The sequence below is a fragment of the Panicum virgatum genome, chromosome 4N, assembly GCF_016808335.1.
Source record: "Panicum virgatum strain AP13 chromosome 4N, P.virgatum_v5, whole genome shotgun sequence".
Classification (NCBI taxonomy): domain Eukaryota; kingdom Viridiplantae; phylum Streptophyta; class Magnoliopsida; order Poales; family Poaceae; genus Panicum; species Panicum virgatum.
The window spans coordinates 50,213,654-50,284,124 of NC_053148.1; the positions used below are offsets into that span (position 1 = coordinate 50,213,654).

A 70,471-nucleotide genomic window follows, 5' to 3' on the forward strand; every position below is an offset into this window, starting at 1 on the left:
CTCTTTTAATACAAGGCTGTCATCCTTTATGCCAATTAACTTCATGTCAACTTTGTTTTTTTTTTATGGTTTACAGGTTACAGCTTGTTGGACTCTCATTACGAGCTTTCAGCTGGCATGATTTTGGTTGGTGAGATCAAATTCATAGAGATATGTGAGTTGATGCTGTTACAAGAATGGTTGATGGTTAACTAACTGGCAGGTAAAGTACTTGTAAAATATACGTTTTTCCATTTTTTTCCTGCCGAATTGTTGAGTCAGAGGAGGCATGTCGTGCAGGTGCAATCTGTTGTGTTGCAATATAACCGGTTGATTTGTCTTTTTTTCTCCACGCACGCAATGCAAATATGCTATGGAAATCAGTATGTGAGCAAAGGTGGAAGGACGGCATGAAATTGGTGGAAGGTGCGGCACCAATCAGCAGTTCTCTGTCTTTCCTTTCGAAGGCTGTGTTTAGATTTAGAATTTCTCTCTCCAAACTTTTTTTTGAAGGAACTCTCTCCAAACTTAACTATTCATCTATCACATCAAATTTATTGTCTCATGCATAGAGCATTAAATGTAGGTAAATAAAAAAACTAATTGCATAATTTTGATTTACACGACGAGACGAATCTTTTGAGCATAGTTAGATCACGATAAGACAACAATTACCACAAACAAACGAAAAGTGCTACAATGTGCTACAGTGTCCGATGTGACCTTTTTTTACCACCATTTTACGAATTTAAACACAGCCTTAGAAAAAAAAAAGCAGTTCTCTGTCTGTCACCGCCACATGGATGATGGCAGTCATCGTCCATCCCCATCTGCACTACACTGCAGATGTGTTTGTGAAACTTTGCTTGACTCGATCTGATCTGAATATCTGATCCACTGCATGCATTTCTCTTTTATGCGAGGGCCAGTGCTGCACACTTGCATTCATTCCTTGATTCCTTCTTCTTCATCAGGCCGGCTGCAACTGCATTGATTGGAGATTGCAAATGAACTCAAGTGAATTGAAGGAGATGGATTCTGACCCTACTGCATTTCCGGGGGCTCTGTCGTGGATCTTGATTCATGCTTTGAGTGCTGAGCTGAGCTGCCCTCAAGCCTGAGCTGAGGAGGTAAAATCGATTCTCCTATCGACCTGCATTGCCAATCTGATGTTATACTAATAGGTATACAGAAAATTCTACAACATGGATGCATGCTTGTTGTTAGTCATGAATCGATAGATGGTTAGTCAACTTGCACTGCTGTGCATGTTTGTTTGGCAGCTAGAACGTTGAGTTAACTGCTGTTGAACCAAGGTTTTTTTCCCCGACCGGTTGACCCAAACCGCCGGCCACCGGTTCCGGTTTACCGGACCGGTTTACCGGTTACCGGTAGAAACGGGTCAAATTCAAATTTGAATTCAAAAAACTCAGTTCAACCGTTCGGTTTGACCGGTTTACCGGCCGGTTTGACCGGTTTGAATTCAAATCCAAATTTAAAATCGCATATGTAACCGGTTTGGACCGGTATACCGGCCGGTTTGACCGGTTTACCAAGTGGGCTTTAATGGGCTGTCTCATTTTTTTCTTTTTCTTTTTTGTTTTAACTTTAAATGCCCGAAAAGTATGTTAAACGAATGAATTTTAAGAAAATTTGACACCATTAGATTCGTCGCACCTTGAAATATTTTTAGAAATTTTTCATTTTTTAAATTCAAATTGGAATTTTGAATTTGGGCCGGTTTGGTACCGGCCCAAACCGGAACCGGACCAGACCGGTTTGACCGGTAACCGGTCAAACAGGACCGGTTCCCACCGGTAAGGTGAACCCTGTGTTCAACCATGCGTAGTGCTAGTGCTAGTGCGTTCATAGTCACTCACGGACTCAGCAGGAGGTGGTGCCGCAGAGGCAGAGGTTTGCGCCGTGTTCGGCTGGTGGGTAGGGCTCCAGCCCTACAGTAATTCCCTCTCATATTACTCCTGCTCCAGCCTCCAGCCACCAGTCAGTTAACAGTGTTTTTCTCTCACACCACTCCAGCTCTGGCCTTCAGCTCCAGCCTGCCGAACACGGTGAAAGCTGACTGGTGTACTAGTCTTGTAGTGGCCAGGCCACCCAGGCATGCATGGCATGCCCTCTGTACCTGAAGGGGCCCACTGCCAGTAAGGAACAGTACTGAACCACTGTTGAGCCGGTCCACTACTAGAAGACAAGAAGGATGGGGGGCCGGTCTGATAATTGGACTTGGACCTGGGTCTCCGGTTCCTGGTCATGAATCGGTCCACTCCAGTCAGGCTTGCTAGGGCTGCCTTTTCGCGCTGACAGTGTCCATGCGGACTTGATTTGGCTGAATAAAATTTACACCATTTTTTTCAACAATAATACATTTTTTGCGAAAACAACAATAATACGCTACACCAAGAATGCCCCCGTCCCTGATGTTGATATTTCTGTGGTGTTGGTAGAGATTCTTGCATACATAAGACAGCACGCATTTGTGAACTACTATTTACCTTTTGCAAAAAAAGGCCACACTGTAAAATATCCTACATATCCCAGCAACCAACATAATACACCTCTCCAATGAGCCAACCAACCAAGAAAGCAACACAAGGTCGCAGAGAAGAGATTCCAATGCTTAGACCGTCCACAGTGGAAGGAGCAAATGAATGAACAAATATACTGTTTGACACTGTAGATGCACTGTTTGATACTGTAGATAGAGAGGGCGTGGGAAACAAGAAGGGAGCAAATTTGCTCTTGCTCCCTCCGCTGTGGTCAGCCGTACGAGGCTTATCACTTCCTACTACTGTGCTTAAATAGCTCTCCTTGGCGTTTTCCCCTCATCTCCCTCTCTCCATATCAGACAAGCATACCACACTGCTCCGATCCGCTGAAGCAAAGAACAGGGAGGGAGGGAGGAAGGAGAGAGGGTCCTGCTCTACTTCCTCTTGTTGCAACCTTCTTCTCCATCTGCCCAAGGTGATTGGGGGCGGGGTTCATGCTCCAACTTCTTCCTTTCTGTGATCCCCTTTCCTTCCAGTTATTTTCCTCTCCGCGAGCGGGTTCTGTCAGTCCTCCCTGTAGAATCAATCTCGATTCTGCGTTTGTTCCCCATGTGTTTTGGTGTTGATCCACAACAACAGGCCTTGAGCCCTTGACTACACCAATGCGCGTCTTCTGTTGTGTCCTCTTGTTTCCCCCACCTTCTTTTCTAGTTTCTCATCGTGTCTGTGTGTTTCGCTTCCATGGTTGCTTGTATGAACTAACCTTCTGTACATTTTCGTTACCTTTTGTTTTTCTTGCTTGTTGCAAGTCCTTCCATGAAATTTCGGTTTGTGAGTTTTCGTTTGGGGCCAAAAGCTGCGGCCTTTAGCTTAAAACATTCACCCCCCCTAATATTTCTCTGTTTTCCTGGTATTTCAGTCACTCTTTTTTTTTGGGAACGTATTTCAGTCACTCTTGAATCCTTTCTCTCCTTCATAGTCCGTACCTTCTTGGCATCGATTTCTGGAAATGCTCTGCATTTTTGTTCGTGCGAGAAAGATATGGTTATGACAGAATTTCTGGGTTGTTGACTGTCAAGGTCCTTTTTTTTTTCTGATTTTCTTTCGTTTAGTTAGTTTAGCATGCAATTTGGAGCATGAAAACTGTAGGAAAGGTATGATGCGTATAATGTGGTCGATTGTATTGCAATGAGCCTCTTGGGCGGTATATATAGGAGTACAAGGTTTGGAGGGCAAGACACCTCACCTAGAGATAAGGGAGGGTATCACGGGATTACATCAATCATAAACTACTATATCTGGAGTTGCCTAATATACTCTAACATCCCCGCAGTCGTAGCGGTAGCAACACGAACGGTCAGACTGGAGAACAATAGAGACGTATCCCCCTGCAGTCGGAACGCCGGTGCGAAAGCTTTGACTGGAGACTCATGCAGATGATAGCCCTTTAGTGCCGTAGTAGCCGAAGTCGAGGTGGACGTGGTCGAAGCCGTGGAGGGGGCACGGGTCGAAGCGTCGTCGAGGTGCTCGAGTACACAAACTCAGCAGCTTCTTGCCGAAGATAGCAGCAGGACGGTGCGGCGGATGACGATGATAGGTCACGCTCAGGACGGGTGGCGACGGCGCAGGTTGCAGCAAGTGTCGCGCTCAGATCAGGGGTGGCGACGACGTCTTCCTTCAGGAACATCGGCGGCGATGTCCGTGCGAGAACGGCTGGAGGCGCGGAGGCGGATCGAGTGCCTGCTTGACGAAGACCGGCGGCGAGTGGCACCACCGCCTGAAAAGGCGACGACACCGGTAGGGTGGCTTGATCACGAACGTCGTTGCTGCAGCCTGGAGGGCGCAACAACAACCTCGTCCTTCGGGAGTGTCGCCGATGAACGGCGACGAACGGCAGGGCGACGCAAACCGATCTTAGATCGGAAAAAGGGAAAATCAGTAGCATCAAGACGAACCTGCGGGTACAATCTCGGGTGCACCAAGTAATGCCCCCCCCCCAAACCTTATCCTCATCCGCCTGTTGGCCAGAGGACAAAGGAAGGGGCAAAAACAGAGAGGGCGAGACCCGAGCGGCCTCTGCTCCAGCTGCGGGGTGGACCGGCGGCCCCCGGGCCGCCCTCACAGCCGCATCCTCGCGCACAAGGCTGCGACGGAAGCGGCGCTGAGGACGAAGGGGACGTAGGCTTGACTGCACGGAGGAGAGAGCCGGCGATGGAAGGCGGGAGGGGCGAAGCCCCTGGGCGCTGCGGCCCGGCGGCGACGTCGATCGGCGGTGCGGTGGCCTGCCGGCCGTGATGGCGCAGTGGCCTGGCGTCCCTGTGGTGGTCCTCCGCAGCCAGGATGCGTATAATGCGGTCGATGTGTTGCAATGAGCCCCTTGGGCGGTATATATAGGAGTACAAGACTTGGAGGGCAAGGCACCTCCCTTAGAGATAAGGAAGGCTATCACGGGATTACATCAATTCTAAACTACCATATCTGGAGTTGACTAATATACTCTAGGAAAGGTAGGATGCGTATAATGTGGTCGATTGTATTGCAATGAGCCCCTTGGACGGTATATATAGGAGTACAAGGCTTGGAGGGCAAGTCACCTCACCTAGAGATAAGGGAGGCTATCACGGGATTACATCAATCCTAAACTACCATATCTGGAGTTGCCTAATATACTCTAACAAAAACTGTGGTTCTTCATCAACGTGCCTTGTTTGTTTTAGAGCCATTCCCAACTCCTAAAAAAAGAAGGGTGTTTCCATGTTTTCCCAATGTTGCGTTCTTCCCTTCAAGTTTTCTCATGCCAAGTTTACTACTATTTTCTCATACTGTAATCGTGTATCTTGTTTCAGTTGCTCTATATAGTTTAGTGCACTCATTTTATTTATTTATTTATTTATTTATTGTGACATCAGTATCGAGTCCTCGCAAGACCAATCTTTTCCTGTCTAGATTCATTGAATTGTTCATGATAGCTCGATCGCCATATGTTCTCTTATGCTGTCTAAACTAAAGCTAGATTCTTACAGGTACTGACTGTTAAGACAATACTAGGTCAAGTTTTATATGAACCTTGCAAACATATAAAAAAGCCTCAGTAAGGGCCTGCCTACGGTTCCAGTCAGAATAAAGTCTATACGAACCTCCTTAGCTTGATTTTGTTAATAGTTAATACCCAAAACTAAATCTCTACTGTTCATGCTAGCTTATCTGAAAATTCTTTTAAGCTACGCTTGTTTACGTGTCTAAATTTCACAGTCATTATCAAATTCTAAGAACTGGGCTTTACTCTCCTGGCAGTTCAAATTCGCCAGCCTCACTGTTTCATTATCCCTGACATGGGATCTTGGAGACCAAAACTGCCTGGGTTTGGTGAGGGATCACAGGATGCTGAGCCAGGTGGTGGTCGGAGAGGTCCTGGAAGAGGTTTTCGTGGCCGTGGTGGCTCCTACCATCAACAATTCCCTCAAGGTGGTCGTGGAGCTGGCTACTACCAGCACGGACAAGGTGCTGCATCTCAACCTCGTGGAGCAATGGTGTCTCAACAGTGGCGTCCTGCTGGCCCTGCTGCAGGGCATTTGGGGCATGGTCAGGCTTACAGAGAAGTGCAGCCACCACAATACTATGGTGGTGGTAGAGTTGGACGCGGGTCAGGCCCGTCCTCCATAGCTCCCGAGCTGCGCCAAGCAATGGAAACTTCACATGAACCAGATAACATCTCACCAGAAGCAGGCTCTCCAGAGCTATCACCACCTGCTTCTACTCTGGAAGTCTCAGATCAGCTGAAAGATTTGTCCATACAGGAGGAATCAAGCACGGGCCAAGAGATTGTGCAAGCATTTCCAGTGTCGCACAAATCATATAAGTTTCCTCACCGTCCAGGAAATGGAAGCATTGGAACCAGGTGTTTGGTGAAGGCAAATCACTTCTTTGCTGAACTGCCTGACAAGGATCTTCATCAGTATGATGTGTGTCGATCTATCCTTCAGCATTCTCTTGAATTTTGAATAAACCTAATTATTCTTTACCCTGATTTATTTCAATCATGGCGGTGTATCCTATCAGGTTTCAATCACCCCAGATGTTACATCACGAATTCGGAGCCGTTCTGTGATGGAAGAATTGGTGAAGCTGCACAAGATGTCATACTTGGGAGGTCGGCTTCCAGCCTATGATGGTAGAAAGAGCCTATACACGGCTGGCCCATTGCCATTCACTTCAAAAGAATTTCACATCACTCTACTTGAGGAAGATGATGGTTCTGGCATGGAGAGGTAGGTCATTCTTGTTGACATGTTTTCTCGTCTTAGGGAAGAGAATACTGGTCTGACATTTCTTATTGTCTTTTCCATGATCTAGGCGTCAGAAAACATACAAGGTAGTCATTAAATTTGCTGCAAGAGCTGATCTCCATCGTCTTGAGCAGTTTATTGCCGGAAGGCAGGCAGAGGCCCCTCAAGAGGCTTTGCAAGTTCTTGATATTGTCCTGCGGGAGCTGCCAACAGCAAGGTTATTAAATTAAACTCCGTTTCAGATAATCATTGAGAATTGTACCATGATGCTTTCCACTCCTTTGTTTCACAGATATGAACCATTTGGTCGATCTTTTTTCTCTCCTGACCTGGGGAGGAGGCGATCCCTTGGTGAGGGAATAGAAAGCTGGCGTGGGTTTTACCAGAGCATTCGTCCTACTCAGATGGGCTTATCATTGAATATTGGTAAAAAACCTCTCTCTCTTGTGGATATATGTATAGGACACATGATTAAACTTGGGTCCTCTTGTTGTAACATTCAAATATAAGCCCATCCAATAGATATACAACTTAGGTGATGCCAAGCAAATGTTTAATTCTGTGAACAACTCCCTATTAGCATTACATGATCTCCAATGCTTACAGTTCTGGCCATTTAAATACATTCTGCTTCCACTTACCATTTTCCAAAAATTTCTGCCTTTTCAGATATGTCGGCTACTGCTTTCTTTGAGCCATTACCTGTGATAGATTTTGTTGCGCTGCTTTTAAATACTGACATCCACTCAAGGCCCCTCTCAGATGCTGAACGTGTCAAGGTATGCTTAGCTAGCATTTCATATTCACATTTTATCAGTTCACCAGGAAATAGCTATGTATCACCTATACACAATATGACTGTGGCAACACACAACTTTGAAAAACAATACAATGGTGGTCTAGAGTATCGAAGTAAGTATCGGATACGGGTACGACTGGCCTAGTGAAGTGTCGATGATTCATAGGGAAATAGTCCTTAAATGGGATTTGGTACCTTTCTTTTTCTAATGCAGACGACCTAAGTTCATCACACAACAAATGTCTAGCACATTCCTTCTTTGAAACAGACTTTAATAAGTTTAATTTATTGCATATATTCCTGCTTTCCAATTCTTAATATTTGCCTCTGTGGTTTTATTTTGTCTTCCATATCTGAGCTGCCAATATTTGTATTTTATCTGCCACTTTATGTACTACCTTGAAAATCAGTTTATGTGTTACTGTGCACAATTTTAGATCAAGAAGGCCTTAAGAGGAGTGAAGGTGGAAGTTACCCACCGTGGTAACATGCGGCGGAAGTATCGGGTAGCTGGTTTAACACCTCAGGCAACTCGAGAGCTAACGTACTGTCATCCCTTGTTTCTTCATGCACTGCTGTGTCTCTGGGTCATTTGTCAGAGAAAAGGATCCCATGATAATATTCTGGTTCTTAAAAGAAGCTGATGTTGTTTATCGCAGTTTCCCTGTTGATCAAGGGGGCACAGTGAAGTCTGTTATACAATATTTTCAAGAGACATATGGGTTCGCCATCCAGCATACCTACCTGCCGTGCCTGCAGGTTGGCAATCAGCAGCGTCCAAATTACCTTCCAATGGAGGTAAGTTTAGTGGCTGAAGCTGCTCCTCTTGCTCTTTAGTAGTAAAGCTTTACACTATTGTTTTGATCCCTGTTTAACCTTTGGTAGCAAAACATGTGTTTCTAATGTGTGCTTAAAAATCTGAGTTCACTCAGGTCTGCAAAATAGTGGAGGGACAGAGGTACTCCAAAAGATTAAACCAGAGTCAGATAAGAGCCCTTTTAGAGGAGACATGTCAACGGCCACATGATCGGGAGCGTGACATAATTCAGGTAGTGCTGATTTCCTCCTTTTTCAGTTATTTTGGGGGTTCTCCTTCCGTTTGCAACTTCAAATACTTATGAAAAATGCAACCTATTTTTGTGTGCCCACAGATGGTGAAACATAACTCTTACCATGAGGATCCTTATGCTAGAGAGTTTGGCATTAAGATCAGTGAGCGTTTGGCTTCAGTTGAGGCACGGATTTTACCTGCTCCTAGGGTAGGTTGAAACCCATTCATATTGAAATGTCTTTTGACCTTTCATTTTCCTCACCACTGTTCTGTGGTTGCAACTCCTGTTTGTGGGAAGGTGGATGATTAACACACCTCATAATTCTTTGTAACATTTCTAATCTTCTCTGTTTTACTCCTATTGATGCAGCTCAAATATAACGAGACTGGCAGAGAGAAGGACTGCTTGCCAAGGGTTGGGCAGTGGAATATGATGAACAAGGTACTAAGCATTTAGACTTTTTCTGAATAATAGTTTCTAAATTGTTTAGAACTAAAGAGTTATATTTGTTATATATTTTTGACGAAATAGTACGCATAAGCCCTTGTGTTCTGAACAACTTTTAAGATGCTGCCCACCTGCCTCTCTCACATTTAGCTTCACAATTCAGTAAATTTTATGAGTACAGTTGTGTTGAGCATTCATGTTCAGATAATTGCATTCGTTGAATGAACAAAATGGCGGGTAGTTAATTTTCCAGCTACCAGTATTAATTTATCTCTTGAATTTTCTGCTGCTTTAAAATACTGTTCAATCATTGATGCCATTGTATTAACTCCACTGAGCATTTCTCTAATTATTATCATTACTAGTTCTATACTTATAAAATAAAATGTATTTACTTTGCCGCATTATTTACTACTTATTTTCGTTTTCCATTTTCTAGAAAATGGTAAATGGTGGTAGAGTCAGGAGCTGGATCTGTGTCAATTTTGCTCGAAATGTGCAAGAGAGTGTTGCTAGTGTATTCTGTCGTGAACTTGCTCGCATGTGCCAGGCCTCAGGAATGGCAAGTATCCCTCAAAACACATACTGAAATAGCTAGTGTCCACTTCATCTACTAGATTATGGAAGTAATAATATAAGGTGGCTGTAGGACTTTGCCTTGGAGCCTATTCTTCCACCTATGTATGCAAATCCTGCTCAAGTGGAGCGAGCCCTGAAAGCCAGGTTCCATGATGCAATGAACATGCTTGGACCACAGCGCAAGGAACTTGATTTGCTTATAGGAATACTTCCTGACAACAATGGTTCTCTTTATGGTATATAAACTTAAAACTCTGTATGCCACTTTTATTATTCCTGTGCTATTGAGCATATAATTGCTGTCAAATATTCTCTGTTCATATCAGGTGATTTGAAGCGTGTCTGCGAAATAGACCTTGGGATAGTTTCGCAGTGCTGCTGCGCGAAGCAAGTTTTTAAGATGAACAAACATATACTGGCAAATCTTGCTCTGAAGATAAATGTCAAGGTTGGTTTTCATTGACTCTGCTTTTATTTTTGTTGCGTTTTTTCTGTTGTTGAAACCAACACTTTTGCTTTCAAAGGTTGGAGGAAGGAACACTGTACTTGCTGATGCAGTATCAAGATGCATTCCTTTGGTGACTGACAGGCCCACCATCATATTTGGTGCGGATGTGACCCATCCTCATCCTGGTGAAGATAGCAGCCCTTCCATTGCTGCTGTAAGTTGAGCTATGAAACACTTTTTGTGACTGATCATTCGAATATTAACCTGCGAATGTTTTTATAACCCTGCAGGTTGTGGCCTCCCAAGATTGGCCTGAGGTGACAAAGTATGCTGGTTTAGTTTCTGCTCAATCTCACAGGCAAGAGCTGATAGAGGATTTGTATAAGGTGACACAAGATCCTCAGAGGGGAACCATCTGTGGTGGCATGATAAGGTATTCCACCAAAGGTCCCCATGTCCTTCCTCTTGTCTGTCTTTTTTACCTAGAGCACGAGTAATACATGTGAGGGCCACATTTGCAGGGAGCTTCTTATATCCTTCAAAAAGTCAACTGGCCAAAAGCCTCAGCAGATACTATTCTACAGGTGTGAGCTCTTACAGAAACTTTGCGCTCATGCTTTGATGCAAAACCCTGCTGTAACTGGCTAGCGACTGGATTCCCGGCGAACTAATATGGTTACCTTTGGCAGGGATGGTGTGAGTGAAGGGCAGTTTTACCAAGTTCTACTTCATGAGCTGGATGCAATCCGAAAGGTTGCTTTTCTCAGTTTTCCTTTTTTCTGGGAGATAAGAGAGATAGGGAGAGACTGGCTGTTGAGATTTACTAGTTGACATTTTGGTATCTGCTGTAGGCATGTGCATCGCTGGAAGCAAATTACCAGCCACAGGTGACTTTTATTGTGGTCCAGAAACGGCATCATACAAGGTTGTTTGCACACAACCACAATGATCAGAATTCAGTTGACAGGAGTGGAAACATACTTCCTGGTGAACATTAATTTTTGTTAAACTATTTTAGTTCAGTAATGCTGTATGTATGGAAAAATTCTGTGGGTAGCATGTTAGCATCCCGGGACCACGACGACTTGCCTAGTCTAACCAGAGAGCAATTCTGTGGTGAATTGAATTTGCAGGTACAGTTGTGGACTCGAAGATCTGCCACCCTACAGAGTTTGACTTCTTCCTGTGCAGCCACGCTGGCATCAAGGGCACAAGCCGCCCTGCTCACTACCATGTCCTGTGGGATGAGAACAACTTCACAGCTGATGCATTGCAGACCCTTACCAACAACCTCTGCTACACGTAAGTCTGGCAACTCTCGTTTATCTGGATGTCAACTGTGTCCCGGCTGATTAAAGAGATACTAACTGTTCGGATTGCTTGTGCAGTTATGCGAGGTGCACGCGCTCTGTATCTATTGGTAAGCTGTTTTCTGAGAGAAAGGGAGTTGAATTGATCAATCTGTTGAAGTTTCTGAATGAATGGTTTATTAATCCGTGACCAACAAACCAAAATGCAGTCCCACCAGCGTACTACGCTCATCTGGCTGCTTTCCGTGCCCGGTTCTACATGGAGCCCGACAGCTCGGACAGTGGGTCGCTGGCAAGTGGCGCCTGTGGAGGTGGGGCGCCGTCCAGTTCGTCGACATCCCGCAGCACCCGCGCGACCACCGGCGGAGCCGTCAGGCCCCTCCCCGCGCTCAAGGACAGCGTCAAGAGCGTCATGTTCTACTGCTGATGTGCCTGTCTCTACAAGTGTCACACCCTGAAATTTTTGGATTTCAGGATGTGATTAAAATTTAAAAAAAAAATCAATAATTTTCTCATAGTTTTAAAATTTCTCAACATTTATTTTTCTTCACAGAGAATTTAGTGTAAAAGAAAACTAAATATTGGTGGTTTTCAAATTAAATGATGTTGTTCTTCTGGTGATGTATTCATGCACATGCATAGTGTTGTGAGTGTGAAAACCTTTCAAAACGTGTTTTATCATCAAAATTTCTTCCCGGGAATTTTCTGGATTTTTCTGGATTCTTTTCCCATTTTCCCTAGAGCAAACTCTAATTTTTAGAGGCTCTTCCAAATCTTCTCATGAGCTCCAAATATTTTATTTGAGTTCGTTAGGTCCCAATATATTTCTAGGATTTTTCCTAGAATTTTCGTGCCATTTGGAATATTTTTCGGACTTTAAATATGAATTCTAGATTTTTCTAGAATTATTTTAATTTCGAAAATAATTAATTCCGAAATTTTAAATGGGCTAAGTCTATCAAAAGTGCATAAATCCCTAATGGACCTCAATGGGCCCATTCATGTGTTCCCTAATGGGCTAAAGGCACGTAAAGCCCATTAGCATGGGAGGGAGGTTTAGTACCACATTGCTAGTTGATGTGGGATGGCGAGACTTTTCTCTCTATATATTAAACCAACCTCTCATGGCAACTTCACACCAAAAATATAGACTACCCGTAGGGAGGCTCCTTGTTTGGGAATCCCTAAAATAATCTTTTCCCCAGAATCCCATCATCCTCCGCATCCGTGCATCTCCGGTGAAATCCGACGCCACCCCGGTGCTCAGCTCGTTGTCCTCTTCGTCGTGGTGTCTTCCTTCTCGTGAGTCATCGCCATTTCGTCGTCGACCCCATGCCTTCTTCCTCGACTCCGACGATTTCCTTCTTCTCCGGTGAGCAACTTCCTCCGTCTTTTCTTCCCTCTATCTCGCTCTGCTCCGCTCGGTCTTGTTCGCCGTCGCCGCCATCCGCCATGCGCCGCCGCGAGCTCCGCTCCGCCCGCTCTAGCTCTGCGCCGCCGCCAGCCCACCCCAATCCACTCCCGCCGTCCGATTTAGATCCAGCGGCCCAGATCTAATATGACCCGAGTCAACTAAACCAAATACCGTTCAACCGTGGTCATTTTTGCAAATAAACCCCTCCGTTTTTCCAAAATCAACCCTCCGTCCATCGCAGTTCAAAACTATTTCTGTTTTAGTCCAAATCTTTACGGAAAACACCCTGAGCTTTTCCAAAATAGAACCCACCATCCTTAGTGCGTTGTTTTGCAAGCTAGCCCCTGTATCTTAGGTTAAATCTCGTTTTAGTCCCTAGTTTCTTTAGAGCTAGCCCCTGAAAGTTTAAATCTTTTGCAAACAAGTCCCTAGAATCTTGTTTTAGCCATATCTTTCACGTTTCAACTCCGTTTTCAGCGATTCTTGCGCTCACGTGATCCTTGTGACGTGTGCAATAGCTTTGTAACTTTTTATCCTCTGTGAGCACACTTTGTTGTGTCTTACAAATCTTTTCTGTTAGCTCTTAACTCAATAGTTAATCGCGACTAGATCCCTGAAGCATCGTTTATCCCATAGAATCGCCGTTTTAGTTCCGTTTTCCGCGTTTCTTGCGCTCTCATAACCTTAGCTGCGAGCTCTATCCTTTAGTATGTTCTTTTAAAGCCTTTCTTTTGTTCTGGTGTATTGTTCTTAGATGTATCTTCCTGTTTGCTTTGTATGTTTGCCCGATGATTGTTTCGAGTAGAAGAATCGATGTTCGAAGTTTGAAGGTCAAGTTTTCCATGCAAGCAAGAGCTGAAGAGCAGTAAGAGTAGCTTTTCGTTGGAGAAAGGCAAGTGACCCTAACCATTTTTCTATCTATGCTTATTTACAAGAGTAATATGATGATTTAATTGGAACATGGAGAACCACCCAAGAAAACAGTACAACCACAATACTATATGGCTCTGGTCTTGGCTGATTAATTAGAGACTCTAGCTTGTGACAGTCTTACCGAAAGGGCAAGAGGGGATGCATCGACGGGGTATAGCTCGGTCCTCTTGGGGCAATTGGTATTGTTTTATGGTCCTTTGGTAAGGTACCACCTCATTAGGACAGTGTTATGACCGCTTTGACTTGAAACCTTAGCGGATTGTCATAGGTTAGGGAATTTTTGTAAAGGCCTCGTAGCGTCCCTATGCAATCACACCTCGGAAGTGTGGTATTGTGCCTAGCTAGCACATTGCGTGGTTGGGTTCAAAGTTCTTCGGAACTTTTACGCGAATTGTGGTGAAAGTGTACAACCTCTGCAGAGTTAAAACTAACCGGTTAGCCGTGCTCACGGTCAGGAGCGGCTTGGACCCTCACATGATTAATAAACTTAAAGATGGATTTAAATCATTTTCTGGTTATTTCTTGTGGCCTTGCTGAGTACCAACCATAAGTGTACTCACCCTTGCTTACTGCTGCTCAGAAGGAGAAGGTGTATAAAGATTTCTGAAGATGTTGCTGAGTTCTAGGCGTACGCAACCCCCAGTTGATTGCCTGTGAAGTTTGGAGCCTTTGTTTCCAGGATAAGCTGTAAACTCTGATAGTCTTTTATTTGTTTTAGTTCTCTTTTCGTGATACTATTGCTGATTATTCACTTATGATGTCTCTATATGTATGAAACTTGATCCTGGCATACATATAGCTATGCATTCGGTTTTGTCCTTGAAACCGGGTGTGACAGAAGTGGTATCAGAGCTGTATCGACTGTAGGACGTAAGCCTAAATAGCAATGGTCGCTTCCTAAGATCTATTTTGTCACAAAAGCAATTCCTATTTTACCCTTGACCTCTTTGGTGAACATTCTCACTCCTTGACCATTTTTATTTCTAAATCAGCCTTGATAACTCACCTTTCTCTACTGACTCTCTTTTCATTTGCACTTCATTATTTTGCAAATGTTAGATCCTCAACTCTTGTCTATTTATTTATTTTCCTGGATCACTCCTTGATTATGATCATACCTCCCACTTGATGTATGATTTTCCAATTGCATCCAGCTCACCTTCTTTTGATATGCTGGTGAAATTGCCCCTTGAATTTCTTTTTAACTTACCTTTTTGGACCTATCTCCCCTTTGCTTTATTCACAATGTGCTCAGTGTCTCTCCTTTCTTTCCAAGAAAATGCCGCTTTGGATTCATCCCTTGATTTTTGATTCCAAAGTATCTTTCTGACTCAAAAATATTTAGATAGATCCATACCACGTATCCTAATGCATGTCCAAGTCATCTGAAGAATGGAGCTGCTAGTTCATCATGAGGAGTCAAATTGAAGCAGTTGGAAATTATACCACCTGCTCACATTCCTGCTCATATTGGATGAAGAATTCAGAGCACCACCACAGAATCAAGCCTTAGTAAGATTATGACATTCTCACTATCACTGCAATCACAAAGGTGGATCAACGCTGGACAAGCTGAAGGAGGCATGTGCCATTAATGCTGAAACTGAAAGAAGACAACCATGCTTAGGAGTACCCCTTGCAGCCCTATTAACAACGATTAGCATCATTCCTTGACTGTGTTGTCTGGTGGAATTCTGTGTTTGCATGATGATGTTTGACTTTATGATCTTGTTTGATTCGTTTCTTTGTAATGATTGTTGATGTATTGTGGGTCTTCTACCTACAATGACATCAGTTGCCTAGATGTGTTCTTCTTTTATACCTCCCCCTCCTTGTTATCCTCTATCTTTCTACCTAATCCTTTAATGGATGTCAAGAAGGAAGTTTATGGCAACACTCATCTACAATGATCGACAAATGAAAGAGGCTGAAGACAAGAATGCTCTCTTTTCCTTTCTGTTACCCCCATATCTGTCTCACCTCCTCCTTGATTTATTTAAGTTGCAACCACCAAGAGTTTGTGAAGATGATAATATGGACGTTACCTTGATACTCGCTTTTTCTTTCTCTCTACTGACCTTGTCCCTACCACGCAACCAGATGGTGAGCCCCAGCAGAAAGGAGAAAGAAGACATCAACATTCTAGCACAAACTCAAGGACTACAAGCAATGGTTCCAATCAGGGTCAACAACCAACAGCATGTTACAGAGCAAGCCGCCTCTCGTAGGAGCCATAACCCTGTTAGCAGTGATAATCAAGTCCCAACCGGTCTGCCAGCGTTTGATAGAGAGAAGCTATTAGCTATGCAAGCTCGTGTCCTACGAGGAAGGTTGTAGTCTAAAACACCAACCCTAAGTAACATGGAGATGACCAAGGCAGAAGTCCCCACCGGACCAGTAAAGAGGCAAGTTGCTGAAGCATGGAACAATGAAAAGCGTAAGAGGAACTATGAAGCATCAAAGCCACTAATAGAGGAACAACACGAGGATAATAAGACTTCGGGGACATATCAGTGTTGCGAGCATTATGGTCGTCCGTGTCTCCAAGAGGATAGTTTAATGACAGCAGAAGCAAGACAACGTTAACATTCAGATATCAAGAGAAAGTTATCCACCCAAGATTCAGTCCTAGAAGAAGTCGCCCAAGATGAAGACAGTACTCAGACTATAAACCTAGAGGATTGGAGTACCTCTTCCAAAGATCTTCAGTCTAAAAGAAGCAAGCGGCCTAAGAAATAAATTGGTAAGGCAAGCCAAGAGAAGGGCCAACGAAGCCGATGAAAGAATGGATGGTTAAAGTAGGAGTTAGACTGAGTATCCATAAAGTGTTTGATGTGAGTTGCAGAGAATAAAGAAGCATATCTGCAGAGGTATTGTAAGAGGAAAAGACCAAGAAGAAAATTTAATATGTGTTGGATGCTATCCACCGAAACATTTGTCTCTTGCTAGCCTTGTGAATCTCGGGGCGAGATTCCTTTTAAGGGGGGTAGTTCTGTCACACCCTGAAATTTTTGGATTTCAGGATGTGATTAAAATTTAAAAAAAAATCAATAATTTTCTCATAGTTTTAAAATTTCTCAACATTTATTTTTCTTCACAGAGAATTTAGTGTAAAAGAAAATAAATATTGGTGGTTTTTCAAATTAAATGATGTTGTTCTTCTGGTGATGTATTCATGTCACATGCATAGTGTTGTTGAGTGTGAAAACCTTTCAAAACGTGTTTTATCATCAAAATTTCTTCCCGGGAATTTTCTGGATTTTTCTGGATTCTTTTCCCATTTTCCCTAGAGCAAACTCTAATTTTTAGAGGCTCTTCCAAATCTTCTCATGAGCTCCAAATATTTTATTTGAGTTCGTTAGGTCCCAATATATTTCTAGGATTTTTCCTAGAATTTTCGTGCCATTTGGAATATTTTTCGGACTTTAAATATGAATTCTAGATTTTTCTAGAATTATTTTAATTTCGAAAATAATTAATTCCGAAATTTTAAATGGGCTAAGTCTATCAAAAGTGCATAAATCCCTAATGGACCTCAATGGGCCCATTCATGTGTTCCCTAATGGGCTAAAGGCACGTAAAGCCCATTAGCATGGGAGGGAGGTTTAGTACCACATTGCTAGTTGATGTGGGATGGCGAGACTTTTCTCTCTATATATTAAACCAACCTCTCATGGCAACTTCACACCAAAAATATAGACTACCCGTAGGGAGGCTCCTTGTTTGGGAATCCCTAAAATAATCTTTTCCCCAGAATCCCATCATCCTCCGCATCCGTGCATCTCCGGTGAAATCCGACGCCACCCCGGTGCTCAGCTCGTTGTCCTCTTCGTCGTGGTGTCTTCCTTCTCGTGAGTCATCGCCATTTCGTCGTCGACCCCATGCCTTCTTCCTCGACTCCGACGATTTCCTTCTTCTCCGGTGAGCAACTTCCTCCGTCTTTTCTTCCCTCTATCTCGCTCTGCTCCGCTCGGTCTTGTTCGCCGTCGCCGCCATCCGCCATGCGCCGCCGCGAGCTCCGCTCCGCCCGCTCTAGCTCTGCGCCGCCGCCAGCCCACCCCAATCCACTCCCGCCGTCCGATTTAGATCCAGCGGCCCAGATCTAATATGACCCGAGTCAACTAAACCAAATACCGTTCAACCGTGGTCATTTTTGCAAATAAACCCCTCCGTTTTTCCAAAATCAACCCTCCGTCCATCGCAGTTCAAAACTATTTCTGTTTTAGTCCAAATCTTTACGGAAAACACCCTGAGCTTTTCCAAAATAGAACCCACCATCCTTAGTGCGTTGTTTTGCAAGCTAGCCCCTGTATCTTAGGTTAAATCTCGTTTTAGTCCCTAGTTTCTTTAGAGCTAGCCCCTGAAAGTTTAAATCTTTTGCAAACAAGTCCCTAGAATCTTGTTTTAGCCATATCTTTCACGTTTCAACTCCGTTTTCAGCGATTCTTGCGCTCACGTGATCCTTGTGACGTGTGCAATAGCTTTGTAACTTTTTATCCTCTGTGAGCACACTTTGTTGTGTCTTACAAATCTTTTCTGTTAGCTCTTAACTCAATAGTTAATCGCGACTAGATCCCTGAAGCATCGTTTATCCCATAGAATCGCCGTTTTAGTTCCGTTTTCCGCGTTTCTTGCGCTCTCATAACCTTAGCTGCGAGCTCTATCCTTTAGTATGTTCTTTTAAAGCCTTTCTTTTGTTCTGGTGTATTGTTCTTAGATGTATCTTCCTGTTTGCTTTGTATGTTTGCCCGATGATTGTTTCGAGTAGAAGAATCGATGTTCGAAGTTTGAAGGTCAAGTTTTCCATGCAAGCAAGAGCTGAAGAGCAGTAAGAGTAGCTTTTCGTTGGAGAAAGGCAAGTGACCCTAACCATTTTTCTATCTATGCTTATTTACAAGAGTAATATGATGATTTAATTGGAACATGGAGAACCACCCAAGAAAACAGTACAACCACAATACTATATGGCTCTGGTCTTGGCTGATTAATTAGAGACTCTAGCTTGTGACAGTCTTACCGAAAGGGCAAGAGGGGATGCATCGACGGGGTATAGCTCGGTCCTCTTGGGGCAATTGGTATTGTTTTATGGTCCTTTGGTAAGGTACCACCTCATTAGGACAGTGTTATGACCGCTTTGACTTGAAACCTTAGCGGATTGTCATAGGTTAGGGAATTTTTGTAAAGGCCTCGTAGCGTCCCTATGCAATCACACCTCGGAAGTGTGGTATTGTGCCTAGCTAGCACATTGCGTGGTTGGGTTCAAAGTTCTTCGGAACTTTTACGCGAATTGTGGTGAAAGTGTACAACCTCTGCAGAGTTAAAACTAACCGGTTAGCCGTGCTCACGGTCAGGAGCGGCTTGGACCCTCACATGATTAATAAACTTAAAGATGGATTTAAATCATTTTCTGGTTATTTCTTGTGGCCTTGCTGAGTACCAACCATAAGTGTACTCACCCTTGCTTACTGCTGCTCAGAAGGAGAAGGTGTATAAAGATTTCTGAAGATGTTGCTGAGTTCTAGGCGTACGCAACCCCCAGTTGATTGCCTGTGAAGTTTGGAGCCTTTGTTTCCAGGATAAGCTGTAAACTCTGATAGTCTTTATTTGTTTAGTTTTTTTTTCGTGATACTATTGCTGATTATTCACTTATGATGTCTCTATATGTATGAAACTTGATCCTGGCATACATATAGCTATGCATTCGGTTTTGTCCTTGAAACCGGGTGTGACAACAAGCTAGGCATGCAGCAGTCAGCTTTGATGCTGCTTGAGCGTGGCATACTTACTCCTCGATAAGACTCGAGTTGCTTGGTATTGGGGTTGTTTATTGATCCTCAGTAATAATCTGCTTGCTACCAATATTGCTAGTCATGTCATCTTGTGGATGTTAGCTGTTGCATTTAGTTGATTCGGTGTTGTGTTTCAGCACAATTCCCATGCATTGTCTGTTTGATGAAGGCCCTAAGCCTTGTTTGTCGTTGTACTTGAGGGATCCCATATGTTATTATGCACCTCTATTATGTTCATTCTGGATCATATATATATGTGCTGCTGTTATTATTATGAACTGTGGCTTGCATTTGAATTGTCAGTTTTCTGGGGCGCCAAACATGCCTCAATAGCTGCTGCACATTCTTGGATTCAGCATCCTTCAACCCTTTTCATATATTATCATCAGTTGCAACCATGTACACTTTCAATTCTTTACATCATCCATCTTTACAATTACAATCAACACAATGGCATCCACACCACACATGCATACACACCAATCGCTTTACAATACACTTTGGTCCGGTGTTAATGGAATTTGTGCAGCCACGAGGACCTTGGCTTCAATATGTTCTAGTCAGAAGTTGAAGATTTGTTCCCCATCAAGCTGGTCATGATCCTGAGAAAACAAGGGACCGGCATCCAACAATTAGTATTAAGGGACACTCATCATTTTGTTGGTAGGTTTGAACTTAAATCCGTGCAAGCCGGGGAGAAACCTCACCTCTGAATCCTAGTCTGTGGCTTTCTGCAGCATCCAAATTTGGAGTTGTGAAACAACAAATGGGTCAGTCAGTTGCTTCCCCGGTCTCTCTTCAGTAAAGTTCTTAAGAGTGGGCACACTTGCCTTTCTTTCGGTTTTACTACTGTCATTGTACTTGGCCCTGTGCTTGCTGGGGCTTGCGGTGGATGTTCATATACTCTTGGTACCGTCTTTGCCTGCACCAATGATAACATCTTTCATCAGATATCTCCTATACTAGAGTCTTGATGATCGTAGCACTGTCGCTGTTCCATCAGATAACCAAATTACTTCTCAACTCACCAGATTCCTGAACTGAAGATTGTAGAACATCTGCAGGTAACGCTGTTTAGCAATCCTCTCTCCCTTGTTCAGGGTCTTCCAGAAGCCATAAGTTGAACCCATGTTCAGGACTTTAGTTGCATAAATCTTCCATGTGTAGCTGTCATCATGTATAACGCATGTTTAGTTTTTTTCCCCCATCAGATGCATCCAAGAGATAGTAAGTCACGTCATGCTATGGCACCTACCATTCGTAGATGCGCTGAAGCCCAGCAGTGGACACCTTGTTCCAGTAGCTTGGGTCTTCCTTGCACTTTTGGAAGAAATCTGCAATCTTGTTGCTTGCCTCCCTGCCGTTCATGGGGTTTATGTGGAAACCGGAGACACCATCCACAATGATCTCTGCCGGTCCTCCCAGATTTGTTGCGAAGGTTGTTAAGCCGCAGTTCATCGCCTCAATCACTGTCAGCCCAAATGCTTCGTAAAGTGCAGGCTGTAACCATAGTAGACATTATATTAAAAGGTTAGAGTTGAGTTTCATTCTCTACAGATTTCATAATTGGAAATGTATTGCTCATGATCCCCTAAACAGCATATAAGCTATTACATACCTGAACAAATGCACCCTTTGTATCGGCAATGCAACGGTACAGCTCACCGTTGCGGACACGGTCAGTCTGTGCCTTGATCCAGCGGATCTGTCCTTTCAGCTGGTACTTGTCGATCAGGTTGTGCATTTTGTTGATCTCTTCTATCTCCTCCCGGTCCTTGGACTGGGACGCGTCCAGCAGGCCAGCGACGACAACAAGGTTTACCAGGTCCCTCAGCTTCTTGTTCTGGCCATACCACTCCACTAGTCCAGTGATGTTCTTTACCTTGTCCAGCCTTGCCATTGAGAAGATGATTGGCTTGTTTCTGTCTGCTAGATACCCTCTGATTTGATGCAGCACAGCAATTAGCAAATCGGTTCAATGAAAAAGATTTTGTGTCTTTCAGGAAAATAAAACGAAAAAGAGTAAACTTACATGTGTTCATCAGTGTCCTGCTTGCTGTAGAGCAACTCCTCAATCTGTGGGTGTAAATCTGTCAGCCGCTTCTGCTTCTGAGTGAAGGGGAAGTAGATGGACTGGTCAGCACCGGGTGCAGCAATGTTGAACTTTGGATCAAAGACGTTGATGCCCGTGGCGTAGCGGCAAAGCCCCGGCATTGTGAACGCGTAGTGGTGCTCATATTGGCCTGGCTTCTCTTTGCTGCACCATGTGTTCATGTTTCAGGCTTCTAGTATAAACTAGCTGTCAGTGTTCTGAAGATACAATGAGATTCATTATACTAACCTTCCAGCGATTTCTTGGTACGTGCTGGTGATGATAAAGTCACTGGTGTTCATGGCAATCATATCAGCAGTGAATTGGCACGAGAAGTGGTACTTCTGGTCTAGATCTCTCCACTTGACATCTGAATCTTCATACTTTGTCTTCTCCAGAGCGTGTGCAATTGTCCCCTGTCAGTAAGAACATTTTCTGTGTCATACCAAATTTTCTTTGATAGCACAAGTAATCTTGCGAGACTCTAATTGATGACACATGTTCTCACCTGAGTGACTCCGAGCTTGCTTGACATAAGGGACGCCACCAAGTTGCCATCGGTGTAATTGCCGATGATCAGGTCTGGCTTGCCCTCCAAAATGTCAAGAATTTTGGCACAAGAATCCTGAAATGATTATGGTGAGCAGAGCAATTTTTTAAATACTACATCCCCACATAGGCGTAAGAACTGATAGCTGGCAAACCTGGGCATATCTCTCTAGGTAAGGGTAGATGTCAAACCGGGACACCCACTGGCGCAAATCCTTGCCGTCTTCAGTCTTGAATGGCACGCGAAGTATGCTGGAATGTTTTGTGTTTTCCACTGGTTCGAGCTCCACGTTGCATTTTGTGCCCTTGGCATCTGGTATCAGTCTTGTTAGCTGCAGGAACATTATCAACCATTAGGACATCTTGATGTATATGAAGTGAGCAGATATGGATCATGACGTGATGAACTTTACCACAAGAATCTTTGGTGTTACATTCAAACCCTGCTGCTTGATTCTTTGCAGCAACTCCTCTTCAAGGGCCCTGACTTGGTCCAGGATGTAGACCACCTGACCGCCAGTATCTGGCAAGCCAAGAACTTTCTCTTGGCCAAAGTAACCGTGGATGGAGAAGACGACGATGTTGAATATGGATGGAATTCTGCTGAAAAAATTCTCCATGTTGATAGGGTCTGGCGCTTGTAGCACTTCAGAGAGGCAATTCAGTGTCTCCTTGCACCTTTCAGCAGTGTCACCCCACCCTTTCTCCAATCCCCACTCTTGAAACCTGCAACACCGTTGTTGTGTTCAGAAACCTTAGCAACATCTCATATCTAGTATTTGCAAAAGAACTTTATCTTCTTGAGATAACAATCTATCACCTTTGTTCAAACTTGGCGAATGGCGTGTATCTTGGCAGCCCGCTGACAAATACCTCAGCAAGTAGCAGTGCTGTCTGAAGCTTGTTCACCGTATCGATTGTATCATTAACCATCAGTTTCTGCATGTTCATCAGGTGATCAGGATATAACTAAAATCACTTGGTTGCTTATTTTTTACAATATATGCACAGCACCATGAAGTGGTGATCAGATCAGATCTCCTTACCTCACCACGGTAGTTTAGCGAAAGCAAATAGTCCAGCAACGGTTTCATGCTGATTTCAGGCTTCTCGCCTAGCTTTGAAGACATAAATTTGGAGATAAACTGGAGCCCGTTTCCAATGGATGATGGCAGTGTCATATGCGGCGTTGAGAGGTCAAGAGCACCGAAATCGACTTCCAGTGAGTTGTCATCCTTTGCCCTGAAAATTCAGATAAGAAGACATACAGTTTCAGTTGGCACCAATAAATCTGTGATCAATGTAAAGGCTCCTGGTATGAGATTGGTGAAGAATACACACCAGTTCTCGTCATATAATGTCTCCTTGAACTTGAGGTATTCAGACGGTGTAATTCCTTCGACGGACAGATCGTCGGAATGAACTTTGACAAACTCCCAGATGCCAGGATTCATCCTGACAGCAAATGCAACATAGGGTGGTAGCACCACTGCTTCCTGCAGAGAGGAGCTATGCTAGTTAATCTTCGCTGCAGACGAGCAGTGCACATTTCAATGCGGGATGAGATTACCTGTGTCGAACAAATAATGTAACCGAGGAAGCCTTCAACAAGCTTTTCCTTCTCGACTTTGTCATCCAATGATTTCTCCAGCTCTTGTATTAGCTGCTGGTTCTTCAAGAGCCTCTTTCCCTTGGACACATACCTGAAACATCGTCGCACAAAATTTTATTACAAATGCAAATGAAATCCTCTGAATCCATCGATGATGCCTTCTTTTAAACTGGGTTTACCTCTGGAAGCATCTCTTCATCTGGTACCGGCTTTGCCTTAGCGCATCCGGCATGCTTTCTGCGATGCTGTCCGTCCTCTTGAAACTGGGCTTGGACGCCATCCTGGCTTGGAAACAAAGAAGGTGGACAGGGATGCTATGGAGGAAGGATGCTGTGAAGCTGTGACTGGCTGGGCATTGATGGACAGCAATTTATAGAAGAGAGCATAAAACATTAGTCTCTTGACAAGATTTTCTTTTTGTGGACGCCAGCTGGAAATGGAAGATGGCGCGCAGGGGAGAAAGCACATTGATTTGCTTGGGGGAAGTTATGCTGAAGAAACATACAAGGCAAGAAAGGCATGGACACCAACGCCGTATCATTGCAAGATTCCTTGGATTAATTTTATACCATACATTCTCCCTTCCATGAGCTTGTGACACTATAAAGGGAAAGAAACGGAACTTCTTCAAGGTTACAAGCAATTAGTACAACAAGTTTACCTCGCTGGAAAGTCTAACAAGGTTGGATTTGGATAACTTGCGTATGAAAACAATGTACCACTCATCCTGAACATAATAGTTTAGGCTTAGCATTTAATCCCAGATTTAAACACATGACAAGTGGTGTTGTATATAGCTTCAAGGTGTTTTTCAGTTGAATCTGACCTGCACATTTTTATTACATTTGGCATGATACCAGTTATTTTGCTTGTAAAAGTTCCAGCCACAGCGACCATGCAGCAACTTGAGAAATAAGCTACTTTCTGTTGATTATGGGCACAACACTTTTTATTCTGATTTGCCACACTGCAGCTTACAGATACATGTAAAAGGTCTATTTGTTGTGCTATAGCACACAGAATTTAGACCGAAGCTTGTTGAATGTGGATAGTAAATTCTGGAAGCATTCACGGGGACTGGTTAACTGTAAAACAAAAAAATCATATTTTTGAGCCAGGAAAAAAGGCCTTGTAATTAACCGCCAATACTTTGTGCTCAAAGTCAAAATCCATCAAACCCAATGGTTACAATTTACAGACCACCATAACCAGGAAATCGAAAAGAATTACACATTGAGTCCTGGGGAAGGATACCCAGAGGTCAAGGAAACGTGAGCATCTCCAGATTGATTCACCTGAAAAGAGAGAACCATACTTCTCCTCAGGGCTCCCCAAATCATCATACCATTTCCATTACATACATCGGTAGAGTGGTAAAAACAAAAGGCCCGCAAAACAATTGCAAACTCATGGATCAATCGCGATCAAAATACAAGCTCTTCGATATAAACACAAACTCCAGGAACAATCGATAGGGACAACTGAAACGTGTGGCTGTACCAAAACAAACCAGTGTCTGCAGGGAATAAGGAACACAAAATACATGTGTGAGCTGCTGTTATAACCATAAACATATAATGAGGCATTTTTATACAGGATGAGCAAGATTCTGAAGGGTTTAAGGAATATACCATGCAAGGATTTACAGAATTGCTTCATTCTTCAGACTGGGCATTTGTTTCATAGATGCGACGGTTCTTGTTGTACCGAATGTACCTCTTGCCATCACAGCTTATGATGCGGACCTCAGGGATCTGCTGGACGATGTTCCAGTTCTTGCCACCATCCAGGCAGCTCCTAAGTAACGAAAGGCTGCACTGCAACTCAAACCTTCGCAGGCCTTTGCACTTTTGAATCAGTAGTTCCAGCCACCGTGGGAAGGCAATGCTCCAGAAGATGATTAGCTCTTCAAAATAAAATGTCTCAGTGGATGGGGGGAACACAAGTCTGAGGTGCTGCAGCGCATCAAGGCCTGCAACATGCTTCAGCTTTGAGCAGTCATCAATAATGAGGGAACGAAGCATGGGCAGGTTGGAAATCCTCTGAAGCGCCTTGTTATCTTTGAGATGGAGCTCATCAGACAGGTTTGGCAGGTCCCTGATTTCTGTTAGGCTATATGCACCTTCCACATGAAGTTCACTCAGTGCCACGTGCTTTAGGCCTTCTGGTAGAGCTTTCAGTTTTGGACAGGACTGTATGTGCAGTGACTTCAGACGAGGTAACAGTACCTGGGTCTCTTCCACAGTTAATGACCACTCTTCCAGTTTCTTCATGTTCCTGAGCTTCAAAACCTCAAGCTTGGGGAATGAAGTGCCTGATGAAATTACAGTAGTTCCCAGGAATTCCGAACCAATAGTGACAATTGAGTCTGCATTTGAGATGTGTAGGGACTGGAGTTGGTTCAGGAGGCCAAGTGAAGGTAGTTTAGTGCATGACATGCAGTTTTCAAGATCCAAAAACACAAGGCTGGGGAAGGAGGTTCCTAGCTTGGGACCTTTTATCCAACTTGGGAACCTTACTCCTTTGTAGTTCTTGATAACTAGCTTCTCGATGCTCTTGGGTGGGGTGAGCTCATTCCATATCTTTTCACTGGCTTCGGCCGATTCCTCTCCGCTGCATTGGCCATTGCTTACTTCCTGTTCTTCGTTCTCTTCTTTCCCTGTTTCACCTTTGTTCTCTTGGCTCTCCTGTTCTTCTTTCTGTTGCTGTTCTTCTATTACAGGTGCTTGCTCAGAGAGGTATAGATCCTTCAGAAATGGCTTGTTTGCAAGTGCAGTAGCACATGAAGAAGCCCTATCCAAACTCTCTATGTGAAGGTGCCTTAATTCTGACAAAGCTTTAAGGTCATCTAAGTCACAACCCTCAGGTCCATTGTTGTCATGACCGATGATTAGACCAGACAGATAATTGAGATGCTTCAGTTCACCGACACCCTTTGGTACATAGCTTAGGGAAGTTCCTTCGAGATGAAGGCATCTAAGCTCTAGCAACGCCTTGATGGACCAAGGAAGTCTCTGTAATCTTTGGCAACCTTGAAGGCTCAAGGTCTGCAAGTTCATAAGAAATCCAATGGAAGAAGGTATATCTCTGACCTCAGTTCCACCAAGATTGAGGTATCTCAAATGCACCAAGTTGCCAATGGACTTCGGGAGGGCCTCTATTGCTGTCTTGCTCAAATCTAATACACGCAAGCATGGAGCTGACTCGACCAGACTATCTATTGCTCTGACATTTGGGCTTTTGAAGAGCATCACTGACCTTATGCTCATCTGCTGCTTCAGTGAAATTGGATCCTCCAAGCTGTTTTCCATGTTACACAACGTGAGATGCCGGGGCTTTGACAATGAGGTGCTCAATTTCTGCTGACCACAAATTACGATACTCTCGTCTGCTATCAAAAAGCGGGCTAGCGAGCGGAGAAAATCATGCGTTATCCAGCACTGTTCAAAATTGTCAGGATCAGGTTGTAACAAGTTTCTGCTTATTAATTCTATATAATACTCTTCAGCTGATTCTTCGAGCAACTTGTTGTCTCCGGCCTTTACAATGCCTTGAGCAATCCAATGGCGAACAAGGTCAAAGCGCTGAATGGGGCATTCTTCTGGATACAGAGAGCAATGGAGGAAACACTCCTTCAGTTCAGAAGGCAGATCGATGTAACTCATATACAGTGCTTGTGGCACTTCTGGAAGGATCGGGGGCATGGACCAAGAATCATTATTCAGGACCATCTCCCACTCAGCCTTGTTATTGCCTCTTGACCTCAGGAGGCCTGCAATGACCTTGATTGCTAGAGGATGGCCATCACATATCTCTGCAATCTTAATTCCAACATCCTTCAATGCTGCAAGCTCCTCTGAATTGCGTTCTGGATCAACTTGTTTGCACAATAATTCCCAGGCATTCTCGGTGTCCATTTTGTCAACACGGTGGACAGTTGCCTTCATGCTTGTCGCCACTTCCTCAGTCCGAGTTGTGATCAGTATTCTTCCTCTGGCCACACCATCTCCCAATGGATCTTTGAGCAGATTGTCCCATAGGCCTGCATTGTCCAAGTCATCCAGGACAATCAGAAACCTCTTTGAAAGAGCAGAACTGAGGAGGCCAAGGAGCTCCTCTCTGTTTTCTGTATCCCCGACAGTGGCACCAGCACCGGTAATGATCTTCTTCAAGAAATCTACCTCTGATAAATCATTGGACATCTTGACCCACACACAAATGGGGAAATTTTCAGTCATCCTGTCATCATTGTAGATCTCCCTAGCAAGCGTTGTCTTGCCGATCCCCACCGCACCAACAATGGCAAAGACATCCACCTTCTTCTTGCCCTCTCTAAGCATCCTTGGCACAAGGCCAGCCACGGCCTTCTGGACCTGCGACCCGGCAGCTTGCGGCTTAATCGCGTGATAACAGTTGTTACAGATGCTATTATGACTGAACCAATCCCTTTTTGCATCAGAATGCCGTGATCCAGCAGGAAGCCTGGGCATTTCCTCCTCGACTTCCCTGAGCCTGAGATCAATGTCCCTAATCGTGAATCCGATTTCATGGCGGAACTTTCGGGGGCCAGCAGGCTTGAAGCAGGAGAAGCATCGGACCTTGGGCGTGGGTGGGCGGTCGTCTTCGAGGATCTTTCCGCCCTCGACGACGCAGACATCAATGACGTCGTCAATGTCGTACATGGCATCCTTAACCTGCGCCACCCACCCGTCAACCTTGGCGGTGAGGAGCCGCCTCCGCTCCTCGTGGGAGACGATGGCGTCAATGCGCGAGAGCGTGGCAAGGAGGGCCCTGACGTCGTCCCCGACGCCGAGGGCGGCGCAGGCGTCCTGGCCGGCGAAGTCCTGCAGAGACGCCGTGCATCGCTTGACGAAGGAGTCGAGCACCATCGCCATGGAGGCCCCCTGCTTGCTCCCGGAGGTGTCGAGCCCTTGAATAAGGAAAAGTTGCAAAAAAAAATTCAGAAGAGCGCCTGCAGGGATCGGCAAAGAGGAAAAGTCTCCGGTTTTCATGGAATTTCTTAATTATTGATTTATTGGGGGATGTCGATTTCGTGGAAGCATAGCAAAATTATTGATCAAGATCAGACCAAAGAGGCAAGAAGAAAAAAATGATAATCGATGAGATCAAGGGAGCAGCTTGCTTAAACAACAATCAACATGGAGCCGAAAAAGGAAGAGGGAACCAGAAGGCAGAAAATAATTGGGATCGATTGGCGTACCTGGAGGAAGAAGAAGGTCGAGGGCAAGCAGGAGCAGGAGGAAGAGGAAGGCGATAGGGCCTAAAGGTGGCGACAACGAATGCCACCACCTTCCTCCCCCCACCCTCCTCTCCCCTCCCCTGTCAAATGCAACGAGGAAGCACCAAGAGGCAGGAGCCTGCCCTTTTGGATCTGTCTCGGCGTCAGGGACGGCTCAACTTTGATGAGGTCCTTCTTTCAAAAAGAAAACTTTGATGAGGTCGAATTAAGAAGGTGTACTCTGTTGGGTGATCCGGACAAAAGTCAAAAACCTGAGGCCGGCCCGTTAGGCGGTTCTGTTGGGGGAAGGGAGGAGACAGAATAGCTAATGATCATTTCTTAAAAAAAATAGCTGATGATCAGCAGCTCATCTCGTCTGTGCCAACTAGTTTTGCAAGGACAGTCCTCCCCATTTAGTGAAGAGAGAGCACCAAGAGAGGCGTAACTGTAAATGATACGGAGGAACTTGCCTTTTTAGAAAGTGGTAGGCCTCTCTCTCAGCAGTCAGTAGAGAGAAAGAAAAAAATACTACTATAATAAATCTGTAATGATCTGTCACTGCAAATGACTAGTGTATATAGTCGTCAAGGCAAGGCAAGTGTGTTTATCCTCTCGCTCGTTCCCCAGCAGCTCATCTCGCCTGTGCCAACTAGTTTTGCAAGGACAGTCCTCCCCATTTAGTGAAGAGAGAGCACCAAGATAGGCGTAACTGCAAATGAAACGGAGGAACTTACCTTTTTAGAAAGTGGTAGGCCTCTCTCTCAGCAGTCAACAGAGAGAAAAGAAAAGAATGCTACTATAATAAATCTGTAATGATCTGTCACTACAAATGACTAGTGTATATAGTCAGTCAGGACAAGGCATGCGTGTTTATCCTCTCGCTCATCTCGCCTGTGCCAACTAGTTTTGCAAGGACAGTCCTCCCCATTTAGCGAAGAGAGAGCACCAAGAGGAGTGTAACTGCAAATGATACGGAGGAACTTGCCTTTTTAGAAAGTGGTAGGCCTCTCTCTCTCAGCAGTCAGCAGAGAGAAAGAAAAAAATGCTACTATAATAAATCTGTAATGATCTGTCACTACAAATGACTAGTGTATATAGTCGTCAAGGCAAGGCAAGCGTGTTTATCCTCTCGCTCGTTCCCCAGCAGCTCATCTCGCCTGTGCCAACTAGTTTTGCAAGGACAGTCCTCTCCATTTAGTAAAGAGAGAACACCAAGAGGGGCGTAACTGCAAATGAAACGGAGGAACTTACCTTTTTAGAAAGTGGTAGGCCTCTCTCTCAGCAGTCAGCAGAGAAAAGAAAAGAATGCTACTATAATAAATCTGTAATGATCTGTCACTGCAAATGACTAGTGTATATAGTCAGTCAGGACAAGGCAGGCGTGTTTATCCTTTCGCTCATCTCGCCTGTGCCAACTAGTTTTGCAAGGACAGTCCTCCCCATTTAGCGAAGAGAGAGCACCAAGAGGAGCGTAACTGCAAATGATATAGAGGAACTTGCCTTTTTAGAAAGTGGTAGGCCTCTCTCTCAGCAGTCAGCAGAGAGAAAGAAAAGAATGTTACTATAATAAATCTGTAATGATCTGTCACTGCAAATGAGTAGTGTATATAGTCAGTCAGGGCAATCTCAGCCATCCTTATCCTCTCGCTCATTCCCCATCTACAGTACTAAAGCGGGCGATTCAGGGCGACGCCGGTTTCCGGCGTCGATTCGCCTGATTCCCTGCCTCCGGTGACCGCTCCGGCGGTGAGCGGAGCGGGGAATCGGACGGATCGATGTCCGGTATAGGTTTAGCTGCTTGTTTAGGGTTGTCTAGCTAGTAGCTTAGGTGTGCCGGTGAGGTTGCCGGCGTCGGGACGGGTTGTCTGCGGACGGCACGTTACTGGCGTCGCAGACTTCATGGCGGCTTCTTTTGCTCCCGATGGTCCTTCCTGGCCCGTTGGTGAGGTTGCTTCTCCTCTAATGCTGTGGGCTCGGCGGTGGTACTGCTGTGGGCTCGGCGGTCGTCGGTGGGGAGTCTTCTTCTTCTCCGGTTTCGTCGACGGCGGCAATATGAGGTTAGTTCCCGGCGGCGCTTGTTTGGTGGGGGTCGCGCGCCACCAGTGGAATAAAGTTCTCCGGGTCTTCCTCCACCTCGTCGCCATATACTCCGGTGGCAGCGGCAGACCTGTGAAATTCGAGTTGCTCGGCTCTGTTGCTCCGGCGGGAGCTTCGGAGGGAGTCGGCCCTTGTACAGGAGTTTGGGGCCGGCACCTGCTGGCCATGTTCTCCTGGCTTTGGGACTGCGCTGCGAGCAGTCTTTCGGCGGCGGTGGTTCGAGTTGCGGCGGCTGGGCAAGTGGGCGAGAGGAAGAACCAGCAACAAAGATCCGACGGCTGATGATCGCGTATCGCGTATCTCTTGCAGCAATCCAAGGTTGGGAGTCCGATCTTTGTTCTGGAGGGCAACGGTGCGTGTTTGCTGCTGCAGCGAGTCCTACGGCTAGCGGATGAAGGCCACCAGCGAGTTCCGAGGAAGGAGAAGGACGGCACTGTTGGCGGGGGTCTCTTTGTAATTCTCGTTACTTTTAGGGACCTTTCTGCAAGAAAGAGTTGTAGTGTGCAAACACTTTTCGCATCCTTTTCTCGAAAAAAAAAAACAGGCGTGTTACGTGTACAACTAAGAAGGGTGCAGATGACAGCAAAGCCGTGTCCTTGTATGGTATGGGCGCCATGGAATCGAAGCATGGACTCAACCACCAAATTAGACCTTGGAATGAATAGGGTCAATGCATTTTGGTGACCAAAGAAAGCTTTCCTTGTACAACAGTTTGACCGATCCCATGAGGAAAGGGAACTCATTCATCCTTGGTAACTACTAACTACTAGTAGTGAATAACTAAGAGAAGCTTTTGTTTCCATCCCTGATCAGATTAAACAGCATTCTTCCTTTCTTTCTTTAGAGTCCATGATAAAACCAAGGTAATTATGAAATTGGAAAGGCCAAATGAATTGGGTAATGCTGCCGGGAGCCACAATCTGCCGACCTGTACGTGCCAACATCACACTGCACTAGTTTATTTATAAGTCCTCTCTCTTATTGCATTGCACGATCCATATGAACTAAATTATAACAATGTCGCAATCAGCATTCTTCGGTCAGTTGAGTTGCACACGACACGACTCTCTTCCAAAAGTCTCCATCAACAACGCTCCTGGTTTTGCCGTCCTTCTTTTCTAGCAGTCCAGAGAAGAGCTGGTGTCATCAATGTCGACGCAAAGTTAGGATTAAACGGTACGGTGGAGAACCAAACAATCCAGTGTTCTTATACAAGGCATGAAAAAAAAAACAGCGAATTGTTTCAACTTCAGTTCCCGAAAAGGAGCCTACTTCAAAGATGCACTAACTTCAGCAAACAGAGAATACAACACTAACAGATCTATATACACATTGATCAAGGCAGTCACATCCCTAGCCTCTTGGTGCCACACTCTGAGCAGAATTTCGATGTTGCCCTTAAATACGGGGAACCACACTCATCACAGAACTTCGCAGGGCTGGTTGGCTGAAATGAAAAATATACCATCAATGAAACGGGTAAAATAAGGTAGCATTAGATAGCACGGCAAGGCAACTGTGAATCTAGTGGAACTTCAACAGCAGCAACATGATGCAGCAAAATAAGGATTGGGACAGCACAACTTGTGTTCAATTGCTAATCTCTTGTTCAGTAATTTCAGCCAACATGACTCTTTGTGATCAAAATTACAGTTCAAGTGCAACTCACGATTAAAAAAACCCAAAGAAATTGATAAATGGTGCACCATGCAACTGCTATCGATGCTAAATGAAGAAGCTCACTCACAATAATATGCATGCGTCCTCCATGATGACCTTGTCCAACTTGCAAGCAGGATATATGCTGAGATAGATAAGCCTGCTGCTGGTGTTGGGGGTTATCTGATAGATGTGGGGCGCTTGTGCATTCATGAATGGGAGGGAACTGGGTACAATGTTGAACTTGCTGAATGGTATCATCCTCTGCTTGATGGAAAAGGTGTAAATAAGGTTGACTTTCTAGCTGTTCAATATGTCTCTTTGAAGTTGACTGATGCTGATCTTGTATCTGGAGCACAGCGAGCTATTATTAGCCGGTGAGTTGAGTTTGATTGGTAGATAAAGAAGAACAAGCCACTGACTATATTGGCACTTATATAAGAATTGCCAAACAAGGAGGGCAGCAGGCAAAATAATTTGTAAATGCACATTGCACTTATATAAGAATTGCCAAACAAGGAAGGCAGCACTGAAGTAAGTCATAAAGTTACCTCATTTGGTGGGCGGAATCCTGAAGAACAAACCAACGTTGAGTTCTCATCCTCTGCCAAAGCCTAAAAAAATTAAGCTGCTCATTTTGGCTGCAATTTTGTATTCTCTGAAGCCCAGTATTCAACTTACTCTTGTCTCAGGGATGTCAAATGCTGCCTGCGGAGAGCGCCTGAACTTATGACGGGGTGAATAGAATTTATAATCTCTTGAAGAAATAGCAACTTCACTCCGACCAGTCAATCTTTTGAACCTTCAAATTTTGGAATAAGATAAAAAGGAGATCAAAGTCATAACAGCATATCAGAGGTTCTTGTGCAAATAAAAGAACAAGAAATGGTACAAGAGAATAAGCAGAGGTTTTCCTAGAAAATAACCATATTAGAGGTTTTGGTTTTATTGAAAAAGTTTTGAATTCTTATTTGAAGTTCATTCTAAACTGAAAAATGTGAGAGCAGATGTCATGCCAAACTAATTTCAATGAATGGCCTTCAACAAGAAATCGATTCTATATATTACCATAGTTAATCTGCTTCCCCTATGGAAGCAGTTAGCTTAATGCAATATAGAACTATCCAAAATTTGCCTTCGAAATTTTTGGGCAAAATATTTGTATGGATAAATGGCCCATCACGGTTCAAAAGGAATGTTAACAACAGCATGAGGTCCAAGAACATGCAATTTTGTGAAAAAATATGCCAACACTAGAAAGATTTTGTTTGCTTGAACCGACTCACTGCCACAAAGTGAATAAGAAAAGGACAATCGTTGCAGCAAGGATAAATTCAGAAATTTCCATATACTATCCCCAGAAACCAAGCCAACCTTGCTAGAAGCAAAGGAAGCTAAGATTGTGTAAATTAGAAGTCCTACCATTCTGCATCCTCCATTCTCATATTGTCTGGTCTCTCTATGATCGCCAGTCCATTAATTACAACAAAACGAACTCTTTTTTCATCTTGTATCACAAGTTCAGGAAACTTTGTCCTAGTTGCATGCGAAGTTGCTAACTCCCTCCTCTTGAAGCTGCAAGTGCCTATACATCGAATCAAACTTAAGAACATAACATCAGCTAATGATGTACTGAGTAAAGGTTTATGATGAGCCATCATACCTTTCTTCGGGAACCTTTGAGTCAGTTTCCTGTACAAGCCACCAGAAGCTTCAAGAGCTAGCCCTATAGTCTTGTCACGGAACCCAATCAACGACGCAAGACGCACATTGACATCACTTACCAAGGTTTCGTACAAGTTTGCTATATACATCAATGGCAAAGCAAGCCTAGGGTCACCCTCATATCGAACCCCCTGTTGCTTTCTTTTGCTTGATTTATCATCGACCTGGCTACATTCCAAGCCAGAGCATTCCACCATCTCAACAACATGCTCCCTTATAAAATAATCAACAATGAGGTCCAAGAACCTAGACCTTGCCATTTCAATAGGGAGAACATCTGCAAACAAGGGGCGAACACTGTCACAGCAAAAAACTTGGGAGGGAGGGTGAAAAATGATCCAACAAAACTAAACAAAAAATTCATACCTTGAGGAGTGAGGATATCAAAAGGACTAGATGGCCTGCTGGTGTTATCAAGAGCCGATTGTTCATCATCAACTGTGACATCTTGGAGGCTCAAAGAGCTGCTATATGATCCATGCATGCAATCCTAGCAGAGAAAACAACAGTTGTTACTCGAGCCAGGGACGGACCCAGCTTAGGACATCCAAGTTAGTAGGTAGCTCAATATATTGTAACTGGATTCAGATCCGAATACAGATAGTTTTGTTAGGGTTTGGGGTGCTCCGTCTCGCACAGCACAAGGAAAGAGAAGGGGCGGGCGCGGCATACCTGGAGGATGCGCTCGTCGCCGGCAAAGGGCTGGGCCGCCGCTCGCCCAGGCGTCGCCGCCAGGGAAGATCTCGAGCAAGGCAGGAGAGAGTTTTTTTTCTCTCTCTCGGAGACAAGGGAAACGTTTAAGAAACAGAGAGAGGGGGAGGGAGGCAGGGTTAAAAAAGGGTTAATTGAATCCATGCCATTACAATTATCCGAGTTCACTGATCTGCTATTACTATTCATCATATTGGAACTGTACCATTACAATTTCAAAACTCTCCGAAACATGCCATTACATACCCCTTCAACGTGTTTCTCAAAATTTATTGACCAAAATATCCCCAGCCTTCAACGTGCCGCTGTGGCCAGGCCGCCGCGAGGCTCGGCGACTCCGTTGGCCGGCCACCGCGAGCCAGGCCGCCGCAGCTGTGCCCGCCCACAGGCCGCCGCTCGCCGAGCTCGAGCTCGTGCCAGCCCGCCGCCGGCTCGCCAGGCCCCCTCGCCGGAGCGCCGGGGGGGAAGGTAGGGAGCCGCGAGGGAGGGCGCCGGCGATGGAGGGTGCCGTCTCGCGGGCCCGTCGCCTCCCTGCCGGCACGCCGTCCTGCTGGATTCCTCCTTGCTGCCGGCGTCGTCCCTCGTCCGCCATGGCTGCCGCCGTGCCTGCAGGGGGCCTCCTGGGCGTCGTGCCGCCGGCGGGGCTGCTGCGGCTGGCCTGGGGTGCTCACCGCCCGCAGGAAGCCCGGCAGTGACCTGGGCGCCGTGCCGCCGGGGGGGGAGGCGGGTGCATGGGGGTGCTCTAGCCCCGCGGCTAGCAGCGGAGATAGAGAGGAGGGAGAGGGAGATGAGAGGAGGAGGAAGAAGAAGATCGGGGGTATTTTGGTCCATAAAATTTAAAAAACACAGCGAAAGGGTATGTAGTGACATGGTTCGGAGATTTGTGAAATTGTAATGACATGGTTCCAATATGATGAATTGTAATGGTATATCAGTGAACTCGGAAAATTGTAATGGCATGGATTCAATTAGCCCGTTAAAAAACCCATGGGGGCCGGTTCCGGCTTCGGCCGGTACCCAACCGGTCCAAATTCAAAATTCAAATTTGAATTTAAAAATTAAAAAATTCCTAAAAATACGTTAAGGTGCGACGAATATAATAGTGTCAAATTTTCTAAAAAAATTCATTCATTTAGTATAGTTTGCGGGTATTTGAAGTTAAATCAAAAAAGAAAAAGGAAAAAAATAGGCTGGCCCATTAAGGCCCACCGCATATGGCGACCGGTAAACCGGTCAAACCGGTCAGAACCAGTTACACATGTGATTTTGAATTTGGATTTGAATTCAACCGGTTTTCACCGATTTCCGGTCAAACCTGTCCGGTAAACTGCTACCGGAGGGCGGCGGTTTGATCGGACCGGTCGGGAAAAAAACCCTAGAGGGAGAAGCCGAGGAGATGAACCTGAGCCCTGAGCTGGAGCTGTCAATGAGCCGATCTCGAGCGAGCCTGCCACCTCAAGCTGGAGAGCATCCCGAACCGAGCGGCATGTGAGCCAAGGTCCAAAGAAGAGCATCCTTGACTTGAAGGCTGAAAGATGACACTGATGAAGGTATTGGGAGTTAATGTACTTTCATAATTCTTATTTTATATAAAAAATATGTTAATTATATAACCGTAGAGAATACTCTGATTAAGAGTTCCAACATGAGTACACAAATGAAAGATTACATCATATGACTGCCATTACTAACGATTATATATTACGGTCTCGTGCTATTTTACTTTTACCACTTGCGCTATAGTACGTGTGCGCGTAGTGTTTGTTGACGAAAAGATACTTTATTTATGTATCCATATTATTTGTTTTGATCATGGCATGCATAAAGTTGAACTATTTCTTTATTTATTTTGCTAGCAGGCATATTACTCCAATCATGCACGTACGGAGCCTAATTCATCTATGGTATTTCAGACATTTATTTATTAGTTTATATATACCTGACGTAAAAGTGATCATGTCAGTAGAGCATATATATATACTCCGAGATGGTGCTCTTTCTCTAACATTTCATTTCACTTGAAGTACTAATTTATCTGTGTTTCCATTAGCTACGTGCATAGATACTTTTATATGGTCCTATTTGAGACGTTGCTTTTCCGCGAAAAAGCGAATTAAACCTGCCAAACACTTTGAGCTGGACACGCGTTCGCGGCCCGCTTGCAACAGCAGATCGCGGGATTTGAATTGGGCAATGGAAAATCGCAAAAGCGACTTCCGAGCCGCATTACGCTTATAAGCGCCGCATTTTTTGGCACGCAGTCCCAAACAGAGCCACACTCTGTTCGTTTGGCTTATCAACCAACCAGCCAGCAGTATTGTTCTCTCATACTAAATCAGCACCAGCCATCAGCTACCAGCCAGTTAGCAGTATTGTTCTCTCATAATAAATCAGCACCGGCCATCAGCCATAGCCAAACGAACATAGCATTCCATCAGCTGCTAAAGAGAGCCAATAGCTCTTTGACTATAATGGATGAGCGGTGCTTTGGGCGGGGGCTCTCCTCTGACCTCTGTCAATCTCTCTCTGATCCATCCTGTATTTATACAACCTAACCAAAGTACCACACGTTAGAGGCTAGCTCAGACTGTGAGGTCCATGGCCATGTATTGCCTGACAAATGGGCCACACATGAAGCTATTAACAGATCGCAGGAAACTTAACCCTTTTTTGACCAGGCAATTAACAGAGCTAGATAGACTAGTAACATCCAAAAACTGTCTTCTACCAAGTAGGATTAGTAGATATCAATCATTTGAGCACAGTTTTGTGGGTGCCCAAGTGTGGGAAAGCACATTCCATTCCCTGCTCAAGATCAACACACACCATATCTTTAACGTCTTTCTCTCCAGTAACATCAAAGTTGTATCCGAAACCAGTACCACGCTAGATCATGTTCCCGCATGCATGGCGTCTTACACAAGGGAATAATGCACACATCTAGGTGGCATGTGATTGCGAGGCACGAGCCCGTGCCGCGGTCGCTCTCTCCAAGGCCTTGAGCCTGTTAGCCTCCATGCGCGCCCTCTGCTCCTCGGTCAGCTCAATTTTCGCCCGCTTGCTGCTGCCTGCTTCGTCCTGCTGCTTCTGCGTCTTGCCTGCATCAGCATCATGCGAGCTCGCTTCTTTTCGAGCCAAGGGCTCTGAAGCCTCTTTATTGGATCCCTCTCCAGCTGCAGCTGGGATCCGGGGCTCCTGTTGAGCAGTTTACCCAAGTCAAGTGAAAGAGCATAGCGGACTGTATAGTAGCTTATGCCTTGTGTAACGCTTACAAAAATTTAGGGGACAAATACTTACATCTGCTGCTTTTTCATAGATTTCATCAAGCAAATCTTCTTGCATTAGATCCACATCATTGTTCTCCATCGGTGGATCCATGAAATCTTCGTGTGTTGGGTCGGTGGCATGATTATCTTCAGTCCCTAAGAATGGGTCTTCAGGTGCAGTTCCATCTGCAGGAGACCTTAGACTATCACTATCACGGGAGCAGACATTGAAGGAAAATGCAGTTGTAATGAAACTTTAAACAAGTAATGCATGCTAAGTAGCTGTTTTTGTTTTGTAAGTAACACATCGACCCTTATTATGCCAAAATTCAAGGTTCACAAAGGACAGAGTTGGAGGCTCTGTCTTGGAGAGAACAGAGACGAGCGACAAACCACTCAATAATGGGCACCATCTCCCTACCCTATATCACCAGACTCCAACCATCCACCCGATGCATGCACGCTGTTAACAAAACAAAGAGCTCATACCAGGTCCACCTGCTGGCGTGACTTCTTCAACTGGTGCCTCGTGCAGCACTGTAGGATCCCCTCCTCTGGCAACCCTGTCCCTTAGTTCAGAAATGCATCTCTAAGGAACAATGTAAACAAAGGAACACACAGGTCAGAAATAACAAGGTTATGGCAAGGTTCAAGGAGAAAGAAAATACATCTTCCTGGTGAGAATGGCCTTTGTGCGTGTTAACAGTGTATATATGGCTTGTAACTAGCTTATTTTGGCGAAAAACAAATCAATGCATGAGAACTGAAATCGCTTGGTTTGAAAGCTTAGCAATCAACGGATTTCGCAATTGAAAGCGCTTGAAAGATTCTTTAAAATAAAGAAAGAAAAGTTCAATGGCATGTTCTACAGAAGCATACCATTCTACAGCAAGAACAGAAAGATTTATCCCTCGCAAAAAGAAAAGGAACAAATAGATCGATGGGAGCGAATCTGTGCGGGCAGCCATGGCATGGTAAGAAGCATAACAAGTGCTTTTCTCTTAAGGTGTTGGTTGTCCTCAACATTAATGAGATGTCCATTTCAAATTTTCAATATGCAGCTATGGTCTAGCTTTTCGCTATCTTTCTTGCAGCAGTGCTTGAAATCCATCATTCATCATGTTTATAATTGTGTAACGGCTAGCAAAGAGTGGTCGGCAACAAGCAATAACGATTCCTTTTGATAGTGCCACCTAGAGTCTTAGAGATAGAGATAGAGGTTAAATAAAACAAATAATTTCCTATCTTGTATCGTGTTACAAAGTTTCTACGCTAATGCCATGGTAAATTGAGCTGATCATTCTGTTTCTCGCTAGTATGTCGATTTTATTTGTGATGATAGATGGAGCACTTACCCTGACACGGTTGGTGGCCCCCACTTTCTCAAGTTTGCGCACAAACTGTTCAAAGGAGTAGTAAGGGATCAAGCGAGAGTGCCAGTCCGTGTAGAGCTTGATGAGATTACCAAGGTCCTCCACCTGGCGTGGCATGCAATAAATAAATGTATGTAGGGAGATGAGGATGCCAAATTGGTACCTGAGTAAGCAAGCACACGTACAGTAGATGGGCACTAATATCGAACCGAAGCCAAGGAATGGTACGAAAAAAATAGAAAGAAGAAGAGAAAATTGGGTACCTCGTGGCCTGGTCGGGCGCGGGGCTTGAATGCCTTGGGGAAGTATCGGATGACGAAGCCGATGCCATCGTCGGAGAGGAGCAGGTCGGGGGTGAGCTTGGGGCGCGTGGCCCGCTCCTTCTTCTTCTTCTTATTCTCGGCGCTGGCGTCCCCCTCGGGCGGTGCCGGCGCGGAGGCTGGATGTGGCCTGGGCTTGGCGTTGGGGTAGGAGGAGGCGAAGCGGGAGCGGTTGGTGGCTTGGTCGGCGGAGGCAGAGGGGCGGGTGCGGAAGGGCAGTCGCGGGACCAATGGCCCGGGCGGCCGCACTTGAAGCAGCCAGTGGGCGCCGCCGCAGCCATGGGGGAGGAGGGAGGGGTGGAGTCGATCTGAATCTGATGCGGGGAGGGGGAAGGGGAAGGGGGAAAAAAGTGTGGGTTTTGGCGGGAGACAGGAGGCGTGCTGCGCCAAACTGCTAGGGTTTGGCTGGTGGAGTGGTGGTGGTGGGCTGCTAATGCCATGTTCTCTTCTCCTTTCTTTCGGATTAAATCAGCCCCAAAGCCAAGGACTTTCACCCGAAAAAGGAAAAAATAGAGCATTCCGAGAATTGAACTCGTGACCTCTCGCACCCTAAGCGAGAATCATACCACCAGACCAAATGCCCTGATGTTATTTGGCTTTTCTACTCCACTACTTATAATATATGTTCCGCAACGCGCAACCGAGCCCAAATCATGAAGATCGTCAATTGCAATGCAAGTAATTATATAATATATATTGTATACCTTTGCGCTAGTTGCCCTTAACTACACATACAAAATATCTCGATCAAGTAGTATGCTTGATTATGGTGTCCCTTTGAAGTTCAAAGGGATTTTGAACATACATATACTCCCTCTCATCATTTTGGCTTTTCTGGATGCATACCAAAATTGAAGTATCTAGAAAAGCCAAAACGACTGATAGTTTAGGATGGAGGGAGTATAAAATAAACGTTGGGAATCCATCCGAATCTCTCTCTAAATTAAATATGTGATATATAACTAATAATAAAGATGCCAGGAGCACGATAAATTAAATATATAAAATCTAGTTACAGAAGGGTTTATTCTAAACTCAAATCCATGATAGGCTAGAATAGCCGATTGAAACTAAGTTACTTTTATCATGTTTCTTTGTATTGGAAAAACAAATATAACCCATAAATTTTAACCTAATACCACTATTCAAGGATCGGATCTAATTGAGACAGCTTGTGATAGTGAAACAAGAGTTTAAACAAACCAACCGATAAGATTAACTATAACAAGAGACAAGATTTAGATAGCATGAAAATATGATGAAAATCAAAGATGCTATCGGCTATTAAGGTGCTCCAAGAAAGAATTAGCTAGAAGCCTAGATCTCCGACGGTCGTGAGATAAGTTGTAAAATCTATCAAGAGCTAGCAAGAGATCAAATGATGTAGCTTTATAAGAACTTTAAAGAAATCAATAACTGGTGAATTCAATTAAACTAACAAGAGATCAAATCAATGACAACCTTGTTCAATTTAAAAGATATCAGATAAAAAAATAGATAAACTAGATGAAACTATAGTGATGCGCTGGTAATTAAATCATAGAGAATCTAGTAAGATGATGCTTATTAGCTAACTGGAGATTGAAGCAATTTGACCCTGTTTACCAAAGAAAGTCACCGAAAACTATTGTTGCTCCTACTCCCAGTGCTTGGCGTTGAGCAGAGGAAAGTTATATTGATTGATGATTATTTTTACAAGGCATGAGGCTACTATTTATATCCTAAGAAAACAACTATATCTACTATATTTACAAAGCTTTCCCAAAAGAAATGGACTTATGCGGGATCTTGTATTCATGACAACTCCTAGTCCGATTCACATTGCATCCGCCGCTGTCTTTATACCATACGTGTGTCAACCTTGATCAGAGTTTCTGACAGCTTTAATCGAATCGGGTCTCCAATCTGAAGCGTCCCCTCATAAGATAAGAGAAGACTTAAAAGTGATACAATATCAGTCCCAGTAGGCTGATAACACTTTTATTACATTATATGGTACATCACCGTATAACTCTACGCGGGAGTGGGCAGTGAAGCACCACTATCGCGAGGATAACAACTAACACCCACACAATGATATTAACTACGAAGAGGGGGTCATTAGAGTCTTGCGCCTTATGGAACTTCCTGAGGGTGACCCTATCCACAGGCAAAGTTGGTTGCAGGACGGAACCTCTACTCAACGTCTTCGTGAACGAAGTCTGGATCATCCTCTATAAAAATTAAGAATGTGGTGAGTACAAACGTACTCAGTAAGTCCAACCACACCCACGGAGAGGTATAAACAGAATATAATGCATAGGGTAAATCAAGGATAAGGCTAGGGTTTAATTTGCGGAAAGCTAATTTTTATGCAGGGGTTCGTTTGAAAGAAATGATTTTCAAAGCAAGTTTTCTTGTACCGAGTAACACGTAGTGTTGATCCACACATGATCCAAGTTTTTAAGTTGCTACCGGACTCCTCATCCGCCGTAGCAAACGGCACAGCTGCCGGACACTTTTCCAAAACAACTCACCCCAACCCATCCATTCCCAGAAGAAACACTAGTTGTGTGACCAAACTGTAACTCACCCAGTACCGTGGGCACGGCTATTCGAATAGATTTTAACTCTGCAGAGGTGTGCAACTTTATTGTGGTACCGCAGCACGATCACCGTAGTGTCGGTGCAGATCCAAACAAAGCCTTTACCCACCTTAGCTAGACCTGACTAGCCATCACGGATCCACCAAGGGGCCATTGACCAATCACTGAGGTTTAACCAGGGCATAAGTCACACAGAGCTAATCCCTTCTCCTTGATCACCCGTTGCTCTCAGCTCTCCTGATGGCTATCAGACTAACTAGTGGGGTTTATGCTAAGTCGTTGCCCATACAATGGTCGAGTGGTTTGCACGATAGTGTAGTTAGGTGAGATGACACACCAACTCGGTTCTTAATTGTGACAAGATGGATATCTCCCTTCCTCGCTCAACCACATAGGTATGAGCACACCGTTTGGCAATTCACATAGAAGTGTCATCCATCCCGTCTAAACTCATCTTTCGAAAATTTCCACATTTTCCCTTCCCACACGCACACACATTTTTCTTTTATAAAACAAGTTGTACCAGATTTAAGGTCCTAAGCATTCTAGCAGCGATTAACATTCAAACAGAATAAATCATATTCAGACATTAATCTAGGTGGTCAAAAAATGGTTATAACAAATTAAGGGGTGGCTATCCAACTGTGTTTTCAGCAGGAAAACATATGCAGTTTTGTAAAACTGGCCAATAGATTGTGTTTATAAAACTGGGACAAAATATGCATCAAAGCATGAGATTGAACTTGCCGTCTTCAAATCCTTCCGGGAAGTCCTGATCAAGGTACTACCCTTCGTGTTCGGGGCCGCGGAACTGATCCTCGTTCGCCTGCTCGCAGTACTGCTCGTCGACGGGCTCTCCCTCATTCACACCGTGATCTACGACACACACAAACAAGCACACAATTAAGAAAAAGAAATAAAAGTTTTATCATTGAGCTCGAACCGGAAACAATTAAGATATGAAGATAGGAGTAATATTTTTAGGTGGTTTTCTAATGGCATAGCCAAAATTATATTAGGAATGGCGTGGTAAAGTTTCAGGTCAATCGGAGGATTTTTGGCGCATGAAATGATAGGTCAGAGAGGGGTTTAGGGCTAAATAAGGATCCAGGGCTTATTTAGTTTTGAGAGTGAAAGGACTTGATTATAATATTTAAAAATGTTTTGGCTAATCTGGAAAGGGGCAGGGACCTATGTGTAGTTGTTTTTGTATGGTGGAGGGGTTAGTTTTTAAATAGGGAGAACAGGGAGGGTTTATTTGTAAAAAGATCATAAAGGGAAAAGGTCTCTTAATGAAATTGGGGAAAAGGGAGGGGGCTCAAGGCAATTTTGCCTTTCTTCTTCCTCCTCCCTCCCGAGAAGCAGAGGAGGGGGAGCAGGGCGCCGGCGGTGCCTGGGCCGGCGGCCCTGGGGCACGGCGGCAAGCGGGAGCAGGGGAAAAAGGGGGAGGGTGACGAGGGGATCCCGTCCCCCACCTCTATTTGGGTCGGGATACGGCGAGGCGGCGGCGCCATGGAGGCTAGCGGGCGGCGGGCGGTGGCGCTGTGGAGCGCGGTGGCGGCCAGGAAGCGGGGGAAAATGGAGAGAGGGATGAGGGGGTTCGGATGCCCTACCAATCTCGGGCTGGAATGGAGCGGGGCAGCCTGGCCACGAAGGCCGATGTCGGCGGCGCTGCAAGGCGAGGGGAGGGGCTAGCAGCGGCGGAAGGGTCTGCGGTGGTAGGGAGCGTGATGGGTGGCCTATTTATAGGCGGAGTAAGGCGGTGGAGGAGGGGCGCGGTGGTGTGTAGAAATATGGGGTAGCAAAAACAAAATTTTTTCTACCGCATAAACCAGGATTACTGCAGTTATAGATCACGGGATTACCAGTAGATGCGCGGATGCGGAACTTCTGTCGCGCGTCGATGTAGTCGAACAGATGGAAGCCGACAGTGCAGTTGCGAGAACCTCCTCACGTGCGGCTCGTCCTTGTGCAACAGATGCGGCACCTCCAAGGTATCCACACGTACGGGAAGAAGCGTCGCGATCCGGATTGCTAGATCCGCGATGGCGACCTAGGGCTTGGGCGCGAAGGAGGGAAGGAACTGCAGCACGCCGTGGCTACTGTTCACAGCGGTGTTACTGTTCGTGTGAACAGTAACCGTGAATAGTAGCGAGGATTAGGGTTTAGGCGCCCGCTCTCCTCTGTTTATATAGCCCCTTAGGTGGGCTGCCTTGGGCCCCACCTTGGGCGCCCCCTTTTGGGCCGAAAAGGCCCATTAGTGCACCTAAGCCCAGTATAATTCGGATCTCATCCTTATCAGGCTTTTTTCCCTTAAGTGTGTGACCCTATGGGCTCACATGCGAATAGACATGGCCCGAGTACTCTTACTCGGCCTAATAGTAGACAGTGGCCTCTAACAAGACATGTCAACTCCTATACGCACACAAAGATCATATCAGATGAGCCACCACAATATCATATACATGTTGTTCCTTTTGCCTCACGATATTTGGTCTAGCTCCAAGCCAACCACTCTTTCTCGATCCTGTGATTCGGAATTCTTGGTTAACGCTTAACCCCAGTATGGCCATGCATTTCCTGATCCGAATCACTCGAGGGGCCCAGAGATATCTCTTTTGTAGAGAGGGGCAAATCACATCTTGACCGACTATGTCTCACAGCATGCTTCTTGATAGACCCGAAAGCCACCTTTATGACTACCCTGTTACGGTGAAGCGTTTGATGGCTCCTAAGTAAGTCGGTTCATATCTTGAGTACATACGACGATCTCAGGTCTTAGGACTCAGCGTACATATTGTGTAATGAGAAGTCATCATCTCGTGTTGGGTCAGTTCAGACTCATATCCCACATGAGCCCACATTATTAGTTTGACATCTATATGTCCATGACTTGTGAAACATAGTCATCAACTAATACATGTGCTAGTCTAATATCCATGTGTGTCCTCACATGAACTCCGACTAGGAACATCTTTAGAATAACCATACAAGTAAAGAGTCTCACAGACAATTCACATAATTGTCAATCAATACAAGTCGCCTTTGATGGATATTCAAGGAATACTTCATTAATCATGAATACAAGAAAATATGATCATCTCTATGATTGCCTCTAGGGCATATTTCCAACACGGTGGTGGCGCCCGGCGAGCTCGACGGGGCGCCATTAATGGCGCTCGGCCGCTTGCGAGTGTCGGCGGTGCGATTCGCGGCGGCGGCGTGACGTCTCGGGTAGCGGGCACGTGGGGGTGGCAGGCTGTGGAGCTCGACGTCGAGCTGTATGGGCGCGAGCGTCGAGGCGGGGCACTATATGTGCTGTGCGGCTCGGCGGGCGGCGCGGCGAGGTGGCCAGGGGACTGGACGGGTCGGCGAGCGGCGCGTGCGTGGAGCGCGTGGAGGCGACCGGGAGCGGGCGCGCGCGCGTGTGCGTGCGGGGAGCAGGGCAGCGCGGTGAGCGAGCTGCTCTGCAGCGCGCGGGAGAGGAGAGAGGGAAGGAAGGGAGGAGGAGGAGGGAAAAAAAAGAAAAAGAAGGCAAATGGAAAAAGGAAAAAGAAAAAGAGAAGGAGAAGGAGAGAGAGAGACGGCGGAAATCGTGGCGGCGACCGCGGCCGGACGCGCACGCGCGCCGGTTGGGCGTGACGCGCGGGACGAGGGTGAACAGGGAGACGGGACAGCGATGGATCCGGATGTCGGGACCGGTTTTTCGGGAGATCGGGCGGAAAAGATCTGAGCTCAACGATGACAGAGATTTGAAAATTTATTTTTAACGCATGATTTATTTTGGTAAATTTCTCAGGATGTCACACAATCTTCCCCCAAACTCACCATGGGCTTCTCGCGGGATTCTCCATCGATTTTCTTGAACCACCATCCTTCCATAAATACCCTCGCAAATTTTAACGTGAACAAGTAGCAATGTCGTATCGCCGGCAGCAACTCCGTATATAAATAACATACATACATATTTATAATATACTTATTAGTTTGTTCCAAAATTATATATTATTGCAACTTTCATATATAGATGTTGCTATGAACTTGGTATACGTTAGATAATAGACAGTCTAGATAAAAAAAGGGCGTACCCAGTGCCGTAGACTTCCCGCACCGTGCGGGGTCTGGGGAAGGGTTGTTTTTAAGCCCCAAGTCTTACCCTCACAAATGTGCAAAGACTGGGGCTTGAACCTGGGACCTTCCGGTTACAGACGGTAGGCTCTACCGTTGCACCAGGCCCGCCCTTCTAATAGACAGTCTTGATACTAAATGATAAATATTACGTGCTGAAAAGTGAAATGGTACATGATGATTTTAAAAGTGATTGGTGGTTTGTTGGATGGGATCAAACGATGCGCGGTTGGTAGGTGGGTTCACTACTAGAAAAAGAGTCTTTCGTCCACCTCCATTTAGTACCGGTTATTTTAAACCTGGTACTAATACCAATTTAGTATCGGTTTTATAGCACAGTGCCCCCCGAAACCATTTAGTACCGGGTCATAACACACCCGGTACTAAATGACATCATTTAGTACCGGTTAGTGTTATGACCCGGTACTAAATAGTTCCCGGGCATCCAAGTCATTTAGTACCAGGTCATAACACCATCCGGTACTAAATTATGGCATTTAGTACCGGATGGTGTTACGGCCCGGTACTAAATGGTCTTGACCCGATACTAAATGGTCGTTTCTGGTTACTTCAAAAAGATAGCATCTTCAGTATACTCACATGTGTTGTGTGGGTGGGATGGTAGAGGGGACTACACGCGAGGCCACAGATCATAAGTTCGAACCGCAGTACATGCAGATATATTTTTTCCAAGGGATAGTATATTTAACACCGGATGCTGCGACTGGTACTAAATGGACCGTCCATTTAGTACATGCAGCTGGTACCGGACAGCTGGCGCACCCGGTACTAACAGTGGTTGGTGTCTGTAATTTGTCACTAGGTGCGTGCGTGCGTCGTCTAGTGTACTACTAGTATTTGATGCTTGCTTGATGATCAACTAATGAATACAGTTCGTGTTCGTATATATACCTATGCAGAGTAGCACGTACTGTATTTGTTTGTCCAAAGTCCCAAGTCCAAAGCAAAAGATCCAGATCGGAGTGTCTCCAGCCCACCCTGCCTAAACCCTTTGCTAATTCTTTGGCAGAGTTGAAGCAGCGTGAAGAAGCAGCGGATCCTCTTCTTCTTCGTCGTCGTCTTCTTCATCCTCATGGTGGCCCTTGATGATGCTGATGCTGATGATCCACTGGAGCTGCAGGTAAGTTGGTTGATATGACCTTAGCTTTGCATTCCTGGATCACACACAGGAACGCCACCTACACTGCACACACGCAAAAAGTATCAATCAGATCTGGCTTATGTATGATGCATGTGTAGGGAAACGGGTAGGCTACGCTAGCATCACTACCGTATAAACCCAAGATACTTGCGAGTAGAAGATCATAGATCGTTACCACTAGACGCGCAGCGCAGCGGAAGAAGTCGCGCGTCGATGTAGAGGAAGTAGTCGATCACGTCCCACGAACCGAGCTCCTCGTACTTGATCCCAGCAGCCGATCAGCGCAGCAGTCGCAGCAGCGCCTCCACGGAGTCCACACGTACGGGGATGAAACGCCGGGCGTCGGTGTGCTAGCACCGCACGCACGGCAAGGGCGGCGGCCGAGAGAGAGGGAGGGGCGGCGGCTAGGGAGGTGGCGCGGCTCAGGTCATCGCCCCCCTAGCCCCTCCCTCATATATATAGGGCGTACTAATGGGCTTCTATCTCATAAGCCCATTAGTAACCCTAATCCCTCTTGGATCAATATCCACTTGGGCCTTTAAATCGTATTGTGATGATGGGCTCTTGAGCATATCACCAACAGCATACTGATGCAGCAGCAGCATCGTTCGAGCATCGGATTCCTGCTCCAGGCTCCCCGGAAGATAGGTAACGACGGCAGTGTGCCGTTAACTCCTCTCCTCCTCTTTACACACACAAGAGAGAGAGAATAGAATCAATATCGTCATCCTTACTTGTTCTCTGCTGATCGATCGATGCTGCAGACTGCCCGTCGAGTTGCGTGGTGCGTTGCGGCGACAACTGGAAGAAGAAGATGTGCAACAAGATGTGCAATGTCTGCTGCAACCGCTGCAGCTGCGTGCCGCCGGGCACCGGCCAGGAGACACGCCACCTCTGCCCCAGCTATCACACCATGGTCAACCCAAAGACCGGCAAGCCCAAGTGCCCGCAGCCTAGCGCGTGCTGTCCAGGGTTTTTTTTCCGACCGGTACCCTGAAACCGGCGGGGTCCGGTTCCGGTTTACCGGTCCGGTTTGATCGGAAATCAATAAAAATCGGTCAAATTCAAATTCCAATTCAAAATGTTAGTCAACCGGTTTCCATCGGTAAACCGAACCGGTTTGACCGGTAACCGGTCCGGTTTGAGTGGGAACCGGGGAGTTGAACAAAAAAAAATCGACTTTAGTTCAAAATTTGAATATTTGTATAACATGTTTTAGCCTAAATGAACCCTCCAACCCTCTTTTATACTATTTTTACATTAATACAATGTAAAACATGTTTTACATTGTATTTGTATACTTTTGTATGCACACTTTTCTTTTTTGGTTTAATTTCAAATGCTCGCAAAGTATACTAAATGAACGAATATTAGAAAAAATTTGACACCATTAGATTCGTCATAACTTGAAGTATTTTTAGGATTTTTTTGGGAATTTTTCATATTTTTGAATTCAAATTTGAATTTTGTATTTGGCCGGTTTGAAACCGGCCCAAACCGGAACCGGTCCGGACCGGTTCCCACGGTAACCGGACCGGTTCCGGTCGTTTTTTTTAACCCTGGTGCTGTCTTCCGCAGATGCATGCTCAGGATGAACCTTCCATAATAAGAGCGCTAGATTCATTGGGGAAAATAGTCTTTGGAACGTGTTCAGCTGGTTTCTGCCAAATAAAAGACAGGATCTTGGTCAATACCACCACGTAGTCATCGTTTAGCTAGTTACTCTCTCTGTCCTGAAATATAAGTCATTCTAGCATTTTACCAGATTCATTGAACATTCTCTGAATCTAGACAAACTGTATGTCCAGATTCATTGAACATTCTATGAATCTGGACACAGTAAAACACTCCGAATGACTTACATTTCAGGACGGAGGGAGTACTTTAAACCATTTTCAAGATGACCATCCAGTAAGTGAGTAAGAGATATGTCTATGACACAAATCAAACTGTAATCATCTCATTATCACGCAACCTGCAATTTACCATCTGGTATACGGTATATATGGGATACCATGCGACACAATATATACCTGAAATTCAAGACAAGTTTTACTTACAAATCTACATGCAACCAAAAGGCATCATGATAATGGCACGAGCTGATATAAGTAGCGAGCATATAACAGACCAAGAGATTTGATCTTTTCGAACTAATCTTGTAACTTTTCTCTACTCTTAATGAAATATGTGCTCAGGCACGGCCGTAAAAAAAATATAACATACTAAGAGGTTGGATGGAGATCATGCAGGCTCAGCTCCAAACTCTTTATTTGGGTCTCCAAAAATTTGGCAATTCACAAGTTTGGCACCAGCAATCAGCAATTCACTTTGGGCGACTCGGGTGGCCCCGCCACCCCCAGCCAGCACTCCGCCCCCCTCCCTCCGCTTAGCCTTGCCGCCCCTGAGCTCGGCGATGGAAGTCCACCGGCCGCAATGAGGGTGGCGGCGGCCACACCCATCCTCTCGCCTCCCCCTCCTCTTCTCCTTGTGGATGTTTTTTCCTCTTCTTGGTACCAGGTCATAACACCATCCGGTACTAAATTATGGCATTTAGTATCGGATGGTGTTACGGCCCGGTACTAAATGGTCTTGACCCGATACTAAATGGTCGTTTCTGGTTACTTCAAAAAGATAGCATCTTCAGTATACTCACATGTGTTGTGTGGGTGGGATGGTAGAGGGGACTACACGCGAGGCCACAGATCATAAGTTCGAACCGCAGTACATGCAGATATATTTTTTCCAAGGGATAGTATATTTAACACCGGATGCTGCGACTGGTACTAAATGGACCGTCCATTTAGTACATGCAGCTGGTACCGGACAGCTGGCGCACCCGGTACTAACAGTGGTTGGTGTCTGTAATTTGTCACTAGGTGCGTGCGTGCGTCGTCTAGTGTACTACTAGTATTTGATGCTTGCTTGATGATCAACTAATGAATACAGTTCGTGTTCGTATATATACCTATGCAGAGTAGCACGTACTGTATTTGTTTGTCCAAAGTCCCAAGTCCAAAGCAAAAGATCCAGATCGGAGTGTCTCCAGCCCACCCTGCCTAAACCCTTTGCTAATTCTTTGGCAGAGTTGAAGCAGCATGAAGAAGCAGCGGATCCTCTTCTTCTTCGTCGTCGTCTTCTTCATCCTCATGGTGGCCCTTGATGATGCTGATGCTGATGATCCACTGGAGCTGCAGGTAAGTTGGTTGATATGACCTTAGCTTTGCATTCCTGGATCACACACAGGAACGCCACCTACACTGCACACACGCAAAAAGTATCAATCAGATCTGGCTTATGTATGATGCATGTGTAGGGAAACGGGTAGGCTACGCTAGCATCACTACCGCATAAACCCAAGATACTTGCGAGTAGAAGATCATAGATCGTTACCACTAGACGCGCAGCGCAGCGGAAGAAGTCGCGCGTCGATGTAGAGGAAGTAGTCGATCACGTCCCACGAACCGAGCTCCTCGTACTTGATCCCAGCAGCCGATCAGCGCAGCAGTCGCAGCAGCGCCTCCACGGAGTCCACACGTACGGGGATGAAACGCCGGGCGTCGGTGTGCTAGCACCGCACGCACGGCAAGGGCGGCGGCCGAGAGAGAGGGAGGGGCGGCGGCTAGGGAGGTGGCGCGGCTCAGGTCATCGCCCCCCCTAGCCCCTCCCTCATATATATAGGGCGTACTAATGGGCTTCTATCTCATAGGCCCATTAGTAACCCTAATCCCTCTTGGATCAATATCCACTTGGGCCTTTAAACCGTATTGTGATGATGGGCTCTTGGGCATATCACCAACAATCTCCCACTTGCACTAGAGACAATCATACATGCAACCTTTCCAACATTCTAAACCCCTTAAGTGTGTGACCCGTTAGGTTCATGTGTAGGTGGTCGTGATCGGAAATCATTTCCGAATCACAAGTCAATAGCGGCACCTAGCAGGGCATAGTGACTCACAAATACACATAAAGATCATATCGGCCGAACCATAGATATACTCATACACCGATCCCTTTGCCACACGATACCAGTCAAGCTCAAAGCGAGATGCGTGCCACCTTTGTGATAGCTCGACCATTCTCTCGATCTAATAGTGGATTCTATTCATAACTAACCTTTAGTCATCATGATTAACTCTTTAATCACCTTGGCATGGCCATGCACTTTCAAATCCAACTATCTCGAGGGGCCCAGAGATATCTCTCCCGTTATCTAGGAGGGGCAAATTCCATCTTGATCCGCTCACATCTCATTCCATGTTTCATGACATACCTGTAAGCTGCTTTTGTAACTACCCAGTCACGGAGTAGCGTTTAGCAGCCCCAAGATGCACCACTACACACAGTGAGAAACAATGGCGATCTCAGGTCTAAGGATTCAGTAGGTATAACACTCAAGAACAACTGATGGCACATACAAAATAACAATCCCAACATTGTCTTGGAGTGGGTCAATCCAACACCATGTTCACCAACATGTGTCCACATCATTAATCCGATATCTCCATATCCATGATCCGTGAAACATGATCATCAATTAATGCATGTGCTAGTCTCAACGTCGTTGTTGTCTCACACAACGAGATAAACTAGGGATAATTTAGAATCATATCATTTTCAACAAAGAGTTTCACGAACAAGTCACATACTTGATAATCAATGTAAAATAATCATCCATGGAACAAATAACAATTATTTATCATTACATAAACATACTCATGACACAAAATCTCCCACGCACACTAGAATCACTGATGTAAGTATCTAATACCCATAGATCTCATGTGCGCCTCATGCTTTGATTGTGGGAGAGGCTTCGTCAACGGATCAGCAACGTTTGAATCCGTGTGCACCTTGCAAACCTTCACATCACCTCTCTCAACAAAGTTACGGATGAGGTGATACTTTCGCAGTATATGTCTGGACTTCTTAGTTGTTCTAGGCTCCTTTGCTAGTGCAACGGCACCACTATTATCACAATAGAGGTCCACTGGACTGGACGCACTAGGAACAACACCCAAGTCAGAAACAAACTTTCTGATCCAAACAGCTTCTTTTGCAGCTTCGGAAGCTGCAATATACTCGGCCTCTGTCATCGAATCAGCCACCGTATCTTGCTTGGAACTCTTCCAGCTCACTGCCCCACCATTGAGGCAGAAAACAAAACCGGATTGCGATTTGGAGTCATCTTTGTCTGTTTGAAAACTAGCATCGGTGTAACCCTTTACAAGGAGCTCATCTTCGCCTCCAAATATTAGGAACATATCCTTAGTTCTTCTCAAGTACTTAAGGATACTCTTTACAATTGTCCAGTGAGGTTCACCGAAATCTGACTGATACCTGCTCGTAACACTTAGAGCAAAGGAAACATCTGGGCGCGTGCAAAGCATAGCATACATGATCGACCCTATGGCTGAAGCATAAGGAATCGTACTCATCCTCTTTTGCTCATCAGGTGTCGTAGCACTCTGACTCTTGCTTAGAGTAATGCCATGTGACATTGGCAAGAAGCCTTTCTTGGAATCTTGCATATTGAACCGATTCAATATCTTATCAATGTACGTGTCTTGGCTCAATCCAATTAGCCTTTTTGATCTATCTCTATAGATCCTAATACCCAGAATATAAGCCGCCTCTCCTAAATCCTTCATCGAAAAATTCTTTTTCAATGAGGTTTTAACGGCTTCAAGCATTGGAATATCATTTCCGATCAGTAATATGTCATCCACATATAGGACCAGAAACACAAGTGCGCTCCCACTAGCCTTTTTGTAAACACAAGGCTCATCTTCATTCTTGATGAAGCCAAACCCTTTGACTACTTCATCAAAACGAATATTCCAACTCCGAGATGCTTGCTTCAATCCATAGATGGACCTCTGAAGCTTACATATTTTCCCAGCATTTTTAGGATCGACAAAACCTTCAGGCTGTGTCATATACACATCCTCACTTAGATGTCCATTAAGAAAATCGGTTTTGACATCCATTTGCCATATCTCATAGTCATAATATGCGGCAATTGCTAGGAGAATCCGAACAGACTTTAGCATTGCGACAGGCGAAAAGGTTTCCTCATAGTCAACACCTTGAATTTGTCGGAAACCTTTCGCCACCAATCGTGCCTTATAGATGTGAACATTTCCATCCATGTCTAATTTTTTCTTAAAAATTCACTTACAGTCGACAGGTCTTACACTGTCAATCTGATCGACCAAGTTCCAAACTTGATTATCATGCATGGATTTTAACTCGGATTCCATGGCTTCAAGCCATTTGTCGGAGTCGGGTCCCAGCATTGCTTCTTTGTAGGTCAAGGGCTCATCATTTTCCATCAATAATACATGGCGCTCCTCCGTAATAAGGAGGTTGAGCTTGTCAGTAGCGCGACGTGCCCTTATAGACCTTCGTGGGGCTGGTGCCTCAACTACGGGTTGTGCAACATCTTGCACATCCCGTGGATCTTCAGTGGGTGCTGAAACAGTTTCGGGTGTTTCCTGAATTTCTTCAAGTTGCATCTTGCTCCCACTAAATCCTTTTGAGAGAAACTCCTTTTCTAAGAAAACACCATTGCGAGCGACAAACACTTTGTCTTCCGCCTTATTGTAAAAATAATATCCTTTGGTTTCCCTAGGATACCCCACAAAGAAACATTTGTCTGACTTTGGAGTGAGCTTATCTGACATCAAACGTTTGACATAAGCCTCACATCCCCAAACTTTGAGAAAAGATAATCCGGGACGCTTCCCAGTCCATATCTCATATGGTGTCTTCTCAACAGACTTACTTGGAACCCTATTCAGTGTGAACGCAGCAGTTTCAAGAGCATAACCCCAAAATGACAATGGAAGATCAGTTTGGCTCATCATGGACCTAACCATGTCCAACAAGGTTCGGTTCCTCCGTTCGGATACCCCATTCCATTGAGGCGTTCCGGGCGGAGTTAGCTGCGGAATAATTCCACATTGCTTCAAATGATCACCAAATTCAAGGCTCAAATATTCTCCTCCACGATCAGATCGCAGAAATTTAATTGTCTTGCCTAATTGATTTTGTACTTCATTCTGAAATTCTTTGAACTTTTCAAACGATTCAGACTTGTGCCTCATTAAGTAGATATAGCCATATCTACTAAAGTCATCAGTGAAAGTAATGAAGTACTAAAAACCACCTCTGGCTATTGAGCTCATTGGTCCACATACATCGGTATGTACAAGTCCCAACAAGTCACTCGCCCTCTCACTCTGACCAGTGAAAGGCGCTTTGGTCATCTTTCCAAGCAAACAAGACTCACATGTGTCAAATGATTCAAAATCAAATGAGCTTAACAATCCATCTTTATGGAGTTGTTCAATGCGCTTCTCATTTATATGACCTAAGCGACAATGCCAAATAAAAGTGGGATTCAAATCATTTGGTCTAAGCCTCTTAGTATTAATGTTACAGACAAATTTATCCTCAAGATCAAGAACATATAATCCATTCACCAATGGACAATGAGCATAAAAAATACCATTGCAAAAGATAGAACAACGTTTGTTCTCAATTACAATCTTAAAATCACCAACTTCTTCCAAACATGAAGAAGAAATAATGTTCTTGCTCAAAGCAGGAATGCAATAACAATTATTTAATTCCAAAACTAATCCGGAGGGTAGAGACAAGTGGTAGGTGCCGACCGCCAACACCGCAACCTTTGCGCCATTGCCGACCCGAACGTCCAACTCGCCTCTTGCAAATCTTCTAGTCTCACTTAGACCCTGCAACGATTTGCAAGTGTGAATCATCGATCCAGTATCAAATACCCATGATTCACTAGAAGATAATGCAATATTTATTTCTATAACATTTATACCTGAAGTGGAAGTCTCACTTCCCTTCTTCTTCTTCTTTTCTTCCAAGTACTTCTTGCAGTTCCTAGACCAATGTCCCTTTTCATGACAGTGGAAGCATTCATCTTCAGAAGTAGGGCCAGATTTGGCCTTAGGTGCTGGCTTTAGCTTAGAGCCTTAGGACTCACCACCGGAACTCTTTTCCTTGCCTTTACCTTTGGGATTAGGAGGCGTCCAACGCTTCCTCTTTTTGTTCCCCTTCTGAATCATCATCACATGATTGGGATTCTTCTTAATGCTCTCCTCTGCTGTTTTTAGCATCCCATGCAACTCACTCAATGTTTTATCCAAGCCATTCATCTGAAAGTTCATGATAAAAGGCTCATAGCTCGCCGGGAGCGACTGGAGAATGACATCAGTAGCCAAGTCTTGGTGAAGTTCAGAACCAAGTCTATCCAAAGTCTCAATGTAACCAATCATTTTGATCACATGAGGACTGACTGGGCTACCTTCTGCCAGCTTGCACGCAAACAAGGATTTTGAGATATTGAACCTCTCAGTCCTGGCTTGGTTCTGAAACATCCCACGCAGCCCCTCGATCATGGTATGAGCATCCGCATGCTCATACTGCTTCTGCAGATCAGGGGACATGGTGGCGAGCATCAGACAGCTGACATCAAGTGAGTCATTGCAGTGCTTCTCATAAGCTCTGCGATCAGCAGCAGTTGCATTGTCAGGGAGATCATCAGGATATGGCTGCTCAAGAACATACTCCTTTTTCTCTTGCCTGAGAACAATTCTCAGGTTGCGGTACCAATCAATAAAGTTTGTTCCATTCAACTTTTCTTTCTCAAGAACAGAACGCAAATTGAAAGCGGAATTGTTACTGGCAGACATGATCTACAACATTAAAGTAAAGCAAGATTTCAGCACTAAGTTTATGTAAAGACTTTCATTAACTGATTTAACAAAAGACAACCTACTATATCAAAGTCATCTTCCCTCTAATGACATATAGTGGTTCAAGATCCATAATCACTAAAATTCTAGTGAGCTTTAGCATCACGGCTAGAAAAGTAGTGATACAGGTAAGTAACAAATTACTAATCACATCTCTATGCGACTCTTGTTTGTTGGGTGGCATCCAATGCCCCGGCCCCAACCCTATGCCTTAAAGCCCAAAACTATTTTGATAGCTTTGCTGAGTAAACCAATACTATGCTTGTGAATATCCGACATCCACCCTATACAAAAGTGATAGCTGAGGGTACTCTACTTTGGTAAACCTACCACACAACGATCAAAATTTATAGGTGCAGCTATTGGTAAAAGGCATCAAAAACTCAAACTTTTCTGAGGGAAGCTATTCTATCATGATTAAAGCATCCACCATATGTAAAAGCATGAAAGAATAGTATGACAGGAAAATAAACATCACAGGCATATAATCATATTATATTGTGAATAGTATGACCTCTTGCATCACAATGGGCTCCATCGCCATGGCTCCAAGGTGACCTCCATTGCCATCCGTCCTGTCTTGTGGTGATCATCATCGCCATCATGATTGAAACCTCCATGAAAAGATACTAAGCTACTACATCTAATAGCTAGTGAAATAATTACATGAGGATTCAAACATCACAAGTCGACACGCAGGTCGTTATACAATAATGGTGCAACCTCAACCCGGTTGTGTTAACTTGCGACACGCAGGTCGCACAAATCATCACATACATCATCACATGACATTGAGGCCATACCATTCACATCACACCCTGCAAAAACAAGTTAGGCGTACGACGTATTCTACCAAAGTAGCGCTTGGGAAGCCGCTACAGCGAGAAAGCAACGGCGGTCCCGTATATTTAACACCGGATGCTGCGACTGGTACTAAATGGACCGTCCATTTAGTACATGCAGCTGGTACCGGACAGCTGGCGCACCCGGTACTAACAGTGGTTGGTGTCTGTAATTTGTCACTAGGTGCGTGCGTGCGTCGTCTAGTGTACTACTAGTATTTGATGCTTGCTTGATGATCAACTAATGAATACAGTTCGTGTTCGTATATATACCTATGCAGAGTAGCACGTACTGTATTTGTTTGTCCAAAGTCCCAAGTCCAAAGCAAAAGATCCAGATCGGAGTGTCTCCAGCCCACCCTGCCTAAACCCTTTGCTAATTCTTTGGCAGAGTTGAAGCAGCATGAAGAAGCAGCGGATCCTCTTCTTCTTCGTCGTCGTCTTCTTCATCCTCATGGTGGCCCTTGATGATGCTGATGCTGATGATCCACTGGAGCTGCAGGTAAGTTGGTTGATATGACCTTAGCTTTGCATTCCTGGATCACACACAGGAACGCCACCTACACTGCACACACGCAAAAAGTATCAATCAGATCTGGTTTATGTATGATGCATGTGTAGGGAAACGGGTAGGCTACGCTAGCATCACTACCGTATAAACCCAAGATACTTGCGAGTAGAAGATCATAGATCGTTACCACTAGACGCGCAGCGCAGCGGAAGAAGTCGCGCGTCGATGTAGAGGAAGTAGTCGATCACGTCCCACGAACCGAGCTCCTCGTACTTGATCCCAGCAGCCGATCAGCGCAGCAGTCGCAGCAGCGCCTCCACGGAGTCCACACGTACGGGGATGAAACGCCGGGCGTCGATGTGCTAGCACCGCACGCACGGCAAGGGCGGCGGCCGAGAGAGAGGGAGGGGCGGCGGCTAGGGAGGTGGCGCGGCTCAGGTCATCGCCCCCCTAGCCCCTCCCTCATATATATAGGGCGTACTAATGGGCTTCTATCTCATAAGCCCATTAGTAACCCTAATCCCTCTTGGATCAATATCCACTTGGGCCTTTAAATCGTATTGTGATGATGGGCTCTTGAGCATATCACCAACAGCATGCTGATGCAGCAGCAGCATCGTTCGAGCATCGGATTCCTGCTCCAGGCTCCCCGGAAGATAGGTAACGACGGCAGTGTGCCGCTAACTCCTCTCCTCCTCTTTACACACACAAGAGAGAGAGAATAGAATCAATATCGTCATCCTTACTTGTTCTCTGCTGATCGATCGATGCTGCAGACTGCCCGTCGAGTTGCGTGGTGCGTTGCGGCGACAACTGGAAGAAGAAGATGTGCAGCAAGATGTGCAATGTCTGCTGCAACCGCTGCAGCTGCGTGCCGCCGGGCACCGGCCAGGAGACACGCCACCTCTGCCCCAGCTATCACACCATGGTCAACCCAAAGACCGGCAAGCCCAAGTGCCCGCAGCCTAGCGCGTGCTGTCCAGGGTTTTTTTTTTCCGACCGGTACCCTGAAACCGGCGGGGTCCGGTTCCAATTTACCGGTCCGGTTTGATCGGAAATCAATAAAAATCGGTCAAATTCAAATTCCAATTCAAAATGTTAGTTCAACCGGTTTCCACCGGTAAACCGAACCGGTTTGACCGGTAACCGGTCCGGTTTGAGTGGGAACCGGGGAGTTGAACAAAAAAAAATCGACTTTAGTTCAAAATTTGAATATTTGTATAACATGTTTTAGCCTAAATGAACCCTCCAACCCTCTTTTATACTATTTTTACATTAATACAATGTAAAACATGTTTTACATTGTATTTGTATACTTTTGTATGCACACTTTTCTTTTTTGGTTTAATTTCAAATGCTCGCAAAGTATACTAAATGAACGAATATTAGAAAAAATTTGACACCATTAGATTCGTCACAACTTGAAGTATTTTTAGGATTTTTTTTGGGAATTTTTCATATTTTTGAATTCAAATTTGAATTTTGTATTTGGCCGGTTTGAAACCGGCCCAAACCGGAACCGGTCCGGACCGGTTCCCACGGTAACCGGACCGGTTCCGGTCGTTTTTTTTAACCCTGGTGCTGTCTTCCGCAGATGCATGCTCAGGATGAACCTTCCATAATAAGAGCGCTAGATTCATTGGGGAAAATAGTCTTTGGAACGTGTTCAGCTGGTTTCTGCCAAATAAAAGACAGGATCTTGGTCAATACCACCACGTAGTCATCGTTTAGCTAGTTACTCTCTCTGTCCTGAAATATAAGTCATTCTAGCATTTTACCAGATTCATTGAACATTCTCTGAATCTAGACAAACTGTATGTCCAGATTCATTGAACATTCTATGAATCTGGACACAGTAAAACACTCCGAATGACTTACATTTCAGGACGGAGGGAGTACTTTAAACCATTTTCAAGATGACCATCCAGTAAGTGAGTAAGAGATATGTCTATGACACAAATCAAACTGTAATCATCTCATTATCACGCAACCTGCAATTTACCATCTGGTATACGGTATATATGGGATACCATGCGACACAATATATACCTGAAATTCAAGACAAGTTTTACTTACAAATCTACATGCAACCAAAAGGCATCATGATAATGGCACGAGCTGATATAAGTAGCGAGCATATAACAGACCAAGAGATTTGATCTTTTCGAACTAATCTTGTAACTTTTCTCTACTCTTAATGAAATATGTGCTCAGGCACGGCCGTAAAAAAAATATAACATACTAAGAGGTTGGATGGAGATCATGCAGGCTCAGCTCCAAACTCTTTATTTGGGTCTCCAAAAATTTGGCAATTCACAAGTTTGGCACCAGCAATCAGCAATTCACTTTGGGCGACTCGGGTGGCCCCGCCACCCCCAGCCAGCACTCCGCCCCCCTCCCTCCGCTTAGCCTTGCCGCCCCTGAGCTCGGCGATGGAAGTCCACCGGCCGCAATGAGGGTGGCGGCGGCCACACCCATCCTCTCGCCTCCCCCTCCTCTTCTCCTTGTGGATGTTTTTTCCTCTTCTTGGTGTTGGTGTGCCGGCTGCTGGCCGCCGCCGCCAACCTCTGCTGGGGGGAGCAGATTCGGAGCTGGTGGTCGCCGATCCGTTGCCTACCGATCCGGCTGGGCCTGGCCTTTGCGGATCGGCTTGGGGCGTGGTTGGCTAGGCTGGTGCAGCTCGATGTGCGGCACCTCCAGGGTGGCTCGCAGCGCGGTGCCCCAAGGCGGCCTCTTAGCATGCTGTTGTCGGTCAAAACCCACCGGCGAGTAGCGACAGGCAACACGAAGAGCTGGGAGGCTGCCGGGGCGCTGGCTGGCACCGGTCCCTCGGTCAACGGCCCAGATCCTGGCACACACCGATGCTTCGGGAGATGCAGGGCGTGCCACCTGACCTCTACCCGATCAGGAAGGTGCGAACGTGCTTTCGATGATTTGCCTGCATGCACAAACATGGGTAAACATTAGTACGAGCCGTGGTCGGCTCCCCGGGACGACTCTTGCATCGGCTTTAAAGAGCCGATCGAGTCCCGATGTCAGATTAGATCTGCATATCTGGATATTAATAGATAAAGCAAATAACTGCAAAAGCTGCTTCAATTAGATATAGCTAATCCAATCCACGACGCTAAAAGCTTCACTGCTAGATCGGAACATCCTACACGTAGTTAGGCCTAACGAGCGTAATAGATAACCAAACTTTAACCAGAATAGAGGCCTAAGAATAAGCGAAAGCCGATTCCCGGATCAATCCCTATTAAGATCAAAGCAAAGCATCTAATATATCGCCGGATCATCCAACCCGTTTGCAAGGCCTAACCTAGCAGATATTAAGCTGATTCTTAAGTATAAGAACAAACCATAACAGATTAGATCTATTAGATAGAAAAGAAGCAGGGTGTTATCTCTACGCGACTAATTCCTATGCAATGAGAATTAGCGTAAGATTAATACATGATCACGCAGAGATAATATAATATTCGTAGATGATAAACAACAAGAACATGATAGATCTACTAAAGGTCACGCTACGAACATCAGGATAACTAGCACTACTCGCCATCAAAAACGCTTCAGTACGAGTAATACCAAGGTAAAAGCAAGAACAATGCTGCCCTGATCACAAGAAGTGATCAGGGCAGCGTGACGCTTACTTGGATGAAACCCTAGGATTAGGGGTGGCGGTGCGCCGAGAATTGTTGTTGCGAGACTGTAAGCATCTAGGCCCTCAAGGTATGTTTCGGTGATTAATGACAACCATTATTGTGACTAATGAGTTTGTGCAGCTTAATAGATCATTATCGCTCATTTGGTCATATGTCAAAAGAGGCCCCTCAATTTCATTATTCAAAAAGGCGATCTCGGTATTCAACTCATTTTTATGTCAAGACTAAGGATCTTTCTAGTCCTAAGTGTCATAAGGTTGAGAAGGACACTTAGGTTAGTATAGGTTTTATAGTTTTGTAGTGATCGCACTATTAAGAGGGGTTAAGGCTAAGTAACTTGAGCATGGACATGATCATTTGAAAATGGATGCACACTATGGTCACTCAGGTTTCTAGAAGTTCAAATAAGTGGTTCTCAAACTATATCTCAAGAATATTTGGATTTCATTCAAGACTCAAATCAGAAAAGACAAAATCAGAAAAAGTCTATACACCGGTTTAACCGACGCTCTCAATTTTCTATACGTCGGTTAAACGAAGTCAGCAGAGTCTGGACAAATTCAATACACCGGTTAAACCGACGTGTTTGAATTTAACGTCGGTGCATTGGTCCAGAGTTGGTTTTTCCAGGGAAATTCAAGTTCTATTCACCGGATTAAACCGACGCTGTTTGAATCAAGACGTCGGTGCAATTGACCAGTGAGATGGTTTTTCAGAGGAATTTAAAAGTTGTACTCACCGGTTAAACCGACGATAGGTTTGAGTTAACGTCGGTGCAGTTGTCCAGAGACTTGATTTTTCAGTGGTTCAGTGGACAACTACACTCACCGGTTAAACCGATGCTACGTCGGTTAATCTACCCCAGTTGTAACGGCTAGTTTTCAGAAGAGGCAGTTTACATTCACCGGTTAAACCGACGATGACAATGGGGGGTACGTCGGATTAACCGGCGCTACGCAGTTTTCTGGCAGCTTTTCTCCAACGGCTCTATTTGTGTGAGCTGCCTATACATACCCCTCCAATGGGTCATTTCGCCCACTCTTGACACCAGGCAACATCCATACACTCATACTATAGTCAAGAGCCACATTGAGCTTCATCATTCACATACTTGTGCATTCAATCAATCAAGAAGCAAGATTAAGGACTTGAGTAGAGAAAAGCTAGTGTGCATCCGTTCTTGGTGATCGGTTCTTGCTCAAGTGAAGGCCTTAGCTTGTTACTCTTGGTGATTGGCATCACCTAGGCGATCTTGGTGATCGGGGTGTTTCTCGCGGAGCTTGCCAAGGATTGTGGGAGCCCGGAGAAGAAGATTGTACGTGGCTTGATCTCCACCACGCCGGGATGGTGAACGGAGACTCTTAGTGAGCGCCCTCGTCTCGGTGACTTGGGAGGTGACAAGACTCTTTGAGAGTGTCACAACGTGGATTAGGGGTGTGTGCCAACACATCGATACCACGGAAAAAAAATCCGGTCGTCTCTTGTCCACTCTCTTTATTCAAGCATTTTCTTTCTTGCAAATTACTCATGTGCTTGACTTAGAGATCATAACTTAGCTCTACCTTGCTAGGCTTTACTTTGTTTTTATCTCTCTTAGCTTGTGTAGGTAGCTTAGTTATCCGGTTGGTGAATTGGTGCCCTACTAGCTTTGCATAGGTTAAGGTTGCTTTACTTTGTTTTAGAAATTGAAAAAGGCCCAATTCACCCCCCTCTTGGTCCATCGATCCTTACAATTGGTATCAGAGCCTCGTTGCTCATTTGGATCATTAGGCTTCACCGCCTAGAGCTATGGCCAAGATGGGTGGTTCGCCGCCTCACTTCGAGGGCAAGAACTTTGCTTATTGGAAAGTTCGCATGGCCGCATACCTTGATGCGATTGCCCCCGAAGTGTGGTTGGCCACTAAGACCGGATTCACCGGAACTCCCACCGCCGAACAATTAAAATGGAATGCCAAGGCTAGAAATGCAATTTTTGAAGCCATTAGTGAGGAAGTTTTTGCTAGAGTTAATGGCATGGACTTAGCAAGTGATATTTGGAAGGAGCTCATTGAAATTCATGAAGGCTCCACTAAAGTTCGTGAGCAAAAATATCACTTGTTTAGAGCTAAGTATGATTCTTTTAAAATGCTAGCTCATGAAAATTGCAATGATATGTACTCTCGCTTGAATGTCATTGTCAAGGACATTAATGCACTTGAAATATCCAAAATTGACAGTGCCTCCATCAATCGCAAGATTCTCATGCTCCTCCCGAAGCCCAAGTATAACATCATCAATGCTATGCTTCAAAAGGAGAATCTTGACACAATGGAAGTAGGAGAACTTGTGGGCGAAATTCACGCTCATGAGATGAGTATCCTTGGTATGTCCGAAGAGCCAACTTCAAGCAAATCAATTGCTCTAAAGACCAAGGCAAACAAAGCCCGCAAGCTCAAGATGATCAAGCAAGATTCAAGCTCAAGCAATGAAGAAGATGATCATCATGAAAGCTCATCCGATGTTGAAGATGATGGAGAGCTTGCTCTCATGATGAGGAAGTTCACCCGCTTGAATGACAAGATCAACAAGAAGGGTTTCAACTTTGACTCAAAAAAGGGAATGTTCCGGCCAATGGATGTCAAGAACAAAATTTGCTACAATTGTGGAGAAAAAGGTCACATCCGTCCAAATTGCCCCAAGCCGGACAAAAGAAACAAGGACAACAAGAGCAAGCATCGCCATGATTCAAGCGATGATGAAGAAGAAGAAAGGAAAAACAAGAACAAGAGACTTGGGAAGAAAAAGAGCCATGACAAGAAGACCAAGCTCTTCCCAAAGAAGAAAGGGCACACCAAGAGAAGCTTCTTGGTGGAAAAACAAGAGTGGGTGACCGATGTCTCGTCAAGCGAAGAGTCAAGCGATGAAGAAGACATAGTCACAATAGCCCTCACAAATGAAGAACCATCACTACCTCCACCTCCAATGTGCCTCATGGCCAAAGGTAACTCTAAGGTATGTGAGAGTGAAGATGATAGTGATGATGAGCTTGACCCTAATGAGTTTGCTAACCTCATTAATGAGTATACATCCGTTATCAAGAGGGAAAAGGGCAAAGTCAAGGTTCTTGAGAGCACTCGTGCCAAGTTAGAGCTTGCCCACTCCGATTTGCTTGGCAAGTACAATGACTTGCTTAAAAAGCACAATGAGTCACTTGTACTTGCTAAGCAAGTTGAAGAGAGCCACAAAAAGCTTAAACAAGAGCATAGGGAGTTGGCTCACAAATATCAAGAACTTGAATTTGCCTATGAAGCAATTGACCCAAGTCTTGAGAACTTTGCTCATGAAACTATTGAGAAGGTCAATGCTTCTACTTCATGTGATGACCTACTCATTAATACAAATGCCACTAATGCTTTACCCAAGCTTGTACCTTCTAGGGAAAAGGAATTGATGGATCAAGTGGCAAGCCTCAAGAGTAATGTGGAGAAGCTCTCAAGAGGAGAATACATCCACAAGGAAATTCTCTTCAACAATGCACGTGACTATGGCAAGAGAGGTCTTGGTTCATTTCCGGAGCCAAATCAAGGCACTACTCCTTCTCCGGAGATCAAGATAAGCTTCATCAAGGAAGTTGGTTTATATTGCCAACATTGCCAAGTCACCGGGCACCACACTAGGGAGTGCACTTTACCATCACGTCCTCTTCCTAAATTACCCAAGAATTATTCTTCAATGTTTCAAAATAACCATTTTCTCTTGAGTAAAGTGAAGGGCAAGGTGAAGGCCAAATTCATTGGCAAACTCACTAAGGAGTCAAAGAAGAAGCTCCCCAAGCAACTTTGGGTCCCAAAAGCTCTTGTCACACATGTGCAAGGCCCAAAGCTTGTTTGGGTTCCTAAAACTCAAAAGTGAATTCTCATGTGTGTAGGTGAACTACAAAGCCGGTGGAAAACATTGGGTACTTGATAGCGGTTGCTCTCAACACATGACCGGCAATGATAGCATGTTCACCTCCCTTGAAGACCCCGGCGATCATGAACACGTCACCTATGGTGATAACTCAAGGGGAAAAGTTTTAGGTTTGGGTAGAATAGCAATTTCTAAAGATTTATCTATTTCTAATGTTTTGTTTGTAGAAGCACTTAGTTTTAATCTTATTTCAATTGCTCAATTGTGTGATCTTGGACTAACGTGTGCCTTTGACAAGAATGGTGTTGTAGTAACTCATGAAAAAGACAAGTCATTGGTATTCACGGGGTTTAGGCATGGCAACATCTATTTAGTGGATTTCTCTTCAAAGCAAACAAGCACCATGACATGCCTCTTCACCAAGTCTTCTCTTGGGTGGCTTTGGCATAGAAGAATTGCTCATATTGGCATGAGCAACCTCAAGAAAGCCCACAAGAGAGGGATGATCACCGGCTTGAAGGACGTCACCTTTGACAAGAACAAGCTATGTAAAGCATGTCAAGCCGGGAAGCAAGTTGCAACACATCATCCCATCAAGACGATGTTGTCTACCTCCAAGCCGCTCGAGCTACTACACATGGATCTCTTTGGTCCAACTACATACAAGAGCATTGGTGGTAACCTCTATTGCCTAGTAATCGTTGATGATTTTTCACGTTACACTTGGGTTATGTTTCTAGGCGATAAGGGTGAAACTCCGGAACTCTTCAAGACATTTGCAAGAAGAGCTCAAAGGGAGTACAACTCCCCAATTGTGAAGATCCGGAGTGACAACGGCACCGAGTTCAAGAACATGAAGATTGAAGAATGGTGCGATGAAGAGGGCATCAAGCATGAGTTTTCCGCCACCTACACGCCTCAACAAAATGGAGTGGTGGAAAGAAAGAACAAGACTCTCATCACCCTAGCTAGAGCAATGTTGGATGATTATGGCACGTCCGAGAAATTTTGGGCGGAAGCAATCAACACGGCGTGTCATGCATCCAACCGAGTGTATCCTCACCGACTCCTCAAGAAAACTCCATATGAGCTCATCACCGGGAAGAAACCAAATATATCATACTTTCGAGTCTTTGGTTGCAAATGCTTCATCTACAAGAAGAAAAGGCTCGGTAAGTTTGAAAGTAGATGTGATGAAGGTTTCTTTCTTGGTTATGCATCAAACTCCAAAGCATATAGAGTATTCAATCAAACCTCCGGGTTAGTTGAAGAAACATGTGATGTGGAGTTTGATGAATCTAATGGCTCCCAAGAGGAGGTTGTTGGCTATGAAAATGTAGGTGATGAGGAGATTGATGAAGCTTTGAAGAAGATGTCCATTGGGGACATCAAGCCGGAAGAGGTGCATGAAGGCAATGATCAAGGGGGAGGATCTTCCTCATCTACACCAAGCACCTCCACGGCGCCCCAAATGGATGAAGATCAAGAAAAAGATGATACACAACCTCAAGAAGATGTGCCAACGCCAACACCCCAAGTTCAAGAACAAGAAGAGCAAAGTGTTCCACCACAAGCACAAGTCACACATGATCCACCCCAACAAGCATCCACGCAAGTACCGCTAGTGAAGCATGGTCGCATCTCCAAGGATCATCCAATTGGTCAAATCATTGGTAGTCCATCAAAGGGAGTAAGAACTCGCTCTAAACATGCTTCATTTTGCGAATATCACTCGTTTGTTTCTTGTATTGAACCCACTAGCATAGAGGAAGCGCTTGAGGACTCGGATTGGGTGATGGCCATGCAAGATGAGTTGAACAACTTCACCCGCAATGAAGTTTGGGTCCTCGAAGCTCCTCCGAAAGACAAGAACATCATCGGCACCAAGTGGGTCTTTCGAAACAAGCAAGATGAACATGGGGTGGTGATACGCAACAAAGAAAGACTTGTGGCAAAAGGGTTTTCTCAAGTCGAAGGTTTGGATTTTGGTGAAACTTTTGCTCCGGTCGCAAGACTTGAAGCTATCCGTATCCTTCTTGCTTACTCTTCACATCATAACATTAAGTTGTATCAAATGGATGTGAAAAGTGCATTCTTAAATGGCGTTATTAACGAACTTGTTTATGTTGAGCAACCTCCCGGGTTTGAAGATCCGAGGAATCCTAACCATGTTTATAGGTTGCACAAGGCACTCTATGGGCTCAAACAAGCTCCAAGGGCTTGGTATGAGAGGCTTCGTGACTTCCTAATCATGCAAGGCTTCAAGATCGGGAGGGTGGACACCACGTTGTTCACAAAAGACGTCAACGGGGATCTTTTCATTTGTCAAATTTATGTTGACGATATTATCTTTGGCTCAACTAATGATTTACTAAGCCATGAGTTTGCTACCATGATGTCTAGGGAATTCGAGATGTCCATGATTGGCGAATTGACCTTCTTCCTTGGTTTTCAAGTCAAACAAATGAAGGAAGGGACATTCATCCATCAAGAAAAGTATACTAAAGATATCTTGAAGAAGTTCAAGATGGATGAGTGCAAGCCAATCAAGACACCCATGGCGACCAATGGGCATCTCGACTTGGATGTGGACGGTAAACCAGTTGATCAATCCCTCTATCGTTCTATGATAGGGTCTTTGCTTTACCTTACCGCATCTAGGCCCGATATAATGTTTAGTGTGTGCTTGTGTGCCCGCTTTCAAGCTAACCCAAAGGAGTCACACCTTTCGGCTGTGAATAGGATCCTTCGGTATCTCAAGCACACTCCTAGCATAGGCTTGTGGTACCCCAAAGGCGCTAGTTTAGATCTCTTGGGATACTCGGATTCGGATTTTGCCGGAAGCCGTGTGGATCGCAAGAGTACCTCCGGGGGTTGCCACTTGCTTGGGCGTTCTCTAGTTTCTTGGTCGAGTAAGAAGCAAAATTCCGTGGCTTTGTCCACCGCGGAAGCGGAATATATAGCGGCCGGTGCATGTTGTGCCCAAATCCTATATATGAAGCAAACCCTTTTGGACTTTGGTGTGAAACTAGATAGGATCTCACTCCTTTGTGACAATGAAAGTGCCGTAAAAATTGCCAAGAATCCAGTTCAACACTCTCGCACAAAGCACATTGATATTCGCCATCACTTCTTGCGTGATCACGAAGCCAAGGGGGACATTTCCCTTCAAGGTGTGAGATCCGAGGAGCAATTGGCGGATATATTCACAAAACCTTTAGACGAGAGTACCTTTGTTAGGCTAAGGAATGAGCTTAATGTGTTAGATGCGGCAAACGTCATGTAAGTTGCCATGTCATATAGAAAAATGCATACATATAGGACACTTGTCTAACCATGGTAAGATAGTGATGAGCAAGGGTTTAGCTAGAGGTGGTGGTCCACTTGTTTTCCTCTAGGCTTGTAGAAAGGCTCATCATGAAGAAGCTTCCCGTGGGTTCAAACTTGACAAGTAGATCTTAATTTCTTGTTATGCATTTCTTGTCATATAGATGTGCACTTCATGTTTACTATACTTTCGCATGTGGTTGTAGCTTGCATTATCATTGCATGCGTAAGGGTCACAAAGGAGATCACTTGATGAAAATGAGACTTGTTTTCATATACAAGATCTTAATTCATGAAAAGTGAAAAGAGCAAAGTGTTAGGTGCGTTATTGCCTAGTGAGCAATGTCATGATGAGTTTGAAGCTTTCTATCTTCAATATTCCTATGACATGGCTCATACATTTCATTTGGCGCTTTGTCTCTCTTGCGGCTTTTCCTTGTGTTTAAAAAGAAATTTATTTAAGCAAGTGTGCTATCCTATTTTTTTTGAGGGGTAAAGTCGCCTATGCAAGTCCATTAACTTGAGTTTATTTGAGTTTTATAAGTTTATTGGACTTAGCATAGAAGAGTGAGCTGAGTGTGGGGTTTTTGCCTTCACCGGTTAAACCGACGTTCAAAGGATCAATACCCATCGGATTAACCGGCGTTACTAAAGTTTGTCTCAGTTTAGTCAAGTTTCAGGCGTTCAACCGGCGTATACAAAAGTCAGAGCATCGGATCAACCGGTGATAGTAAATGCAAATCAGACCTAGCAATCAACCGGTGTTTTTATCAATCAACCGACGAGGTCACTTTTGGCAGCATCGGTTCAACCGGCGTTCAAAAACAGATCTGGTAGAGTCTCGGGTGAACTACACCGATGCAATCAACCGGCGTTCAAACCCTAGGCATCGGATCGACCGGCGTTAAGGAAAATCGCGGGCCCACCTGTCATATATGTGTCTTGCCCGCGGACGCCTGGCTTCCTTCCTCCTCTGTTTCGCCCGACTCCTTCACGCCGCCGCCGCCCGACTCGCTCCCATCGCGCCGTCGCCTTCCCTCCGCACCGCCGCCGAACCACCGCACCGCCGCCGTGCGCTCGCGCTGCCACCACCGTGCGCCGGTCTCGCACGCTCACCGCGCCGCCCGCGCAACCGCTTGCGCCGCCTGCGCGCGTAGCCGCCGCCGCCGCCGCTTGCACCGTACGCCGCCTGCACAAGTCTCCATCGCCAAGCGCCGCCGTACTCCACGCCATCCACGTGCTCAGAGCCGCAGCTTCCACACATCGAGCAGCCCACGCAGCCGCGCCGCCTTCGCTTTTTTTCACGCCGCAGCCGCAGCCGATCCGTGCACGCCAAGTGTTCGATCGTTTGCCTGTTCGAGATGGGTCGCGAGAAGAGAAAGGGA

At 45.1% G+C, this 70,471-nt stretch overlaps 4 protein-coding genes and 1 pseudogene across 4 annotated transcripts; 1 reads left to right on the plus strand and 4 right to left on the minus strand.

Annotated features, from left to right (window-relative positions):
• Positions 1-2,797: 2,797 nt before the first annotated feature.
• Positions 2,798-19,818, plus strand: LOC120668920 (protein argonaute 1D-like). The gene is made up of 23 exons (XM_039948729.1): positions 2,798-2,958; positions 5,778-6,445; positions 6,543-6,751; positions 6,837-6,986; positions 7,062-7,195; positions 7,439-7,548; positions 8,006-8,112; positions 8,228-8,366; positions 8,501-8,617; positions 8,720-8,827; positions 8,990-9,061; positions 9,507-9,629; positions 9,717-9,882; positions 9,973-10,094; positions 10,171-10,308; positions 10,385-10,527; positions 10,616-10,678; positions 10,784-10,847; positions 10,946-11,081; positions 11,228-11,396; positions 11,483-11,514; positions 11,614-11,848; positions 19,487-19,818. The coding sequence occupies exons 2-22, from the start codon at positions 5,816-5,818 to the stop codon at positions 11,829-11,831; spliced, it is 3,150 nt and encodes a 1,049-aa protein (XP_039804663.1). The 5' UTR covers positions 2,798-2,958; positions 5,778-5,815; the 3' UTR covers positions 11,832-11,848; positions 19,487-19,818.
• An 80-nt stretch (positions 19,819-19,898) lies between these two features.
• On the minus strand, positions 19,899-24,132 carry LOC120668921 (sucrose synthase 7-like). Its single transcript, XM_039948731.1, has 16 exons — positions 23,973-24,132; positions 23,752-23,884; positions 23,523-23,677; positions 23,228-23,423; positions 23,002-23,120; positions 22,595-22,907; positions 22,337-22,513; positions 22,141-22,257; positions 21,882-22,048; positions 21,573-21,797; positions 21,159-21,480; positions 20,796-21,040; positions 20,569-20,707; positions 20,371-20,462; positions 20,248-20,271; positions 19,899-20,142 (listed from the first exon to the last, which is right to left on the minus strand). Exons 1-16 carry the CDS (start codon positions 24,071-24,073, stop codon positions 20,097-20,099), a joined length of 2,571 nt encoding a protein of 856 aa, XP_039804665.1. The 5' UTR covers positions 24,074-24,132; the 3' UTR covers positions 19,899-20,096.
• A 765-nt stretch (positions 24,133-24,897) lies between these two features.
• LOC120668919 (putative disease resistance RPP13-like protein 1) lies at positions 24,898-29,213 on the minus strand. Its single transcript, XM_039948728.1, has 3 exons — positions 29,015-29,213; positions 25,425-28,723; positions 24,898-25,309 (listed from the first exon to the last, which is right to left on the minus strand). Exon 2 carries the CDS (start codon positions 28,686-28,688, stop codon positions 25,449-25,451), a length of 3,240 nt encoding a protein of 1,079 aa, XP_039804662.1. The 5' UTR covers positions 28,689-28,723; positions 29,015-29,213; the 3' UTR covers positions 24,898-25,309; positions 25,425-25,448.
• A 3,066-nt stretch (positions 29,214-32,279) lies between these two features.
• LOC120668922 (uncharacterized protein At2g02148-like) lies at positions 32,280-35,331 on the minus strand. The gene is made up of 8 exons (XM_039948732.1): positions 35,186-35,331; positions 34,880-35,003; positions 34,452-34,790; positions 34,211-34,373; positions 33,470-33,590; positions 33,340-33,402; positions 32,877-33,137; positions 32,280-32,576 (listed from the first exon to the last, which is right to left on the minus strand). Exons 2-8 carry the CDS (start codon positions 34,995-34,997, stop codon positions 32,475-32,477), a joined length of 1,167 nt encoding a protein of 388 aa, XP_039804666.1. The 5' UTR covers positions 34,998-35,003; positions 35,186-35,331; the 3' UTR covers positions 32,280-32,474.
• A 2,675-nt stretch (positions 35,332-38,006) lies between these two features.
• LOC120668923 lies at positions 38,007-40,464 on the minus strand (annotated as a pseudogene).
• Positions 40,465-70,471: the final 30,007 nt, after the last annotated feature.

What these genes read in the sequence shown, in the direction of transcription:
- LOC120668920 (XM_039948729.1), top strand. Translation starts at nt 5,816, where the DNA reads ATGGGATCTTGGAGACCAAAACTGCCTGGGTTTGGTGAGGGATCACAG. An exon ending in CAGGCAACTCGAGAGCTAAC is followed by an intron (nt 8,113 to 8,227) that starts GTACTGTCATCC and finishes TGTTTATCGCAG; the next exon opens with TTTCCCTGTTGATCAAGGGG. An exon ending in CAACAATGGTTCTCTTTATG is followed by an intron (nt 9,883 to 9,972) that starts GTATATAAACTT and finishes TGTTCATATCAG; the next exon opens with GTGATTTGAAGCGTGTCTGC.
- LOC120668921 (XM_039948731.1), bottom strand. Translation starts at nt 24,073, where the DNA reads ATGGCGTCCAAGCCCAGTTTCAAGAGGACGGACAGCATCGCAGAAAGC. An exon ending in TAACACCAAAGATTCTTGTG is followed by an intron (nt 22,514 to 22,594) that starts GTAAAGTTCATC and finishes ATGTTCCTGCAG; the next exon opens with CTAACAAGACTGATACCAGA. An exon ending in GTAGTAAAACCGAAAGAAAG is followed by an intron (nt 20,272 to 20,370) that starts GCAAGTGTGCCC and finishes TGGATGCTGCAG; the next exon opens with AAAGCCACAGACTAGGATTC.
- LOC120668919 (XM_039948728.1), bottom strand. Translation starts at nt 28,688, where the DNA reads ATGGCGATGGTGCTCGACTCCTTCGTCAAGCGATGCACGGCGTCTCTG.
- LOC120668922 (XM_039948732.1), bottom strand. Translation starts at nt 34,997, where the DNA reads ATGCATGGATCATATAGCAGCTCTTTGAGCCTCCAAGATGTCACAGTT. An exon ending in AGAATGGAGGATGCAGAATG is followed by an intron (nt 33,591 to 34,210) that starts GTAGGACTTCTA and finishes CAAAATTTGAAG; the next exon opens with GTTCAAAAGATTGACTGGTC. An exon ending in GAGGACGCATGCATATTATT is followed by an intron (nt 32,577 to 32,876) that starts GTGAGTGAGCTT and finishes TTTTCATTTCAG; the next exon opens with CCAACCAGCCCTGCGAAGTT.